The sequence below is a fragment of the Rhipicephalus microplus genome, chromosome 8 (assembly GCF_043290135.1).
Source record: "Rhipicephalus microplus isolate Deutch F79 chromosome 8, USDA_Rmic, whole genome shotgun sequence".
Classification (NCBI taxonomy): Eukaryota; Metazoa; Arthropoda; class Arachnida; order Ixodida; family Ixodidae; genus Rhipicephalus; species Rhipicephalus microplus.
Window position 1 is genome coordinate 9,339,100 of NC_134707.1, and position 72,089 is coordinate 9,411,188.

Below are 72,089 nucleotides of genomic sequence, written 5' to 3' on the forward strand. Positions count from 1 at the left end.
AAAACTAAATGAACGTGTACAATGCGCATCCGTTTTTCTTGTATAACTAACAGACAACTACACTGAACTTCAGAGCGTCGCCGAACATTGAAAGCTTAAGCCGTAATCCCATTTGAGGCATAAGGTGCCCGTTGATTATAATTAAGAAGACACTAAGTTTCAGCCTATTTCATCGGTTTATCATTAGCAGGCACTCCAATGTAAAGCAGTGCATATTCTTGCGCTAGGCCCGCAGTATCTACTCGTATATAAGCAGTGCTTTATGGCCGATTACCACTGAACTGCACTGCATCTTTTTAGGTGAGTAATTTTATAGGAAGTAAAGCGGTATTTCACAGCACACCAGCTTACGGTCGGCATCAACAACACAATTTCTTTCTTGAATATTGGGGAAAACCTCATATGAAGTTATACGTGTAAGCCGACACAAAAAAAAAACTCTGGTGATGACTAAAGGTGGTCCAAAATATTAAAACTTTGTGACTCTGCAGCCAACCTCGAAAAGTACCGTGGCTGTGACATCATCTTCAAAAAGAGCGGTAACATCATTTTCGAAATTTAACTCTGTTAGCAAATGTCTTGAAACTTCCCTGAAGAGTGGGGGAATCTGGCAGTTGAAAGTTTCCACAAGTGCACAAAAGTGATCCATATATAGGCCTAAAATTCATCCGGGTCACCGTGCGGGCCTCATCACAGTTGCGGCACCCTCCACGTTTTGTTCAAGGCCACAGAACTTTCGCCAAAGCACTTGGCTCCACCTCCTAGCACTTGCATTAATACAATTCGCAGTGATGAAATCCTTGGCGACACATGGTCCTCCGTACGGGTATTCCCCGCTACCCATTAAAACTCGTAATTATTATCCTGTCACAATATTTATAAAAATCGGGTGTTTTTTCTCTGCTCCAAAACCAGCTTACTTCTATTTATGAGCGCGTGCTAAACCTGTTAGTTTTTATTAATATTGGTTCTCACAACAAAAACAAGGTCTTCAATGTACACTTTTCTTCATACATCGAATACCGATTGTGGCGGCTGCATTTTCAATGGAGGCGAAAACTTTTCAGGCCCGCGTGCTTAGGTTTAGGTACACGTTAAAAAACCCCAGGTGGTCGGAATATCTGAAGCCCTCCACTACGGCGTCTTTCACATTGATGTCCTGGTTTCGGAAAGCTGAATCCCAGATATTGTTACCGTTCAACACTCATAAAATGTCACAATCCTACGTAATACCGAGCTCGACTATCTCTTTTCATCCTTCGCTAATCTTATTTTAGTGACGTCATATTTCAGGAAACCACCTCATAGAGAATTGAAGTAAAGAGTAAGAGGTGCTCTAAACACTAATACCTGGCACTTGCGTTCCAAAGTCACAATTTTACTGTGAGGGACGCTGGAGATGTCATCAATTACTCGTTTTTAATTGGCCTATAGCAATTAGAAAATTAGTAAAAATGAAAGTTGACGAAAGAAGACACCTTCAGGGGGAAATCAAGCCTGTAACATTTCAGTTCCAATGCTTGGACATGTAAAGGCTTCTTCAAATTATTCTTTACATTGTCAACAAGGTAACTGCGTGTCAATGTTCCCGGAATGAGCAGTTTTGTACCAGCATTGGAATGAAGAAACGCTTCGGACGATAGATGCATGGCATACCCATAATAGTTTTTGCGCATGCGTGAGCTAACCGTCGATTAGCTTGGATAAAGACAAAATCAAATACCCCAGGTCATGAGATCAAATCTCGGCTGCGGTGGCAGCATTTCCGAAGGAGGCGAAAATGCTGTAGGCCCGTGTGCTCAGATTTGGGTGTACGCTGAAGAACCCCAAGCGGTCGAAATTTCCAGAGCCCTCCACTACAAAGTCTCTGATAATCATATGGTGGTTTTGGGATGTTAAACCCCACATAGCAACAAAATCAAGTACCTTAACAATTGCCTTTCAAGCAGAACCCTCCCACCTGGCACCTTACTGATAGGTTCGCATATTGCATGGGCATTGTTATGCAGAGGCATGGTCCTCGTTCAGGAGCGCTTCTTCCCACGAGAAAGAGCGCAGTTGTGGTGAACTCTCCCCCCTCCCAGCGCCACCATTCACGCATAGAGCTGCAAGCCAGTTTCGGGGAAGGCTTTGCCTCCTCCGCCCAACTATCGTGCAGTTCTGGGGAAAGCTGCGCCTCCTCCTCCAAGCACCGGGTACTGGTGTCAGAGAAAAGACCACAACGTTATTTTAGGTCGTGCGGGTCGGATGTTTGAGGATTTCGCCCAGCTGACGTCGCAGTGCTGGCTGGCATTGTACGAACTATAACATGCTGTAGTAAACGGTGTTTTCTTCAAAACGATTGCTTCCATATTTCGCCCTTGGGCGAAGGCTTCGGCTACGTCCACTCGGCTGCTCGCCGCTCTTGGCTACAGCTACCATCGCAACACAGCGAATTCCTAACAGTAGTGGTAGCAATGGAATGCTATCCAACCCGAATTCATAACAGCATGCTCAGATACGTTATCGTGCCCTCATTCTTTTGCGTCCTAGTGCGCACCTTCGATTAGGCATTTGCGATGTCCTGGCGTCCTGGTGTCTGTTTCTGCATGTCCCGTCTTTCTAGAGTGAGTACCTACCAACCAGCTCACCTCTTTGGTATTTTAATGATAAAATAATGGTTGCTCTAGTGGGAATGCGAGGTATAATATCACAATATCAACGCAGATACCTTTTCGTCATACTGCGCGCCATTCGTCGATGATGAACCTATCTGCTCTGAAACAACCAGCCAGCCCACCAGGTGGTCAGGATTCAAGACCTCGGCGTCCCTACGTAGAAGACTTAGGTCGTGTCACTCAAGCTCGTGGTTTTCAATAGTTCATACCTTTTATTGTGGTTCCTTATACCCAAAGACTGTCACCTAATGGAGATCTCACAAAAAAGCTGATGTTAGGTTTTTTTCTCTTCCGGGCCTACGAGACTTACCAAATAGATCAGGGCTTCAATGGCCATTTTCGTGAGCATGCGCACAACGCCAGAAACAAGACAGGGTGGTGGCTCACCATTTACTGCGATAAATCTGATTATAAACCTCAATTCAAAGCTGTATACTGTCATTCGAAACAAACAAAGATGGAAAGTCTTGCCGCATTTTTCAAGTTCAGAATATGTCATGTTTCAAACACAAATGCAACAGTATTACATCTCTTTATGAACAAACGTATTGCATGTTTCACTGGTACGACACATACTAGTTAAAACGGAACGTGTGTTATAACACACGTGTAAAGAAGTCACGCTTCCCGCCATCAAAGAGCTCCTAAACCACAGGGGGTTCGAAAGGGAGACAGTAATTTATTTCCCTCCTTGACTCCTTCCTGTGACTGCTATCTTCTCATCGTAACTTACTTCTTGAGGATACACATTGAATGTCAGCACTGAGCAATGAGTCAGTAAGTATTTGGCGAATTTCGACCGTGTACTGCAATCGCCGCTTGCGCAGTCGCAAACGCAAAAAAAAAAAACCGAAGTGGAATCAGTTATAGCGCACTATAGCAATACGAGGCAAGGTAAATCAAGTACGAAACTTGGCGGCGAATCAGATTTGGGGACCATTCAGAACATATACTTGTCGTATATGGACATTTCAACAGCTTATTTCATCCTGACGACACCTGAACGATCAGCAGGCGTCACGGAGTGTGCCGCAACGTGAGAAGATAATAACGCGCTCGTTTTTTTTTTTTTTTTACACGTGCTTTAGAAGCATTTCAACTGTCCGCTTCGATGGAACTGTGGCTAGGGTCCTTGGCTACTGACCAGAAGGTCGCGGGTACGATCCCGGCCATGGCGGTCGAATTCAATGGAGGCGAAATGAGAGAGGTCCATGTGCACATGTGCTGTGTGATGTCAGTGCCCGTAAAAGAATACCAGATGGGTAAAATTTCCGGAGCCTTCCACTATGACATCTCTCGAAATCAGATCGTGGTTGGCGACGTGAAAGCCCAGGTATTATAATTATAATGAGGAAAGATTTAACTGTTGTTCGCGCTTCATCTGCTTATCTGCGTCCCATTTCGTCTCCCTACTTTCGGGTGCAGCAATCTTTTTCCAACTACACGAACCTGCAGCCCATACTTTTGTTCTGTCTGGGTGTAAAAGTCGCAGAAAAGCTAGTTTAAAACTTAACTTAGATGGAACATGGTATATCATAGGAGACACGGGTCATAAAACAGTATATTTGACATTAGTCATATCACCGTTAATCAAGAAGCAGCAAACCACTGACGTTGACGTGCGTATTCTACAAAGGGTACCCATAGCTTAAAATTGCTTTTTTTGGCGGCAGTGGCAGCAGCGATAAACACAGCGTCTCAATCCGTCCTTACTATATTTCAAGTTTTTCAACATTTCCTGCATGATTTTTTTCGAAATACAACGCTACGCAGCCCCAACTGTTGTATGGACAGTGTCACTTTTTTTTAAAGCAACACGTGAGCGCGTAGCCTGCACGCTCCAGTGGCTGCTCTCAGTACGTTCTAGCGAGAACAACTACGCCCCTTTTCGGGTCATCCATAGTTGCGAGCAATACAACCAGTCATTGGTAATAATATGCAACTTGCGGCAAGATTGCAACCATCCTCCCCATCAAGGTGATTATGCAAGGGGTCGGGTGCGGCCTCTTCTGTAATCCCTTTGATGGGGTTCTCATTCTTGCCTTGGCTTCCATATCGCCAGCGCTCGCCACTAGATTACGTTAAAGGAGTCTGTGGCTGCTCTCGTTTGAACACTCTGCAAGCAGCCACCGGAGTGTGCATGCCATGCACTCACGTGTTCACGTTCATATAAATTTCATACTTCACCAAAGAGAACACAGGAGTGAGTGGTCGACGCTCTACCGCGACTTCCTACCACACAGAACGCGCGTTTGCTTTTGGCGGCACCGCCTGTTATCAGAACGAAGCGGGTGTGTTACAGCAGCGCTTGTCGTACGGCCATGACTCGTTATTTTAAACGCGGAGCATTTTTTTTTTAGTTGCACCATGGCACTCGTTGTCGGTGTCCACACCCCCACTGCGCATGCTCGGCTCCCCTCCCACTCTCCCATACGTTCCCTCTCCCTTTTTCGCTTGACTTCACGCTTTGCTTGGCTCGAGTAGATGCGATGGAAGCAACAAACAACAACAGTACCTTGAACCAGTACTGGGGCACAACCCCAACGTCCTCGTCCCACCACTCGTTCAAGGAAAGGCTACCCCACCCTCACCGCTTTCAGCGTCAACAACAGCAAGCGACGCACAAGACAGGGCCGCGAAGAGACGAGCATATGACGCAGAACGCAAGCGTCTGAAGCGAGCTGTGGATCCTTTTCACTCGGGGAACGAGAAGCAGCTGCGAAACGGCAACGCCAATCTGCAGATTCCGAACTACGTGCACGAAAAGCAGTGGTCAAACGTGAGCAGCGAGCTTTAAGACCAGAGGTACGTGACCGAGAAGCGGCATGAAAACGTCGTACAAAAGAGGCGGCTCTGGAAGCTGCTCGTGAACGAGCTGCAAAAGGGATGGGGTGAGCCGAGCAGTTTGCGCAGCCGGACGCTCGTTTCAAACCTCGACTTCGACGACCACAGCCTCGGACACAGCAGTAAGGTATGCGAACGACTGCGTTTCGACAACGACCTTATTCTGGTCGCGAGCTTCAAGAACAAAGCGAAGCAGACCAACGCCCGACGGGTTCTTTGGAGCACGTTTGGCAACGTCGACTTGAAAGGCGGCGGCGTCAACGACAACGTTAACAGCGACAACGATGACGACGACAGACTGCTGGAGCCTTTCGAGTCGTACTTGGTGTGCTCATCATGTAAGGACTCGTTGGTACGCGGGCACGTACCATCGATGAGCGTGACCTACGGTCTCCGTTACCTGCAGCGACCCGCACACCTACCCGAGATGAACGCTACCCGGTGAGTCCCAAACCATACCCGATTACGCAACATTCCCCCGTGCGAAGATACGGGCAGTTTTTTTGCTTCCCAATAGATGGCACCAGAAGTCGACCTGCTTTCTTTGGCTCCAGGTGGGTGGTGCTGCACGCCACACGTTCATGTGTTTTCTTTCACAAAAAGAACTGACGGCGTACCTGGTGGCCTTGTGACTACCCCTTCACCGCACCTGGAAAGCCGTTTCGCTGAGTGGTGCAACAACCAACGCATGCGACCGAACGGGGAGCACAACACTGACTGGGACGTTGCTTGGCGTTTGGCGACAGTGGCAGTGACGGTAAACACGTCATTTGAGTACGTGCTTGTCATACTTACAGGTTAGTAACCTTTTCCGTGATCTTCGTTACGGATGCGGCCACCATCAGTCTCACACTGCGTTATTTGATCTAGTTAGAGAGTATAGCTAAGGTGTAGTCTGTGTAGACTGCAGCTTCGTGAAAATGTACTTTTTATTGCGCGGTGTTGAGTGTAAGTCGCACTTTGTTGAACGGTCAGGGGTGTTGCAGAAGTTTTGCACTAGTCAGAACGGCACTAGGAAATAGGGAGAAATATGACACCGGCAACGGAGACAATCACAGAAGTAGAACTGTTGTGGTACTTTCAAAATAAAAAGTGAGTTATGTAGGCGTATTCGATCTACTGAAATCAAGCTCGATTGTTTGCTTAGCATTCTAGGAAAGGTTCGTACCATTAAACAATTTATTCAGATGATCCTATACAAACTTGACCAGTTTCAAACGCGTCTACTGACCCAAAGGTATTCAACTAAACAACTGGAAAAAAGCGCGTTTGAATCTTTGAAAAAGTCCGTTTCAAAAATGTGTATGAACTCGGGTTAGACGTTGATAACTTAAGGCGTATCCCTCGCCTGAACACAGTAGTGTATGCTGTATAGTCAAGCACGATTTCAAAGTTATCGCGTGAGCATCGACCAAAAACTGCAGCAGCGCCACGTTCCTGAATGATCTTTCAAGGAGAGGTTGCTATCATGCAAGCTTCACTCACTCTTATAGCTGTTGCTTGAGCTGCGTTCACTGCCGTCTAAGGAAACTGTTTAAACGAAGAATCGAGGAATATTTTTCAGCGCAACGGGTTAGATGCGCACAGAAAGGGATCTAATTCGTTGCGCTGTAAAATATTACATGATGAACATCCACCAACTCGCGATCCTGCCTAAACGAATCAGTGCCAAGCACTTTAACACATCTTTCACAGCAATTTTGTAATGCCCCGAGGAGATAAGAGTGCAAACATGGTCATATGGATCACAACGCATGGAAGGTTCATATTATAGAAAGAAATGTCGAGTTCATCGTAAGGACGATTTTTGTAGCATAAAACAGCCAATGAGAGAGAGGAGAGTGCGCATCCCTGATTTTCTCTGTTTGGAAACGTGCCGCTAAGCCACAGGGATGTTGGCCAGGTCGACGCTCGCTGGATAACCTTCATACCGTGCCAGACTGCAGAAGAAACAGAATACAAAATCACGTTAAACCGAAAAGTTAAACCGAATCACAGACATGATCCTTCAGCCGTACATTAGGATAGAAGATGTCACAGCTGTGTATGTACTTGCGGCGAAACCGGGAAAGACGCGTGGGTTTATCACTCGCGTTAGAATACAGGAACATCAGGACTTGTGGCTCGACATCAAAAAAAAAATTGGCACATCTCACGTAAGGTGGGAATCGATGATATGCGAAACACGAATGAGGAATGTTCATCTGTCACTTTTAAATCAGCACAACGTTACGATGAGGACGTAAATTATGCCGTACATGACTTCCATGTTATGATTATCATGTTCGGACGTGTCACTTACCTTCCTCATTCATTCACGTCACGTAATACCGAATTTGGTACATGTGAAGCTAGCGAAACAGCCGCGAGCGTGCTATGAGCGTAGCATGTAGAAAGGCATATATATCATGGTTAACATGTTGGGTCGTGTCTCTTACATTCGTAATCCATTCACGTCACACAATACCGAATTTGGTGCATGTGAAGCTAGCGAAACGGCTGCTGGTGCGTTATGAGCGTGGTATGTATTACAACCCACGCATGTCATGATTGTTATGTTTGCACCAGTCATACACCTCCGTCATCCATTCACGTCACTTAATACAAGATTCGGTATACGTAAAGCGAGAGCACTATGACCGTAGTCAGTAGTCTTGTTTTACATGACACGCATGTAATGATTATCATGTTTGGACGTGTAGTTTGCCTTCGTCATGCATTCCCGTCACGTAATACCAAATTTGGTATATTTGAAGCTAGCGAAACAGCTGCGAGTGCATCATGAGCGTGGTATGTATTCATGTTCTTACATGACACGCATGCCATGGTTGTTATGGTTACACCAATCATGTACCTTCCTCATGCATTCACGTCACGTAACACAAAATTTAGTATATGTGAAGATAGCTAAACGGTCATGAGCCCACTATGAGCGTAGCAAGTAGTAATGTTTCACATGACACGCAAATGATGATTATCATGTTTGGACGTGTCATTTACCTTCGTCGTCCATTCACGTCACGTAATACCACATTTGGTATATGTAAAGCTTGCTAAACGACCTCGAGTGCACTATGAGCGTGGCCTGTAGTTATGACTTACATGACATGCATGTCATGATTTCCACGTTAGTGTCTGTCAGTTATGTTCGCCCTTAAGTCATGTCATGCCATACCAGTTTTTCACTATGTTAGGAACGAAACCCCCACCAGATCAGCAAGACCATGACACGTAAATCATGATATTCATGACATACATATACTGATGTTTGTTATGACTAGTCACTTATGGTCGTCATGTAGTCATGTTATGCCATACCAATTTTGACGTCGATCTTATTATCTAAAAGATCAGGAGAGCTAAGTCGTAGGTGGCTAGATTGATTGATTGATTGATTGATTGGTTATTGCCCTTTTATGGCAGTGTCGTGCGAATCAAAGCTTTGTGTAAGCCCACTTTGTATGGTAGATATGAAGCGTGGAAACTTGGGCAAGTTAGTAAGACATAACTGAATGTACGAACAGCGTGACTACGATAGTGAAAAAAATAACAGTAAATCCACGGGAATTATAATGAGTGGGGCGACGCGTCTGTCAGTTCATGTGTGCGTGCGTCCGCGATTTGCGCTGGTTACTCGAACGCCCCCTTTTCTGCGGTTGCGGAAAAGTTTTAAAAATGTACAAAAAATTAAGGAGGGCCATCTCAGCCTCGAAATGCGTCAGTTCCCAAAAACTGTGTTGCAGTCCCTTATCTGCACATTGATTCGCATAGGCTGAAAAAAAAATGGGAAACGCGCTGGTATCACTGTTGCATTATGTGCACCGGAAAAGCTATCGAAGCTTTGTAAGTTGGTGAATCATCCAGCTGCAAATGCAATAAGATGTTCTGTGAAACACAGAACGTGCTTTAGTGTCATATATCCTTGTGCTAGTAGTGTCATATATCTTATTCAATTATCCAGATGAAAGATATACACAGGGCAAACCGGAAGGTGCTTGAATGAACGCGTAAGAGTACAATAATAAGGAGCACAGTGCGGTTTAAGGACACCTCGCAATCCACTGCCGAGACTGCGTCTGTGTCAATTGGCAAGTACCACTCGGAGGCCACGCGTGAGATAATTGAAGGCTATCATCACATAAGGAAGTTTGATGGCACATGTGTGAGTTCGTCAGTTGCGCTGTTGCAAAATGTAATTGCGTATCTCGATAATTTTTAAGCACTGTATTTGTTTCTAGCTCTATCCACAAGAGACGAGAGATTTTGCGGGCGCTGTAGCACAGTGCATGGTAGTTAACTGCACCCTTCTACGCATGACCATTGTCTTCGTTTTTTATCTATGTATGCTCACCACTCCGCATAATAAATCATTGTTCAAAGTGGACGCTCTTTTCTATCCTTGCCTCTATAGGTTGCACTGTTCATACATTCAGTTGTGTTATAGTGACGGCTAGTTTCTTTGGCGCGGCTTACGAAATTGCAGCATATTCACTAAATAAATGGTGATGAGCGGGGTGAAGCGTCTATCAATCCATCCGTCCGTCCGTACGTGCGCCCGTCCGTCCATACGTGTGCCCGTCCGTTTATCTGTCTGTCCGTCCATGCATCTAGTGAACACTTCAAGTAAAGCCATCTCGTTTCTTTTTTTTATCAAATATTCATCACATACAAGTACCGCTATCTGGCGGACAATGAAAGAACTAAATGAGAGTATGTACCGTATTCCTGTGGTCAACGCTTTGTTAACACCGAGAGTGTAATAACCACGCCGTGCTACGTTTTTCGTAACATGTGGGCATGCGAATATGTGCCCGAGGGCGGGTATGTGCCACTGCTATGCGGATGTGCGCCACAGATTACGCGCTGCGACAACGGGGGACGCACAGGCCACGCCATAAGGCGCTTTGCCCCTAAAAGCACATGGCCGTGCAGTAAGATGGACACCATTCTCTGTGCACCTTTATTTTTTAGGTGCCTCTGGGGGAGTTGCGCTACTCTTTCACTGAGTATTACAATCTGGTAGGGCTAGAGTGCTTCAACTCCCTCCAAGAGTAGAATCACTCCTACTGTGCTAGGACTTACGTCTCGAAAAAGTTATGTCTAGTACTTTATAAAAGAAGTGAACTGCAGAGATTGCTTGATGCTTGCGTCACATTTGAAGGACGGACATCGACATACACATAACAGTACGCAACACAAGCAACCACACAACAACCGGTATTTATACTCATGATTTCTAGCCCCTCTTTAGTGCGAGCAGCGCTACATTTCTGTTTACGCGTTTTGAAGAGCAAATATACATCTGGCATGTGTAACTATCTGGTGATCATTAGGTTTCTCGGTAGGCACGTCGAGATTTATTCTAAAACTACATGACATACAACGCCGTTTTCAATACTAAATTCTAATTATCAGCTGGTATTCTGTCATATCGGTTCAATGTGGTGAAGCCACATGTGTCCAAGCCTGGGAGTTCTATTAGGCGTGGCAATAGTTATAGCGCTTACAAACACAGTTAGCACGATCACTCAGCAGTGCTGCCCGAAAAATAATCTGCGAACGTTACGATCTGGTGTCCGATCCGACTTGCGATGCCTGCCCCGCCGCGGTGGTCTAGTGGCTAAGGTACTCGGCTGCTGACCCGCAGGTTGCGGAATCGAATCCCGGCTGTAGCGGCTGCATTTCCGATGGAGGCGGAAATGTTGTAGGCCTGTGTGCTCAGATTCGGGTGCATATAAAAAAATTCAGGTGATAGAAATTTCCGGAGCCCTCCACTAGGGCGTCTCTCGTAATCGTATAGTGGTTTTGGGACGTTAAACCCTACATATCAATCAATCAATCAATCAATCAATTAATCAACTTGCGATGTCGTGGTGTGTACTTTTACGTACGCCAGAAAAACAACGCTGGTCGGCAAAACCACAACTCGAACGCATCTCTGGCAGTCCTTATAGTTTTGCTTACCTCGTGTACACATTTAATACAATGACACACTTGCGGATTGCTCAAGCGTCAACCTTCGTGAGCCACCTGCGTCGAGATCGGTCCAAGTAAATGTGACCCGTACAACTCCGAGCGAATGTGTAAGCTTATAGCTTACTGGCCGAGTCCGTCTTACACGCCATCGGCACTTCTGGGTTTATTAACATGATATGCGAGGAGTAAAAATGACTGTACTATCGGCGTCAAATGAAATCCGAACAGCGGAGCGCGTGTTTCATGCGTTAGAAACAGTATAGTGTTGGCCATCTAGCCATCACCATTGACAGGCGTGCACACCCGGTTTGACAGCACTGCCCGATCCAATCCACCTAGAGTGCGTTATCTACATTTCTGCTCTACTTTTCGTATAGTGACAATGGTGAAAATCGTGGGCGTGCCAAGCGCTTGTGATCGTATGACTCGCAATTCCTTGCTTTTACTTCAGCGTCACAGTGCAATCGATATCCTGGCACGATCAAAGAAAAAAGAGATATATAATTGGTTTGCGGTTGATTTTCGAACAACTGTCGTATCTCGTTCGCCAGCGCTGCTTCACCTACACCTTTCTTTCAAAGAACGACCCGAAAAGGCTTCATTTTAACTGCAAATGCCGAGTGTCTCTTCGGAATAGCGCGCGCAAATTGTTTCGCTTTACCAGCACGAAGTAAAACAGCTTGAAATTGCCTTTCAAATACCATACCCGGAACATAAGCAGAAATATTGCACAATAGAGGGATCATGCAGTGCTGACACATCTGATGTGCGGGTCTGTCTGTGCCAATGACTGGTGGACGGCACGCACAATGCCATTGATAAGGCTTGTGCCACGCGCTCCGCTGTTTGCGTTTCATTTGTTGGCGATGGTACAGTAGACCCTTGCCGTCGGTTAACTTGAATGAACCACTGTTTCTTGCGTACGCTGTGCGCACAAATAGCGATGAGCGTCGACGCGACGCGCTTTCAGCCTGCGGTGCAACGCACACGGGCCACCGCCGCCGGACGCGCTCGTCGACACTTCCCCGACTCGTACGTCAAAACAAGGGCTTGGTCGGTCGGCGTCCGTTCATAAAGTACCACGATGAGACACTTTCATGCACATGCAATTTCGGTTTTTAGCTGTCGGCTATGTAGTTCCAGCTATCGCTTTACAGATGCAAGTCAGCACACTCTAACAGGGCCGCGTTACTATAGCATGTCGTCGCTTGCGCACGAAAATACACCTAATTCAATCAACTACGCGCCTACTTATCCTGCTTTACAGTCGATATTAAACTTAGACGCACGTCAACCAGCACAAAGAGCGAGTAACGGTGGTTGCACTCGGCAGTAAATCATCTGCCCCAGGTTACTTTCTCGGTGATTTTTGTATATTTTCTTTTCTGTCTTGTGAACTTTGAAAGATACTTGACGTCTTGTCATTAGTGACATGACATGCGTAGACGCCAGTAGTTTTCATGTCATGAAGACGCAAGGTTTAGTTAGGAACGAAAATCGCGTATGTGTTCAAGCTACAACACGTGAAGCGGACGGCGTGTTTTCTTATAATTATAGTTTTTTTGCCACACAGTGGGCGTGGCACAACATGGTGTAGTGGCATAGAGTGCCCGCGTCGTAGTAGGAAGGTGGCAAGTTCGAACCCCGGTACAATATCTGCTGAAATTTTCTTACTTACGTAGCAATTTGTTTGTGTGGTAAACTAACTTTTGGCCACGCTTTAGATGTTGCCGCTGTTTCTTTCTTCGGAGGTGCTGGTGTTGGTGCTTCGGGAACTAAACGTTCATGATCACACGAACATGCTTTTGTTATCGCTGAAAGTTATATTACTTGACGCATTAAACTTACATCTGGGGCGTCTACGGTCAGAGGCGTATGGTTACGAGACAGTTATATTGCTATCCGGCGTCAGTAACCTGCAAGCGCTAGGCCAGCAAGTGCCGAAAGCCAGATCCCATTTGCGGCTCATCGGCACGAGAGTTTCACATATTGGGAACTCCACTTGAGTAGCAGAGAGTTCGCAGTCTCTTTTACTCAGCATTCAACGAAAGAGTATGTTCTGCGGTCAACTATGCCCTACTCCCCCATGGAGTTAAAGAACTCTAAGGAGAGTAACACATTCCCTCTGCTCTTGCAGTAGCCCCTCAAATTCTGCGAGTTCAATCAATATATTGAGAAGATATAATCGGGGTTGACAAACATTTTGATGAGAGTGACAGAAGTAATAATGATAAATTTTTGTATGCGTGCTGGAGGATGCCATTCTGTGAGTTTAATCAATATGATAGGAAGATACAATAGGGGTTGACAAACATTTTGATAAGAGTGACAGAAGTAATAATGATAATGTTATGTCCTTTCAAATATCCGTGCTGAAGGATGCCAAGAAAAGTGTCTTATACTCTCTCCTATATCTTGACGCACGAGGCTATGAAATGTTGCATCTCAAATTACACCTAACAAGCTTGCCCTTTTACGTTGTTTTACAAAGGTTCAAATTGAAAAGCTAACTGGATTGCCGTAATTTAGACACGTTCTTACATTAGCTGGCGTTCCACACGCCAACAGCTGTGATCATACGTCTTAAATTTCTCATTGTCACAACCTGCAAGCGAGCACTTGTGACTGCCAACAATGCATCAGGCGAGAGTGTCTGGGTACGAAATAAATGCCGCGAAACGCGCCATAAAAATTATGGCATCACCGACACTTTTATACACGTTTCATTAAAAGGGCATTGCTGAGTCTTAATGAATGCACGCAGCGTCTGGACATTTTTTTCGTTGTAATTAACATATGATTACATGAATCTTTGGAGCGTCGCCTAACAGTGAAACTTTGGACCATCATCACATTTAACGAATGTGGCACCCATCGATCGCGATCAAGAAGGCATGTTTAAACTTTATTCGTTACTTTACCATTATGATGTGCGTATATTTTTATGTAGCGGATATTTTTGCGGGAGGCTAGCCGTACTCACTCCAATACTTGCGGCATTGAATAGCTGAGGGCCACTAGACTGCCACTGAATTTCCCTGCCGCGGTGGTCTAGTGGCCAAGGTACTCGGCTGCTGACCCGCAGGTCACGGTATCGAATCCCGGCTGCGGCGGCTGTATTTCCGATGGAGGCGGAAACGTTGTAGGCCCGTGTGCTCAGATGTGGATGCACGTTAAAGAACCCCAGGTGGTCGAAATTTCCCGAGCCGTCCACTACGGCGTCTCTCGTAATCATATGGTGGTGTTGGGGCGTTAAATCCCGCATATTGATCAGACTGCCACTGAATTTTTTGTTTTGTAGGCTGCAAATAGCTATTTCACTCTATACACTCGTCTTTGCTATGCATCAATAATAACGCCATTTCGTACCTATAATATTGCATATAATGATGCCGTAATGTGAAGTAGCATATATTCGAATATTGGTCGAATGAGTTTTTGGACATACCATTTTAAGCAGAGCAACTTAACAGGATAACGTAAAGGAACAGACACAGAACGTGACTTAACCAGTGAATCTGTTATGGTGAAAACCGTAGATGCCTCTTTAAATGAAACATTGACGCAAATAAAAAAACCGTCTGATGCAAAAAAAATAGAATGACGTGATTACGCTGCCATATATGACGTTATCCTCACGTCACATATAGCACGAAAAATGCCACGTAACCATGGCGTCACCAACTGTGGCACGATTTCATCTGACGTGACCCCACATGATGCCATTGTAGCACGCTCCTGTCGGTGGCGAACAAAAAGCAGAGACCGTGAAACCTCAAGAACTATCTTATGCATCGGCTGGTATGCTCCGTCTTAGGCAAATGCAATTAAAAGGCATCTTGTAGGGTTTTTTTTTTTAATAGATCGACAGACTTCTACACCAAGAATGTACGTAGACGCACAGTCATAAAAACTTGACTTACTGATTGATGTTGGGTAGTGTTAGTCGCATTTTTTGGTATACCTAAAATACTTCAATCAATTGATGAGTCAATGTTTCGGAAAAAAGCACATAGTTCTAGGTGGTATAACATAAAACCTGCCTTCTGAAATCGTGATTCAACTTCGCCACCATCGCACTGAAAGAGTAAACTCTGTTAAGAACCATTCAGTGTGTTCGCTGAAGAGAAAGAGCATCCGAAATACAGAAGTTCTCACAGATTTACAAAAACAATTCATAAGTACGCCGATGCTTTTCGTATGGTATCTTGGGGGGGGGGGGGTCTTAGCACAGTTATACATCCCTAAATATTTATTCAAGGTCGCAGAACATTCACCAAATCACTGTACGATAAAATTGACAGCAGAGTTTGCCATGAGAACTTAAGTTGTCTTTATTACATGACGTTTTATGTGTAGTTCAGTGGTCTGAAGCCCGCGGACCGTTCTAGACCCCATCGCTTCACAAGGAATCGGGTTCTGTGACTTGGCTAAATAGTACTCGTAGTATAATCTCGCCTATTGCAAATATTTTTCCCGTGTAATGAGTTATAGAGACGAAAAAGATCTGAAGCATTTTTTTGCGAGGCACCCCATGTGGTCCACGAGTGTTGAAGATTGGGCGAGTTGGTTCGTCGTACTTGAACTGGTATAGCGCATTACGGGGAAGAAGAAACGGCCGAGCAGACCAACACAAGAGGACAGAGCGCTAACTTTCGACTGAGCTTTAATGTCAAACTGCATCAAATGTGTAGACCGGCGCAAGCATACAAAACCACCCTAACGCAACGACAAGATAACGCACAACATCACACCGTCACATATCACAGATTCATGTGGTCACTATTGGTTGAAATGTAATCGTTTAACAAAAGCTCTTCATAATCGGCATCAGCGTTTTAGTCATTCATAAAGTCAATATCGTTATAATTTTTGAAACATGACGTCAAATCTCCTTCAGAAATGGCTCTTGTGTGGTATATCGAAAAGACGTGTTTGAAATGACAACCTTGGATGAGATTTTCTTCAAATCTTATGTGAGATATTGCTCAGCTGAAGATGCTGGGGTACGACACTTGAGGGAGGTAATCAGGAAGACAGGGCCACCAGTGAATGACCAAGTGAATTGATACCGGGGATATCAGCGACGATGCCATGGGTGCCAGAGACGCGCACGATGACGAAGAGAACGCAGAGTGCTCTCCGTTTACCAAGCGGAAACCGACCCCGAAAGTAAACCTCGAGCAGCTCCATCTCGAACGGGTAAGTCGACCTCATTTTGCTTTCTCGATCAGGTCGCTTAATAAGGTTCGTGTACATGATATACCGAAACAGGCTGTAATGGCAGCACTAGAGATGATGGATAAAAGTTGGGAACTAGCAGACTTGGCAGTCTTCCGATGCGATTCTGCAGCAAACTGTATAAAAGTTAGTGAGGGATAAAGGACACGTGGAACGGCTTACAGCGCTGGCACGGCTGACTGAGAAAATGTGCGGCCGGGTTCGTACATATTAATTGCGCATCGAAAGAGTTCTGACACAGAGGACAGGTAGCAGTCGGGGGGTTATCAAGGTGCGTCCCGATCACACTATCGACTACATCATGTACCACTTAAGGAGTGAAACGGCCACTATCTTTCACGCATGCCGACTTGGAAAGACTAACATGCTGCTGCTAACGTTTAATGCGGTATCACCCACAACGAGGCTCGTATTCGACTATGAGATCACAAGGGTGTACGAGTACAAACCGAAGATCATAGCCTGCTATAACTGCCACGGTTTGGGACACATTGCCAAGCACTGCCCTTTCGACGAAGTTTGTAAACGGTGTGGATGAAAACACCTTAGCAATAGGGAATGCGATGAAGAGCTAGTCTGCGTTGCCTGTCAGAAGCAGGGCCACATATCACTGAATTCAGCCTGTCCAAGTCGGGAACCGGAAGAATTTCAGAATTTCAGGCATAGCGCAGAGGTGCCACAGAAGGCAGTCAGCTCGTCTGAAAAAGTCCAAGCAGGCATTTCCAAGCAACCTGTATTACTAGATGAACATGAGAAACAAATAACAGCTAAAAAAGGAAAATCAACAAGTGATAAATATGCTGCAAGAATTGCTCGAACGGCTAGCTCCACAGCAGTGAGATATACAACCCCAAACGCCATTTCAGGAAGGTGCTCAACCTATACCAACTGCTAAACCACAACGCGGTCAGTCGAAAAGACGCACTGGGTGTTCTTCGAGGGAGGAAGTAACGGCTGATTGTTAAATGCCCCCATACACCGGAGCTGTGCCGTTCCAGCAGAGTAAGACACCGCCAGCGTCCCAGCCCATTGCTGCTCGAGACTCAGAACACGCACAAATGTTCAGCATCGTGCGACAAGAACCATACAATGAGACTCAGCGTTCGGAAAAGAATCTCCGGGAGGAATTCCAGGCTGTCACTGACGCTATACAAGCGCAGATGGAAGCATTATTCACGGAAATCCACAGAATTCTGCAGACTTGAGAGAAGGAACCTAAACGGCGTAAGCCGGCAAAATAATGTGGCTGCACGACCTATAGTCACTCACTGGAATTGTCGCAGCTAGGCGCAGAATGGTTCTACACTAAGGCAGCAAATTAAGCAACTCAAACCTCTTGCCGTACTGCTACAGGAGACAAGAGGCCCATGCAGAGTTCAAGGTTACCGAACCTTTCAACGTGCTACCGTACTACATCAGGGCAAAGAAAATCAACAAGCGCAAGACCACGCCACTCTTTTAGTTAGACAAGGCTGTACTGCTACCGAGATCCAAATTCCCCACTTAAGGAATGAATTCAGAGAGGTGATGGCCGTTGGGCTAAACCCGCTGGGGCATCGCCCAATGGTTGCAGTTTCTGCGTACTACAGGTCTATCACAAGCAAGGATTGGAACGACCACTTTGAATGACTTCGTGAGGTACAGGCGCTGGCAGGAAGCCTTCCTATCCTATAGTGGGAGGTGATTTCAACGCCAAACATCGAACATGGGGCTACGCAAACGATGATCAAAGAGGGCGTGTACTACACGAGGCATTAGAAATGTCGCCTTTGGATGTATGCAACTTACCGAGATCGCCAACCCGTATAGGGCTACACGGGAAGCAACAAGACACGACGCCCTATTTAACGCTAGCCTCTGCCGGGCTCGTGTGGCAGTAGGTGGCGTCTCTCGTAATCATATGGTGGTTTTGGGACGTTAAACCCCACATATCAATCATTCATCGTGTGGCAGTAGGCGGTTAAATCGACAACATAGGAAAGCGACTATATACCAATTGTTACCACGCTCAATCGCAAAAAAAGGTTACAAAGAGAAGAGAGGTACTCGTTTCTGGCTGGGAGAAACTTCTCAAGGCTATCGGGGATTTTTTCAGATTTCGAAGGGTTCAGCGCTGCAGTCGCTGAGGTGCGTCCATACGCCAGGGACTGCATTCCATGCAACGACACCGCGACGCACAAGGATTTGCATCTTGCAAATCTCTGGCGCAAGGCTAACCGCCCAACCCAACAACACCGATATAAAGAAAAACGTCATCGGGACCTCATGCGTCTGAAACGCCAATACAGATTGATCAAAAATTACCAAGAAAAGCTCGAAGCCGACGCATGGCATGATACGTGCGCAAAGCTGGATCGCGAACCTGCATGGCCTAAAAAGGTTATGGCAGGTTCTCACGAGCCTACTTGGGAAAAAGAATGCGGCGCCTCCTCTTTCGGAATTCTTCTTACGGGAGGAGCCTACAGCACTAGAGGACCGCGTCATTCACACTTTCTTCCCGCATGCTGCTGAAGTACCACCACTACCCTGGCAATATATCACGATAGACGACCCTTAAGTGGAGCTGGACTCACCCTTCACGTTAGCTGAGCTTGCAGCAGATGGCGCAGAGCAAAAAGTCCGCTCCTGGACACGATGGGTAGACTTGGCAAGACCTTTGTAATCTCAGCGACGATACACTAAAAAAAATTAACTGTCATTAATGGATGCTGGGAATCTGGCTTTGTCCCCGACTCGCATAAACTTTCGCTCATCTTTCCTATACCAAAACCGGGAAAAGACCGTACAAAGCCACTGAATCTGCGACCAATAGCTCTGACTTCAACAGTCTGCAAACTCATATAATGAATGCTGCACACGTAAATACAATATTACATCGAATACATGAAACCCGGGCTGCACCGTGCACAGGCTGGTTTTCGGCCGAGCGTGGGCTAAATTGACTGCCTGTGGTTACTTCGCAGAGTTATCAACCTAAAATCTCGCAAACAGAAGCCATACTATATCCTTGCAGTGGATGTGCGGAAAGCATTCGACAACGTGAAACAGGGGGTTATAATACAAGAATTGGCAATAAGGTGACCCAGTCAAATAGCGTATAATTGGGTTCGCAACTTTCTTCAAAGTATACCAATCAGGATCCATGGCAAAGCACCGGGATGGAGTCCGAGGACCAATTATCTGGATAGGGGTGTGCCCCAGGACTCTATCCTCAGTCCTTTGCTTTTTTTAATCTAGCCACCACGCGTGTGGAGCAAGAAAGTTTAGCCCGTTTTACTATCTACGCATATGACATCCCGATATGGACAGAAGTGGCAGATTACCATGATAATCAGAGCATGCAAAATGAACTCCAAGCAGCTATCCTTGCCATCGCCGGCACTTTAAATCACCTCGGACTTGAGCTGTGGCCTGAAAAAAACGGAATTGATCAGCATGGACGGCCAGAAGGCGACAAATGCAGGCAAGCAAATCACACTACTCATCGGCGAAAGCGCTATTACGTCTGCTGATGAACAAATTAGGGTTCGTAGAGCACATATTGCTAGTTGAAATTGTCCCCTACAATCGATCCGAGCCTTGAAACACGCGCAGAACACGATGCTTCACATGGTCCGGCGCATTTCTAATAAGCATGGTGTAGCAAGACAGAGAGCATGTCACACTTGCCAGCGCTGTCACTGTCGGAAGGATTTTTTACGGAGCACCTGGTATGAACTGTCCAATTGAGGCCTCTGTGACGTCGAAAAGGTACACAAGGCGATCTTTCGTAAGATAGCTGGACTCCCGATGCACACACGGAATGAGGGGCTGTTCAAACTTCTGCCACTACCTCTAAAAAGGGACGTAATCAAAGATTTGCATGCGATTCCCGCTTGAAAACGCGCCACAGTGCAAACAAATCATGGCATCAGACAATCGAGTTCACACGGGGTTGGGGCACGAGGAAACGATACCAGCATCATCATGGAAAGCCCCGCTAAGCGTACGGAAACAACAGCACCCGATCGCCAGGCGCAATACAACCATAAGACAACTCTGAAAAAAGGCAGCGTTTCCGCAAACCCCAGAACACAGTCGACATCTACACTGTCGCCACAATCCCTCACGAACAATCTAGTATGGCCTGGGTCAGCACATCCGCATACCGCCACAATGGTTGTCATAGTTGCCAGCTTCCCAGTGGGGCACCCTTACATGCAGAGTTGTTGGCTATATGGGGAGTGATGAACACTATTCCGATTGATGTAGAGAACACTACAAGCGAGAACGTTCCAAATGATTATCGTACACTGACAGATTCGTACAAAGTGGTGGCTCAGCTCACAGCAACAACTGAATACGTTGTGGCCAACGACATAAGAAGCTGAAAAGATTACAGGACTGCGGAATCAATGCGGAAATTTCGTGGACACCAGGCCATAGTGGCACGAACGGGGTAAACGAAGCCGTTCATGCGGTCACCGCGCAAGCGGGTGGGCTTGGCTATTTGGATTACCCCACACCCCATGTTTCAGAAGAACCACTGTTGACAGAACGAGAATAAAAAATGCAGAGCGTGCCCCTGGCCACTTCTTTCTCACCTCCGAGCTCCATCTTCAATCTGTTTTCTACATCTTCCCGCCGGCCAGATTCAACTGAAGCAACCTTCGAGCGAATACAACAGTTGAATCGGCCTCTTGACTAGTTCGCCTTCAGGTGTACGAAGCAAGCATGTTCTCACTAGTCCATCCTTGTCTGGGAAAATCTTTTCGACCTTGCAGAGTTTCCACTGTGTTCGTTTTCGCGCTTCTCCAATCAGAAGTACATCTCCTTCTTGTACATTTGTGTGACTCTCTATTTTTCTGCTGGCAGACTTAAGCTCCCTCATGTACTCCTTTATTTTTGTCGTTGCAGCGACGATATTGATCTCATAATGCAAAAGTCTTTCAAATTCGGCCTCCGCGTCGTCTTATTCAATGAACGGTTCAATCTGTTCGTTAACTTGTCTTAGCGTCTGTGACACCCTCCTCATCTGGTTTAGAATCGTCATAAGTTGCACTCAATTGGCGTCTTCTTCGCTCGTAAGCGTTGTCACATTTGCTCGTAGCGCCTTCCGCTTCTTCAATAGGAACTCTTTATTCATGCTTAAAACGTTTTGAAAGAGCTCTTGCCTGTTTCCTGTTGTGCGTCGCCAACAGTCGTTGGTCGGGGTCCTTCCCTCGAGGGTTCGTCCTTGAGCCAGACGCCGCTGCTTCGTTCTTCAACCCGTTGTTGTTAATGGGGTTGAAGTCTTTGCGTCTGTCTTCAGATACTCCTGGTCACGGCACAATGTTTCAGAAGAACCAGAGAGACCGCAGAATTGATACGTCTTCGGTTTATTGTTGACAGAACGAGAATAAAAAAATGCAGAGTGTGCCCCTGGCCACTTCTTCTTCGCCTCCGAGCTCCATTTTCAATCTGTTTTTCATACCGAGTTCGTCGCCTAACCAGGCGAACCTCCTCAATCCCTATCTAAAAATACGTGAAGGCTCTTCTAGCAGAGCCTTTATGAATTACATTTGCGTAAAATTGAAAACTGACAGTAAACGAAGGCTTTTACAAGCCAGCAAGAGATATTTTTCTGCAAGGTTATGGCCAATGCAGCATATACACATGTACTTCAGAAATTGTTTGGAGCCAGACAAGCAATCGGTAACACTTCTCTTCAATGCCCACGTTGTCAAAAAATATTCCGAGCAGATTTATACCACCTCGTTTGAGTTTGCTCTGCTTTCTTGCGAGGAAGAACACACATTCAGTATCTGCCACGCGGCAGCATAGGAAATCGATTTGGACGATTGGGCCAGTTGGTGATACATGATCTAACTGCACTACGTGGTAGAAAACACGAATTGCGCTTGTCTTTGTCTTTTTCCCGTCCGTGTTTTCTACACTGTAGTACACTGAGACAACATAGGAAGCTTGGGCGTTGTGCTACAGTGTAATGAAGTTCGAAAAGCACTAGTGACCTATGCTAGTACAAGTGGCCTGTTTCGAGGGGTCTAGATAGGGTCGACCAACTCGGGCGAATGCGTCTCTTAAAACGTCTACTTCAGCCGGTGAATGCGAACTGATGTATATCTTAATATGCTCACGCTATTCATATTCACGCTACGCATAGTCCTTCCTCCCATATTCGCAAACTGCGGTCCAGAGTCGTTTTTTCTTTGAATTAAAGATTCCATTGAATTATTATAAACCAGTGGAAACAACACAACCTTAACAGAACCTCGCGGCGGACTACTGGGTTACAACCACGTTTTGAGGGAGACTCCGGGCAAATGCTGCCTTCACATCTGCTGTCAAAACATAGTGAACGCCTCCACTCCAGAATTTTTTTGTCTCTTTGCTTACAGCAGCATGTCATGTCCCACACACTAAAATACATTCATACTCTCTGGCATCTTATTCTGCTAAGCGCAGGCGCCAATATTTTTTTCCCAGTGAATAACACTTTGGAGAACCACGTTGTGGTCCTCCGTAAAGAAATGTTGCTAAAACATTGGAAGTCGCCGTTATTGGCTTGTCACATGAGTTGTCACCTCTACCGCAGACCACCACACTTGTCTCAGATCTATAAGCACACGAACACATTACTGCTGATTGGCACGTATGGCTGTCAGCACGATGACCACTGTATCTAGTCCAGCCGCGTTCTTTTGCAGTGTTTGAATTCTTCCACTTTAAATTAAATACATGCTTTGAATTAATACATATGTTATAGTGCAAAGACTGTGGACCATCTGTTATGCAACCATGCCCATTTTAACACTCACGAAAATCCGCTATCTTACACAATAACATCGTCAGGTCATCTGTCTTTATGATTCGATTCGTTTTGTCTTCAATAACGCTGGAAAAAGATCTGGTCTCGAGCAAAACTCATAGAACTCGGCAAGTCATATGAGACACTTTCTAAACGCCATGTTAGAGATTATTCCACTGCACATGTCAATTTATGAAGAAATGGCAGACAATCCCGCGTTGAAATGCCTATACTTCAACAGTAAGGAGTGCCTATCTAGCTTCAAACAGTGGGCAAGACACAAGTGCCAAGTTCTTCAGTATGAAGTTATATGCAGAATATGAAAATTGTCAAACATTACGTAATAACAGACAACGTTTATTCATTGGAGGTATAAATAAATTCTAACTGTAAAAAAACGCAATGATAAATTATTCATCAAGTCCCTTCACACGTGCACGTCTCTTGCTATGAAAGTCATAATTCAGAATAAATGCCACAACACAATGGCCTTATCTGTCACTTTCACTCACTGTCAATTAGTTGTCTCGTTCAACCAGAATACGTGTACTTAATTAGTTTAGTAACTATTCTTGGTACTAATAAATATCTCATTAGCATTTCATGCAGTGCACGGAGCGATCGCAAAAATTATGTCTAGCTTTCGAAAATGCATGATATCTGTATAGTAGTGACATCATAATAGTAAGATATGGAATCACTTCGGAGGTCATGGCTCAAGCGTCAGTTGATCTCATGTCGCTCAGCGACGCCCATATATAAGCACAAGTTTGTCAAGACCGATTGGCGTCCTTTGTCCATACGGTTGTGACCTCGATAATGGAACGGTTTTCTATACTGTGGCTCTTCTGTTCCTCAATTTTAGGTAATCTGTAAATTTTTGTTGCGGGTTTTGCAGCATTTTGCTTAATGTCCTAATCAATAACTTTAACGGGGCCGGTCCATAGGATTTCTCAAGTAATTAAACATCGCTACCAAAAAAAAAATATCCTTTGATGGAACGCTGCGGCTAGAATACTTGTCTTATTCGACAAGTCGACCACTTCATCTCGGTCAACAGCTGAGAATTAACGCTAGGCCCAGTGTCTAAACGCTGGTTTCAGCGGTACTCCGCACTTTACTATTGCTAAGCATTCTCGTGGTATCTTGCTCAACTTCCCAATTAACCTCTCTAATTACTTCGGAGTAAATGTTACGATTGTGCCTAAATATTACTTTTTAGTCTAATGCTTCAAAATACAATGTGTATGTGACTAGATATGATATTGCACTGAATTTCGCAGGAAACTGCCTAAGAATGTGACGGTAAATTGCCCCTAATTTTTTTCTGCATTCGAGGGGCAGTATATTTCGCTGAGATGGAAACGTCGTCGTAAGAAATTGGAACAGCTCTTTATAGTTGTTTACAACCTAATAATAAGAAGCAGGTCAAGGTCCAGACCACCGGCGTACAATTCATCTGTGGGAGACAAAAATACTGGGTTGTTTTCGTTGTAATCATAAGTACTTTTTCTCCACTTACATTAATACTTCGGCAATAATGACTAAAGGCTTTTCTTCCTTATTTTTCAGACACTACTTTTTCCCTAATAGAGATGTCACCAGCTTTCCTTGAGTTTGCCAGGGAGTTCCAGTTTCCTACCTAAAGCCAGCCTCACGAACATCTTCATATAGAAAAATCCCCTATCTGGAATACATTAACTGCACTTAGCACCACGGAAATGAGAAAACGCAAATTAGTGACGCACTTGTGCACTGTTTAAATGCGAAGTATTTCTTAGCGAACTTCAGTGACTTTAATCGTATCTATCTATCTATCTATCTATCTATCTATCTATCTATCTATCTATCTATCTATCTATCTATCTATCTATCTATCTAGCTGCCTACGACTGTTAGCTCTCCTGGCCGTTTCCTTATTGGTATCAATACCAAATTTGGTATGGCATAACATGACTATGACGAGCGTAATTGACTAGTCATAACATGACTATCATGACATGCATGTCATGAATGTCATGATTTACATTTTATGGTCTTGCTGCTCTCGCGGTGGTTTCGTTCACATGACATGCTGCAAAACTGGTATGGTATGACATGACTGCATGGCAAACACAAGCGACAGACCCTAACGTGGAAATCATAACATGCATGTAATCTAAGTCATGAGTCATGACTACACGCCACGCTCATGGTGCACTCGCGGTCCTTTCACTAGCTTCACATATACGAAATTTGCTATTACGGGACCTGAATGCATGACGAAGGTATACGACTGATGCAAACATGATAGTAATAAGATGCGTGTCATGTTAGAACATGACTACATGCCACGCTCATGAAGCGATCGCGGTCGTTTCGCTAGATTGACATGTACCGAATTCGGTATTACGTGACGTGAATGGATGGCGAAGGTATGTGTCTGGTGCAAACATGATAATCATGAGATGCGTGTCATGTGACATGACTACATGTCACGCTCGATTATGATGCGCTCGCGGCCGTTTCGCTAGCTTCACATATACTAAATTTGGTATTACGGGACGCGAATGGACGACGAAGGTAAATGACGTGTCCAAACGTGATAATCAGGACATGCGTGTCATTTAACGACATGACTGCATACCACACTCATGATGCGCTCGCGGCCGTTTCGCAAGCTTCACATTCACCGAATGTAGTATTACGGGACGTGAATGGACCACGTAAGTAACAAAACATGTTAATCATGGCAAGGAAGTCAAGCATGGGATTATTTACGTCCGCTTCGTAATGTTGTGCTGATTTTCAAGTGACTTATCAACCGTCCTCATTCGTGCTTCGCTTATCGATTCCCACTATCCGTGGGATCTGCCTTTTTTTTTGTGTGGGGCAGAAGAGCGACATGTGCGGGCAGAGCCTACATCATCATTCTGTTGTAAGCAACTATTCGCAATGTTCATAGAATGTCCCGCCGCCTAGCGGAATCCAGGAGCGTCCTCTTAAGGATGATCAGTAGGCAGACGCTCCCAACGCTCCCTTTTTCGGAGGTGCTAGCTTCAGTGTGCGTGCGTGTGTATGCTACAAAGCATGAATAAGTATGCACTTAGCGGTTGAAGGGTGCACTAGTGGCCGGATTTCGCTATCACGTTCAACTCTTAAAGGCGAAGCTTAAGGGTTTCCCTTTTTTTTTCACACTCGTAAGTCAATTTGAATGTATTGTATAGTACCCTTCAGCGAGCTCTAAATAAAAAAACTGTTTTTCTTGTGCATTGCATGTATTCCAATTACACAAGCGCTACTTAATGGGAAGTTAAATGATTGTGTTCCGTTGAAAAAGCAGCTGCAGGATGATCACAGCGCAAGTAATGACGACGACGTAATATATGCTTGCAAACCATCGCTACCGTAAACATTCAATCTTGTGCAGCCATGACGGCGCGCTACTCGCTAGTGGCATACTACTGCGGCACATTCGCCAGGCCGGCTCGGCACAAATTATCTCATAGTGCCGTTCAGTTCATACATGAATTCTGGTTCGCGCAGTTTTCTTTAGCACGCACAGGATTACGTAAAGTATTGTTGATAAACGGACGATCAGCTGATACCACCATCCTTCGCGCTGCGGCAAGAAATGAGGTAGCGAACATTCAGCAGTTCCTATATAGTTTGGGAAAGTACTTTGGTCTGGTGTACATTCATTTGACGATCAAGAGGCCATCCGGTGAAAGCGGCATGGGCTATACGTATTTTCGTCCTATTTTTTTTTTCCTATGTGAGTTCACGGGTTGATCATCCTTCAGCAGCCATCTTGGATTGCACGGCGCGCCTCCTATAGGGCATTGTGAATAGCAAAACATTCTTCCTCATTGACAAACTAAGAGGCTTATCTGCGAACCATTCCATCTTGATATCATATTTCTCTTGCAGCCACCAGCCACCAGACGTCGTCACCATGGCGAGGTGTCACAGTTTACCCTCGGGTATTGGAGAGTCGGGGCAGTGCATCTGAAAAAGTCCTCATGGTTGCTGCCGGATACTCTCTCGATCTGCGCAAGGCGTCTGTCCTCGCAGACAGCGTGTTAATGCGAGATCTGACCGACAGCGGTGTCGTCGAAACTTACGTAAGTGATCGCCAAGGTGGCTTCTTAGGCCAGTTGGTATACAGAGGTCCAGGTAAGAACTCCAGCAGCGGCAAAAGAAAGCGGGGAATCGAGAACTATGGACGGACTTTAAATCGAAGGAAGCGTAAACATCATGACAATGTGAGCATGTACGGCAACAACGGCAATCACATTGGTAGTCGGCCTATCACTAGATGCTAGTATTCTGGTCAATAAACTGGAGTTGTTTCTTAATCAAGCTTAGACATGGTGTACGTGCTCGCACCCGTTTCAGGACCAAGTTTGTAGCCCATCAGTATTACAATACTTTGCATCCTTCTTGTTCCTGATTCCATTTTCTTGTGTCGGTTTTTCGGGGTTTTTCTATGTTGCTGTTGTTGATGGTTCTTTTTTTTGGGGGGGGAGGGGGTACTGCTGGCATTCGTTTACCTTAAACTACGTTTGTGCAGACACTTAACAACCTCTGTTTTGTACGAAGGGTAAAGTGTGCCTAATAATTTTAATGGCAGAAAGTTGAGTTCATTGCATTGTTGCCAGCTTGCGTTGTGTTTCTTTCGTCGAGTTACGTTGCTACTCTGTCGGCTTTGTTGAACTTTAAAAATAACTGTACTTCTGTACACTCATTCATAGCTATTTTGTCGCATATTTTCCTATTTCAATCCTGTAACTGCAGCGCTGACCGCATTTTCTTACATAATAATGACAGTAATTGACAGGTCTGCAACAAACTTTCTGCTGTGTATTTCTGCACGCGGTACACACCAAGTGACATAACAGCGTGGAAAATAGCTGCTTTGGCTTCACTGATTCGCAACTCGAAAGCTGGGAAGTGAATCTCTTCCCATTTGCCTCACCTGTGCATCCATCGTATTTCTGCTTAAAGGTTCCCTGCAACACTTTTTGAGCATGGTCAGAAAATGCTGCCGATCGGTAGTAGAGGCTCCCGATAACAAGCTAGCCAAATATTATAGCGCAGCACGCGCCCTGAAATTCACAATAAATTATCAATCAGCTAAAAATTGCTTCCCCCTCTCTCAACAAATCACGCAATAAGCCCAAAAACCACTCGTAGTAAGCCCATTAATCACTCATTGGCTGATTTGAACATGGCGTGCCCGATAGTTACAGAGATCGCCGCGGGAGGCCATCACTTGTCCACGCGTGTGCGTTCGCACTGGAAAAGCCACGTATTCGAAGAAAAAAAAACGCTCAAAGTCCTAGGGCGCGTGTGACGTTTTTTGTTAGCCCCTCCCATCCCTCCATGCTTTGCTTCCAAGAAAGAACCCCAGTTGCTCTAAATTTCCGGAGCCCTCCACTACGGCGTCTCTCATAATCATATGGTGGTTTTGGGACGTTAAACCCCACATATCAATCAATCAATTATTGCTTAGCTTTCAGCACTTTCGTCGGGACGAGAGACGAGAGAATGCGTTTGCAGCGTGTGACAAATCTTTGTAACTCCGCTCGTACTGGATGTATTAAAAAATTTTGCGCCGTTGAATTTGTGAGGCAATACGCTTTTCGAGGGAATTAACTGCATGGCTACTAAAAAGTGTTTCAGGGCCTCTTTAAGAGTGCAAAAGAAGCTTGCCAACAAAAAGTATTCACGTGTGCAGTTTTCATTAGTCTGAATTATATTTAATTAGTCAGCAGTATATGTGGTAGGAAGCCATAACAGCGTTATTATTTTCTTAAAAAATGTATACACGTGTGATATGGGCTCACAATGTTACTTCAAGAATGCACTTGCTTGCATTTTTTCAAGATTGCCGGAAAAGAACACGAAAGGCACCTCTACCAGAATTCTGAGAAAATGGCGGCACTGCTACTTCAACCTCAAGCGGAGGGACAGTATCACATAGTGAGACCTTTTGAAAGACATCCACCTCGTTCGTAAGTGCTTCCTGCACGACATCACAGAAGTGTTTTTGCGTTCGTTCAGGTTGGGCTTCTCAACTCCACACATCGAATTCAACCCGTCAAAGCATCAGAAAGGTCTTCCAAAGGACTAAATGCTCACGAGATATTGCCGATCAAAACAAATGACGGAGTCAGCGGTGTGATCGAAGCAGCCCGTAAGTATATTGTGAATGCATCGATAAGTCATAGACATTAGCTTTACTGTAACCTTCATTGTTCGATGTTCATTTGCCTCAAGTTTCAACTTTGAAATAGAATATACCACATTGAAACCAAAAACAGCAAAGAAACTGACAGTCTCGTGAATACATTATCTCTCAGTCAATGCATACTGTAGAAAAACCACCAATCAAAATAAACACGAAAGCTGATGACGTAGCTCAAGCGTAAACTTACCTGTTTTTTTTTTAGTTGTCGTGGTGGCACAAGTTACATCATTGTTTTCTAGAGTGGCACATGAATTCAATATTTGCTCGTTATTGTCTTCCAGGCGTGCAATCTGATAAAAACGACGCATGTGCGTTAGTCTTATTGGATATCTCAGGTCTTTCCCACTGTGGGAATAACCTCGCTCTTGCGTATTCACTCCACCTTGATATCGCAGTAATTTGTTTAGTTCTATGTGCCTGAACTGTCATGTAACTAGGTGGAATGCCATAGTGGAGAGGTTCAAAAAGTTAGACCATTTGTTGTTTTTTAACGCCTACTGACATAGTCCAGTACAGAGGTCTCCATCAATTCGCCACCCATGATATGCGATGCTGCGGCCGGGATCAAACACGTGACAATCAGGTCGACAGCATAGCACCGTGGCCACTATACGTCGTCGGTGCGCTTACATTGTTGTGACGGCCAACGCTGCAATAATAGAGGCATAGATGAAGCTTTCACAAAAAGGACACCCTGTTTAAACTAACGTATGTGATTCGCTTACTTCAACAGCAGGAGATAATAGTGTTTATATTATTACCGCATACCGTCTCTTCCAGATGTTTATCGGGAACGAGTAGTAAACTTTAGGCCAACCGGTGAGTCTTCTCGAACCTACAAATAACTTTTACAGCACACGAATCCGTAACACAGCTTAAGTTGCGCCTGTTGATTTTTTTTACTGCAGCACGGTCCATCAGCCTTCCGGAAAACTTCACCATCGAGTTGGCCTTCTGCAGCGACTACTACCACACCAAAGCCTTCGGGAAGGACATAAAAGCACGAGTCCACTATGTCATAACGATGGTTCTTGCGGCAAGTGAAATCTCGCTCGATTTGCATTTCATTCATTCACCTACTTTGCTATCGGTTATGAAGCATGGGGTACTGCTAACGTTCCCACTTTGTGAAGTGATTTTTGCCTGTATAGCGGGTACCTCAGAACTGTAGTGCAGGAATCACCCTGTGACAGTTTACAACTGTCTCAGTGTTCGGCCAATTGGTTCTGTGGAATCTCGCAAGGTGGCGGAAAGGTCCAACTTTAAAAATGTACGGCCATTTGTCTGTCACGCGAAACCATGACGAAATTCATACACATTTCTAAGAAGAAATGTTTCTTAGTTGCCGCGAAATTAAGCCATATCTGGTGATCGAAGCCGAAACCAAAGCCTTTCTGGGGTGATCGCTTCAACAACTCTATTAACCAAAAAGCTAGCAATGGGCAGCGCGAGACTGAAATATATGACAACTATAATTCATAATAATCCCTAGGCCCAGCCAATGTCATGATTAGATGTAGCCATGTGTTTGTAATACAACTGAAAGTGTGCATAAACGACGTCAAAAAGAACGTGGTAATAAATGCATGGGCCAGCGGAACGCGTGGCTGAATCTGATAAATTCATTGATTGGGCCAAGGCAACGCAAATCGAAAAGAAGCTGGTGTTTGCGTAAATATCTAAAATCCCTTCTTACCCAGACTACGAAAAAAAAGCTTAACAGAAGTGTCAGCAATCTGCTCCCAGTGTACGCCAATTGTCTCAGCAGCGTTCTAAAACCGACATAAGCCCACTTCGCTGGGCCACTTTCCTGTGAACAAGGCTGCTGTATGGTAGCCGAAACGTAATTTTTTCATGTTTTCAACTTTTTTTCAGTTTGGCTGGTGTTCTTTTATTTCGTTTGTACTTCATGATTCTTCTTTACCAGATGATGATTCGTCGATTCAGTTTTAAACGCAGAAATGGTTAAGAGCTGAGTCTCTATGGGAGAAAAAATGTCAGGCAAGGTATTTCAGCTTTAGCAGCAGGAAACCTGGAAAAAGGCGCAAGATACAGTTCACTTTTAGTTAATGTGCATGCTGGAAATCTCTATTGTTCAGCTATGAAATATACTGTAACAATACTGATTGTTGGCCTAGTTGGTACTCGCTCACTGACATGCTTTGGCCGCAAATAACACACACACAAAGTAAAGAAACACTCAACGACAAACCGCTTGTGCTTGTCGTTGAGTGTTTCGTTACTTTGTGTGCGTGTGTTATTTGCGGCCAAAGCATGTCTGTTCAGCTATGCGCAAGAGAAATCTTCAACCAGCCCTACATTGCAGGTCAAGATCCAATGTCAATATATATATAAGAGGTGTCTGGAGAATGGTTGGTGCCCTCTCTTGGGCCAAGCGAATGGGCCATCACGACAGCAGAAGATGCACGCCACTAAGTTGAGACCATGAAGTGTTTCGCCTCTAAAACGCGCACAAACCTACAAATACACAGAACACACAAAAAAACAGAAATGCTTTAGACTCACAAAAGGGGGCATCAGCTTTGCTTTTTCGATTACTTTTATAGGTGTTAGCTGTATTTTTTCATTGTTGTACGTGTGCCATGGTTTCGTCAGCCTTTGTTCCCCTGCTAATCATTCTTCATTATTGCACGTTTGGTTACATTACAGGAAATGTAAGTTCAAAGCCGTCTTCTGTTTTCTGATATTCGCAGGTCAGCCTTCGGCTGCAGCAGCTCAGTCCTCCGGGTTTCATTTCTATTGTTTCCATTCAAGGCTCCTCTACCGTAAGCGCACCAACTCACTGTTTTATTCCAAATAATCGAACTGGGTACGTTCAGACACATTTTTCAGCCAGCATGAAACACTTTTGTGAAGCTAAATTTAAGCGAATCTGTCGAACTACATAAAGCAGGGCGTACAATATATTGCCGCGCGTATGTGCCAGTGGTGAGCGTGACAATATTCGATCAAGGCATAAGTATACTAGATAACTGGTAGTGTTAAGTAAGTACATTTGATTTTATTTGTGACCATTTCCATGCAATCTTCCATAGCCACGACACTAGCTAACATAGGCTGCGTAACTCTTGTTTAGTGTTCTCAGTTCTTACTCAGTAGTGGCTGCCTTTGTACGCTATCCTCTCTAATAGCAGCGTAAAAATGTAACTTGTTATGAGAATGTCACTTTGCTTCACTTTATTAAACGTTCCGCACGGATTGACTGTCTATTGTAAGAAAAGTTGATCAAAATTTTTATCTTGTGCCCAATATGTTTACAAGGCGAGTGTAGTCAAAACAGTGCGTATATGTTTGCAATAAACATAAGAAGTAGAGAGCAGGAATAGTTATAAAACATATTTTAATAAAGTGAACAGTGTCTTCTGTATACTTATCATTTCTTTTCATTTCAGAAAAAGGAACCTTACGTGGCTAAACTGAACGAAAGCGTACTGCTTGGCACTGAAACGTTGCGAAACTTGTCAAAGTATGCCGCCAAGAGCTCTAAAATGCGCCAGGCCGACGTGGTGTTCTTAATCACCGGGTAAGCTTCCCCTTCTACATAGGGTTTCCCCTTCTAAAAAGGGCTTCCCCTTCTACAATCGGTAGCAGTTAGATGGGCACAGCCTGTTCTGTCTGCGGGGCCCTTAGTTCTCGTCTGTCAAGGGCAGGGGAAACATCCATTCAATAGGAATTGCAACAAAGTCGGTTAAAAGCATCAAGTGGCGTCCAGCGCAACTATTAACAGACCACACTTGTGCACGTAAATTCTTGCAGGATGATTTCTATTTGAAAAAAGTTTAGAGCATGGTTTTTAGGCACCCTTTCCGGTGTTGATCGGCGTCGGTGGAACCGAGAGAGAGAGAGAGAGAGAGAAATAAACGTTTATTTAGAAACGGTGTTCTGTGCGAGGCCTGGTGTCACCCTAAGGGGGGAGGGTTCCCTAGTCCAGGAACTCTCTGGCTTCGACTGCCCTCTTGGCCCTGGCGACGAGTTGTCGCTAGTCTTCCAGGGTCTTTAGGACGAGGTTGGCCTCCCACGTTTCCATTAGGTGGTCGTCGTTTTTTCTTGGCGCTTGGTTCCGCTCCAGTTGCACGTCGTGGTTTGCATGGCACTGGCATTCCAGGAGCAAGTGTGCCAGGGTGTCTGGTACGGAACCAACACTAAAAAAAAACAATGGAGTAAAAGGGGCCTCTATTTGTCCCACAACAATAATCACCATCTCTCCTACATTTCTTTCCTTGCTCTGTTGCAGCACGCCTGGCATTTTCAGGTGACGAACGATATGCGCATTATCATCGGGACATATATCTTTCTTGATAGGAAAGTGGCCAGCGCCGAATTTTCACGAAATAAATCGCAAGCGAGCCGGATGATGATTATTGTTCTGCAACGAAAAGACACTCTTTTTACTCGATCTTTTTTAGAGTAGACAGAGCGAACAAGGGCGAAATGAAGTAAACCCAGAGGGCAACAGAGGATGCAAGAAGGCGATATTAAGGAGAGCGCGAAGCGGAGGAAATGGCGGTGGCACGACAACAGGTAACCGCGCCGGCCATCCGCGGCGCCACAGTAGTGCACGCCATCGCGCTTCGGCTGTTGTGGAACGCTGCCACGCGCTGCCTTACGAGCGGTAGTCATGTTGCGCTCCGTCATCGACGGTTGATTTCAGCTGGATTGCATAAAATTGATCACTAGTGACGCTAGGCATGGTGTTCTCTCTTGAATGCAAACAGTGCAGCTGTATACAAAACAGTCTCGGCTAGCTCTTTCTCAAAGCGACGCAACCAGTGGAAAGTTGCCACTGCTTCTAAACAAGCTGCCCGAGCAGAAGCTCAACGCCATCGACTCCAGAATTCAGAGCCGCACGTCACTAAAGCATAAGCAGGTGCCTCGACTTGACAATTCGTTGCTTGACAATTCGTTTATATGTGGGGTTTAACGTCCCAAAACCACCAGAGGATTCTGAGACGCCCTAGTAGAAGGCTCCGAAAATTTCGACCGCCTGGGGTTCTCTGCCGTGCACCTAAATCTGAGCGCAAGGGTCTACAGCCTTTTCGCCTCCTTCGAAAATACAGCCGCCGCAGCCGTTATTCGATCCCGCGACCTACGGGTCAGCAGCCGAGGACCTCAGCCACTAAACCACCGCGGCGCATTACCGCGAAAGCAAGACACCGAAAAACGGCTCTCAGACTTCGCATTACGCAATGTCGTAATTATCGGTGAAATTTTCGGATCCTGACATCAATTGATCGCAAGACAGGTATCTCTTCGTCACTACAGCTCTCTGCGAATACCGGCTTCAGTAGCTCATTTGGATCCTTTCCATCCCACCGTATGCATACAGTGCCCGCGCTCCTTCCCTGGTTTGTCTCGATACAGAATGTTTTTTTTTTTATTCCAAGTGCAGGTCAGTAAGCCGTGGGCGCATATGTATTGCTTTCCCCGCCTCTCCTCCTCTTGCTTTCTCTCTCTGCTACAGACACTTTATCTCCCCCTTTCAGACAGTTTTAACGCGACAGCGTTAAAGAGATATACTTCTGTAACGCTTGTTGTTGGGCTAGTGTGAGCATGCTTATAATGCAGTAAATGCAGGTTTTGCATAAATCGCGATGTCGGTGGTGATAAATAAAAAATCACCTTGTCTGTAACCTAAAAATCGAGAAATATGCAAATAAAATAAAAAAATTTCCGCGTACGAGTAAGGATCGAACTCGAGCCATCAGCGGGGAAAGCATGCATGTGTACCAGAGAGCCAAGAAATTCGTTGAAACTGCTTTGGAAAAAAATACAAGTAACTTCACCCACCCTCCCCCCTACGGTGAATGATAATCCGACCACATTTCGAGGGAAGGGCGCACGATCGGTACCAGACCAAAATTCAAGATGATGGAGAAAGATAGCTAAAACCAGAAAAATTCCCGTTCATGTTTCAATAAAATGCATCAGCTATTTGCATGACCGCGGAAATTCATAGATAGCATCGACTCACACTCAATGTGCTCATTCTTGTGCTTTTTTAGACAAGCGATGTTCGTTTTGAAAAAAAAAATGTTTGCCGGAAGGGCGAAGCAATTAATGCGATAGCAAGATATTCGAATGTTATACGAAACAGAAATTGGATATTTAGGAGCATTATTAATTTTAGTAAATCTGCGCTTGCTAAGTAGCCAAGTTTCTTGAGACGCAGCCACAGTAGATAGCCTCAACAGGGCTCTTGTCTGAGGACGGTGTTGATATAAGAAGCGAGGCTCGCAATCAATTCATTTAGATCCGATGTCACGTAACTCTACAAAACACTGGTGTAAGAGAAACACGACCACTCTAGGTAGACTTTTGGTACCGTTCTTTCGTGTTGAGACCGCAGCCTGTAAAAGCTCGCGCCTGCTGTGGGGGCACAAAGCGCGCGCTGATCACTGCCCTGATGACTCGGCAACCATAAGCGCGCCCCCCCCCCCCCTGTTCGCTGGCGAGATACGCGCACGCGCACGGTCGAGCCAGGTCGGAAAGGAAATGTACGCTGTGCAGAAAACAGAGGCAAGCGCATCCTTCCCCGTATATATATATATATATATATATATATATATATATATATATATATATATATATATATATATATATATATATATATATATATATATATATATATATTATTGTCGCAGTGCAACGCGAACTAAATATGTCAGCAGCTTACGGCAGTGAAAAGAGCGTGTTCAGGATCAGCTGTACAGCAAGACGCCTGCTTCGTTGTCGTCCCGAAAACCGCCTGACCCACTAGCTGGAATCTACAAAACATTCCTATCAACGTTCTTTTTTCATATACACACGTGTCAATATATATACATGATGGCTGCGGCGACGGCAAAAACCAGCCGAGACTGTGTATATGATTGCTATCGCAATAAAAAGCGGCCGCAGTGGAGGAGTGGGTTGCGGGGGCTGCTTGCTCGGTTAATGAGGCTTATTTCTGATCTCCCAAATAGGGGGAAGGGGGTGAGGATGCTTGCTCAGCATTTTATGGCATATGAATGTCATCTACCGGAAAAAAAATTCCTAAATGCATCGAGTATATCGTGACACAATCCCGGCTGCGGCGGCTGCATTTCCGATGGAGGCGGAAATGTTGTAGGCCCTTGTGCTCAGATTTGGGTGCACGTTAAAGAACCCCAGGTGGTCTAAATTTCCGGAGCCCTCCACTACGGCGTCTCTCATAATCATATAGTGGTTTTGGGACGTTAAACCCCACATATCAATCAATCATGAAGATGTGAATTTAGCGATGAGTGGGTGCTTTAAAGGGCTGCTCACTACGAAGCGCTCAGACATATTTAACTATCACAGCAGCGCAATCATCAACAATAAAGTGAACAGCTGCGTATTACGTTGGCGTGTTGCCCTACGGACGCATAGTGGGGCCTCTGCTGATTCGCCAAATAAATAATTATGGCACGCATATATAGTGGGCACTGAACATCTGTGCTCGCAATATGCGTTATATTATACCTCGAAAGCGGCCTATGTTACGAGCAGAGTCGTTAATTACGGCGTGGTTGGGGCATGCACGGAGAACTAAGACAGCCCCGCCGCGGTGGTCTAGTCGCTAAGGTACTCGGCTGCTGACCCGCAGGTCGCGGGATCGAATCCCGGCTGTGGCGGCTGCATATCCGATGGAGGCAGAAATGTTGTAGGCCCGTGGGCTCCCATTTGAGGTGCACGTTACAAAAACCTCAGGTGGTCGAAACATCCGGAGCCCTCCACTACGGCGTCTCTAATAATCGTATGGTGGTTTTGGGACGTTAAACCCCACATATCAATCAATCAGATCAGGCAATACGCACGAAGACCCGTTACGCTGTTGCTGCCGTCTTTCGAAGGTGAAACTCAAGCATCCTCTAAATTTTTAAGATTGAGTGCAATCAACTTTCTAAAAAATGAGTGATAAGGTGCTCATTTGCATTCTAACACGCGCAGCACAAGATGTTCGAAGTCATTATCTAAAGCTACGAACTCGTAAAAGCCGAGCGCTATGTTAGGTGGAGCGAATGACATTTATAACCTTCTCTTACCTCTTTTCTTCTCTCTCTTTAATTCCCATTCTCTCATTCCATGCGCCGAACTGTGGAGGTGTCCTCCGTTGAGAGAGGCAGTAACGGAACTGCGCTCATTTCTTCCTTTTCCCCTTTCAAAGTCATTACGACTCGCAACCTTCTTTCATGTAACAGTGCTTCCATCCCAGGTATTTTCCAGCTTTCGTTACTTCTGCCTAACGCCTTCAGTCGCCATTGGGGCGTTGTGAGATGTTATTATTGTTATTATTTATTTATTTTTATTTATTACATACTGCAGACTCTTAGGTCCAAGCAGGTGGGCAGTTACAAGAGGACCTAGTTGGAACAATAGGTGGCATAAAAATTGTTTGTGTGAATGTTTCATGCTCTCATAGTGAACACAAGGAGCGACATAGAAAATCATTTCATATTATTGCATGTACCGGACAAAAAAGAAAAAAATGCACCACAAATTCATACTTCATATGTTGTTCGATTAAAGTAAAAATAAATACATAATAAATGCAAAACAATATTCACAATAATTTTCGCTGTTCAAGCCAAGAAAGTAATGAATACATAGAATAAGAATTACAGCGCATACAAGAAGAAAAAGAAAAGGAAAAGAAAAACGCTGTAATAAAAGATCGGAAACCTGCATTTGCAAGACAATGCTATTTAGAGCGAAAGAGGAATAGATTCTATGAGGATGCCTAGGTTGTTTCGTTCCAATCTGAGACCGTGCGTGGAAAATGAGTGAGGCTTTCAACTTGGCTAACATGACTATCTTTGATCATGTGTGTGCAATGCTCAAGCAGTAGGCAGGATAAAAGTGTCTGAACTATGGCCTTGCTTAACTGTTATGAACGGACCTATTAGAAAGGGTAGACCACTTTTTTTTACACCACACAGCTGAAACTACCACCGCTTATGATAGTTGGTCAAAGAGTTAACTGTAGATCAAAAAATTGTACTATCATTTCGCACCTTATGCGCAACCACTAAAACATTTTGCGGGCTTGCCAGCGCTGATAAAATGTTATACGCATTCTGAGCGAAATCTTTATTGCTACACTCGAGAAAAACAAGCAACTCATGAAGTGTACAGGTTTTTGACGCAAGTGTTCTAAAGGCGTCTGTATCGCTTCTCATGTGTCCAAATCTTTCTGAAGTGAATCCCTGCCGGTTAGCTCCCTCTTTTGCCGTACTGATACAGCGTCGCTTTGACAATACAAAAGAAATATTCGTGTGTATTCATTGTTTTCACTCATCGATTTTCCTGCTGTTCTTGCGGTCGTTTCAGGCGAAAAGTGGCACAAAAACATGGCCGTGCAATCCGCTTCGGCACCGCAGGTGAGGCAATTACTAGTAGCTGGAATGAAATGACAGTTCGTACTCACTTGCATATCTCCAGTGAAATAATTCGCGAAGTCTATACGAAGCAATCTGAGCCTAAAATGTAATCTTGCAATCAGGCTCCCCACTGTTAGCGCAACTGTACTTTTGCTTTTATATTCCCCAACTTATGTATACAGCAGCGGGGCGTCATGATGTAAATGTTTTTTAATTCCTATGCATTATATGTAGTAGCCGAAACCATTAAAAATGAAGCAGATCCAGCACATTGTGAAAAATGACTTCGCGCGAAGCAGTCGGCGAGTAGCAGTGCAAATTTGTTCCGAGTTAAGCGCACGGTGCCACAAAGCTCAGGAGGCTTTCACAGGTTCAACTTTTTTTTATATCGTTGCCTAAAATAAACGACGCGTACTCACAATTACATTATATTGGTGACGCTTGGAAAAAGAGGCAACCTGGGCTTTGCACTCAATACCCAAGAAGGAATTACGATTTATTGATTGTGCAGGGAGATGCTCATCTACCCAGCACATCTGTTCCGTTATTCGTTCAACTGTAACGAGCATTTTTAACTAAAGAATATTGAATCAGCACTACAGAGGCGGCTTCTGTGGAATCGCAGGCAGTGACACTGTCCAGGGCATTAATGTGTATCAAGCACATGCACGTGCACATTGATTCAAAATTGAAATCACCGCTGTTTAGCTCCGGTAGGGCTCACTTTCATATCACGCTGCTCCTTTTACTCGGCGAACCAAACGCGTCTTTCGGTTCTCTTTGAACGGAACCACCTGTCTGCACGCCAAGTGTGTACAGCATCATCGTTGCACGCACAACTTCAGAAGTTTCAAAGAAAACAAAAGAAAAGAATAAACAGCGCAGCACATGTGCAGTGCCAATTTTAATGAAAGGGAACACGCGAGCGCGTGGCCCGAGCGCTCCGGCGGCTGCTTGTAGCGCGTTCAAGCGGTAGCGATAGCGACCACAGCCTCTATTTCCGTCTTCTGGCGAGCAAAACAAGTGGTCATTGATGATATGGAACCAGTGGCAAGAAAGCAACCCCCTCCCTCTTCAAGGTGATTACGTAAGGCCGGGCCTAATCGCCTTGAAGGGGAAGGGTGAAGCTATCTTACCGCTGTTTCCACATCACCAATGGCTGGTTGTTTTGCTCGCCACTAGATGGCGAAAATAGAGGCTGTGGTTTGTTGCTGGCGCAGTCACCGGCTGGACGGTGGATGGACGTGTTTTTTGAGCGCTCCCGATCGATTGCGCAGATAAGTGATTTTGCATGTTTCAAGCTTGCTTTTATATTACTTTATGCAGCAGTTAGAACTTTTGTAGCGCTTATTACATTGTACGGCTTTGTCGGGGATCAGTCTAGGTATTTACTACTTTGTTTTGTGTTTTTCTCTTGCCACCCCGTGGGGGAGGTGCACGTACACCGAACACGCAAATTTTTGTAATATAGCTTACTTTATTTTTTCGTAGGGCAGGGTTCGTCGTATGCCGTGTTTTGCCATTATCGAGTGGGACAATTCATAAGGGCAATTGATGTCGATAAGACATGGTTAAAAAGGTTGTAAAATATTCAGGATGCGGTATGGGTTTGAAAATGGACCCCATTGCAGACGCGGGTGGAGAGGAGGCTGACGCCAAGTGTAGCAATGTGAGGTCGAGGAAAAATTGAGAAAATAATCATTGCCTAGAGTGAACTGCTGATGAGGATCACCGAGCTGGAGACTGCGTTGGTGACAGAGCAAGAGAACACGAGGGCTATGGGAGAAAGGCTCAAGTCCGCTGAGGAGGCACTAGCGAAGGTGAACGAAAGAGCAGCCGACTGATGATTCCAAAATAATGGCGCCGAATTTTTCAAAGCATTGTGCTTTAGGGACAGTGAAGGCGACTTTAAACGGTCAGAAATAAGCAGGAGGAGGCGAACTTATTGGTGGCTACAATCGAGGCGCGAGTGAAATTAAATCCTTAAACACACAGTGATAGTACTTAACTTTATGGCTAGGTGGCATGAGCTGCTGCCCGATTTAAAGCGCACAGCCGGATACATCCATCCATCCATCGTTGCTATCGCTCCCGCTTGAACGCGCTACAAGCAACCACCGTAGTGCTCGGGCGGCGCGCTCGCGTGTTCCCTTTCATACAAATTGAGACTGTACATAACGCACGACAAACGTCAGCTCGTGCCGCACCACGCAATCGTTTCGGAAAGCGAACAATGCCATATGTAGCTTAGTCGTGCCGCGTTGCGGCAGCTGTGAGACTGTATGAAGCTGGCCCGTTGCATGACGGCAAAATGTTGTAGCCGTAACAAGTGATAAATTATTCGCGTGATAGTGTGATCTTCGCGACGTGTCATAACTGCAGCTCGTGTCCACAGCACATCAATGTGTTTTATCTCGACAGGAATTATATTTTGATTCCAAAACACCGAACCAGGATGCCTCGTAACCTTATCAGCAGTTGTTGAACATGCCCAATGCATACTTGCCGAGTGCGTTTCCTAACGCTATTACCCACTCTGCATGATGCCCGGTGGCCGCACAGGACTGGCGTTTGTGGGATCGGCGTGCACAATCCACAAGGTAGGCCTCGCAGTGGACACGCCGAAATCGTTTTCCGCTGTGCAGTCTATGACCCACGAAATAGCGCATTTGTAAGTAACTCAAGGCTAGGTTTTCTTTATTTGATTCCTTTGTTTACTATGTGTTTCATACAGTCGTGTAGTTTTCGTCTGCTGTCGGACTATCCAAGTTTTCACATTGAGCTTCCCATTTCTGCAACACATAGTAGCACACATCCGTAACTGCCCACTCAAAAAAATATCATAATTTGACGACAGTAAAGTTTGTCGTACTGTCACATTTCGGGACATAGAATGCCGTAGTTAACCCGTAGTTTGTTGTGAAGCTACTTTGGATGTTTGCTGTGCCAACAGGTTTCTGTAGTGCTACAACCAATGCATGATATTATTTGACGAATATTTGTGTTGTGATGAAAGGGTTCCTGCTGTGCAAAACCATCTTATTGTGGCAGGTCCGGCATAGCATACTGCAGCTCTGTGTTGTAGAAACACACGCGACGCAATTCACTTTCATTGTATCGAAACAAAATATAAGTTGCACAACATGATCTGTCACCTGAGCGGAATTCTGTAGTATCTACAGGCAAATCTTTTTGTAACGACATCATCTTTTCTTGCCCTTTTGTTAGGCCATTTAGGAATTTTCAAATGGGAAGCACGAAATAAAACATAAGGCTGAGAAAGCGCTGAATTCCAACTCAGCTCCTTAAGGCTCAGGTCTTTGTCTATCCTTATATTCTCTCTTAGTGCGCGCTGCCTTAAGCCAGCATCACCACTGGCGTATAGTACGGAAGAAAGTTACTGCTACATAAATCAACTTCCGCGTATGGCATCTAACTACAATTGACGTTAGCCCAACGGAACGGCTGTATCATAGGAGTACAGCCGTGGCCACGTCTGTGTAGAGCACGCGAAAAGCCGGTTTTTCTATGCGGGGCGACACCTTGGGGCAGTATAAGGCGCTGACGTGGTCAGCCTGACAACTAGGCCGTGCATGCTCCTGATGCACTCCTTCAGAGCCCAAAGCTGCCTCAGGGTTTTGGCCCGCAGAGCAAAAACCGACTGCTCGAGCGCGCTACAAAGACGTGGCCATAGACGTACACGTGTAATGTTTATAAAATTGGATAGCCAGTACTAACGGCAATTGACATTTCACGAACATTAAGGTCTATTTGAAAAGTACTTCCGAGACCCGGCGTGACTCTGTGGTAGAATGCTTGGGTTCAATGTCTGCTGGGACCCTGACATTGATTTGCATTCGTCGGGTGGACGCTGCCAATGTCAGGTTTTTCTTAACGCTCACGCGTTCAAATAGCCAATGTGTGTTCTCGTCGTTCCTGGGTAGATACTAAGTGTAAATCACCTGCGGCACATACCCGCTTACCAGCGGCTCATACCCACCCGTGGGTATGTGTCACTGTTTTGCGAGAAGTGTTTGATGACGTACGCGATGGGATTTCGGCATTATTCATATCTTGACCAGTGTGTACTATTCGGACAGACCAGCCTACCCTCCCATATTAATTTTGGTTCACGCCAAGTTAAAGGGGTGATCACAATAACACTGAGAAGTAAGCGGCTAGATTGATGCATGAATGGACGGATGCATGCACGCACGCACGCCAAAAAGGCTTGAAGTTTGCAAAAAAATGCTTCGCATTTTAAATACCAAAGAACCAAACCTCCGCTGTTTCTGCATATTTGATGTTGAATGGTACTGAGTATGTTGTTTTTATTATGTTTCTCTGTCGTATTTTTAGTGCGTGCTGTTATAAGCTACTCAGACGTGTTGTATGTGTGTTCTATTATATTTTAAAGCTGTATTTTTTTAGAGAAAACTCTGTTGTATGCTTACAAAAATCCGACGATTATAACCTTTAGAAATGGCTCTTCGCAAATCTTACTTGGTATTTCGCAGACTTAACGCCAGCCATGACGGAGAGGGCAGTTCAAGAAAATGTGACCTCGGCGAGGGATACTTGATGCACATGCATCTTGGAGGAAAATGGCAGTATCTCTTTTCCAACTGCAGTGTTCTTGCGGTCAGAAATTTCCTTATGTAAGTTTCTTCGAAGAGAACCAGCTTCATTCTTGCATGCCTCCTGTTAGCACGAAAGTGTTTCATGCCGGGGTTCACTATGACTTCACTGACGTATTTCTGTCACGAATATGACGTTTAAAATATATACTATCAACAGATTGCAAGGAAATAAAACGAGAAGGATATATTTTCTCGAGTGGCGTGGAACCAATAACCTCTCGATTCTCAGCGCACTTATCACTATATGTGCCTCAAAGCGTGCGTTGTCGACGGTGCTAACGAAAAGGTATTTATATACACCATGTATCATTTAGCAGTCCTCAGAGCTTCTAAACACTAGCGTGTTTTCGTTGAGCACCGAAGTGGCGCGACAAGCTCGCGTTGGGTGCGCTCTAAAAAGGTCGTCGCCTCCACGGAGCGCGGGCTCTCCTGCGAACGCGCCCTTATCAGACTTCTAAATCGGGAAAGCACGAAGGTCATTTCGCTCGCTGCCACGACTGCACTTACAAAAGGAGCGCGCTGCTGGCACATGACGAAGGTCACTTTTCTCGCTGCCGCGACCACATTTACAAAAGAAGCGCGCTGCTGACACATGACGACGAAGTAAGAATCGTGACAGTCGTTCACGCTTGCCATGTGTTTACTTGTGCGCTCGTCTCGTGCGTCTTTTTCTTGTTGAGCAGCGTGCTTTAAGTGTCGAGCTGTGACAGTCTGTGCTCGTCCTGCGTATGGATAATTTCGTGCGTGTTTTCTGCGTGAGGTGTCTGATGCAAGTTTTGATCCGCTTGTTTTTCTGCACAATTTGTCGCTACTACTGAAACAGCGCACAATAAACGCCTAACTACCCCTGTGAATACACGTTTCACATTCGTGTTATACCAATTCCTGAATAGAGGGATCAGCCACGTTTCCTTTTTTGCGTTTAAGGAGAAAACATCAGGGTAAGTCGAGACGAACTACAAAGCATACAAAAGAGAAGCACTGGCATTTACTTGCAACTGATTTATTCTTCGCACAACAACCCGCATATATATGTGCCACAGTCACAAACTTTCCATGCACAAGCGTAAGAAGACTTATCACATAAGTGAAAAAAAAATACTAACAAAGATGCGCACGCATGAATTCATATTCGAAGGTGAAAAAAATATAGACGTATCGCTGATACAATGAGCTCTTTTTTTTCTGATGTGGCTGCTTCCAAGGCAAGCCTTTAAAGCATACAACATCACTTCTGTGAAGTCTCTTTTTGCATGCAAGTTTCACACCGGAAAATCCTAATAGTATTTGCTGAATACTTGTATCCCTACTTAGAACGTACTAATATGAACGGGCGTACGAGAAACCTACCATTTAGACGGCTTGATGAAGCCGCACACCCCTAGGAGCAACATCTCAGCAACATATCATTATGATTAAAGAGCTCTTCGGTGACTAATCAATTCTTAGTGTTTCATATAAAGCGCTACATTCATGGCTATTCTCGTTTGAGCTTAGACACACTTGTAATGCCTTTTTATAACTCATCGATAATATAACTAACCGATGCCGGCTATGATCTCGACGACACCATATGAACATTACTTAGTCAAACTGAACTTCATTGGACGGATACATACCAATCGATATGCAAAACTATTACAACACGATACTCGCAGCGGATAGTCATTTATAGTATAGTAAGCAAGTTTAGCTAAGAGGTGACGTTGAGAAGTTATTTGACGTATGCATGTGGGAGGTAGTGGCCAGATACTGCACCAGGGTGGCCAATCCTTCTCTGGTGAGGGAGTGCGTTCCCGGCGGTGGTTACCAGTGAGGCCACACCCAAGGCCTCATAATGCAGTTCCATCAACACGCGGATTTTTTTTTAGAATTACAGGCCGATCAGCTTGCTCTCTGTAGTATACAAGCTATTTACAAAGGTAATTGCTAACAAATAAAGAAAACATTAGAATTCAATCAACCAAAGGAACAAGCAGGATTTCGAACAGGCTACTCAACAATTGACCACATTCATACTATCAATCCGGTAATAAAGGAATGTTCAGAGTATAACCAACCACTATACATAGCCTTTATAGATTACGAGAAGGCGTTTGATTCAGTAGAAATATCAGCCGTCATGCAGACACTGCGGAATCGGGGCGTAGATGCAGTATATATAAACATCCTGGAAGAACTCTACAGGGGATCAACTGCTACCATAGTGCTTCATAAAGAAAGCAACAGAATACCAATCAAGAAGGGTGTAAGGCAGGGGGACACAATCTCCCCAATGCTATTTACCGCATGCTTACAGAAGGTTTTCAGAAGCCTAGAATGGCAACAGTTAGGGATAAGAGTTGATGGAGAATACCCTAGTAACCTGCGCTTCGCCGATGACATTGCATTGATGAGTAACTCAGGGGACGAATTGCAACTCATGATTACGGAGTTGAACAGGGAGAGCAGAAAGGTGGGTCTTAAAATTAATCTGCAGAAAACGAAAGTAATGTACAACAACCTCGGAAAGGAGCAGGGCTTCGAGATAGGTAATAGTGTACTTGAAGTTGTAAAAGACTGTCTACTTAGGGATGGTAATAACCGCAGAGCCTAACCACGACATTGAATTAACTAGAAGAATAAGAATGGGATGAAGCACATTCGGCAAGCACTCTCAAATTATGACAGGTAGATTGCCACTTTCCGTCAAGAGGAAGGTATATAACAGCTGTATCTTGCCGGTACTTAGCTACGGAGCAGAAACCTGGAGACTTACAAAGAGGGTTCAGCTTAAATTGAGGACGACGCAGCGAGCAATGGAAAGGAAAGTGGTAGGTGTAACCTTAAGAGACAAGAAGAGAGAAGAGTGGATTAGGGGACAAACGGGGGTTAAGGATATCATAGTTGAAATAAAGAAGAGAAAATGGACATGGGCCGGGCATGTAGCGCATAGACAGGATAACCACTGGTCGTTAAGGGTAACTAACTGGATTCCCAGAGAAGGGAAGCGGGTTAGGGGGAGACAAAAGGTTAGGTGGGCAGATGAGATTACGAAGTTTGCGGGTATAAATTGGCAGCAGCAAGCACAGGACCGGGTTAATTGGCGGAACATGGGAGAGGCCTTTGTCCTGCAGTGGACGTAGTCAGGCTGATTATGATGATGATGACGTTAAGAAGGAAAGTGGGGGACGCCATCAGCTTCACTCGTTTATCCACATTTTTCCTCGAGTAAATATATTGGAAATTTATTAGAAAATGCTGCATGAGGATAAACTCATCGTTTCCTCAATTTAATTAAAGGGGACTCTGGCACAGTTATCGTTCAGCCACCGTGTGAATGATGGGTGTAACACAAATTGCCTAGCCTTCGCGTTTACAGGATTTACACGCACTCATGGCTTTGTTTAGTGTTGTTTTGGTTCTGTTTCAGATAGAACAATGGACAGTTGTGAACTTTGTTAGCCGATTTGGCTTCGTGAGCCCCGAAAGGTCAAGGTTGCGAAGCGTAACTACTAAACCTTTTCTGAACCTCATATTACGGCGAAGTAAATTCAGGCAACATGGAAACAAGCGGAGCCAAAAACAAAAAAAAACGAAGAATAGCCGATTTGTGTACTACCGATCATTTTCATGCGGGCCGAAGTGCCGTACAAAGCATCCGCCACAGACACTAGTGCCAAAATTTCCTGTAATGTTTTTTTAGGAGACTCTATGCCTAAACTTATCTGTTCTATGCGTGTCTCCATCTCTATTGTTTCTGGAACTCTTTTCCCCACTGCATGTTTTTAACTGCCTGCAAACAAAGTACATGTTTTATATCCTGTTTTTGAACAGCTTGCAGCTGTTTTTTGAGAGACGTTTTACATTGCAGGACGCCAACATCTAGCTGCCTGAAGGTCCAAGCACGCCATCACAACATCCTACTACCCGGAAGCTTCCTGAATCTGCCCAACGCTACGCTTAAAGGACGAGACTTCTGCAAAAAGTTCTTTCCAGACTTCCAGGACGTATCGTACGCCGAGGTAAGTGTACAGTTTTACATTTCCCTATTTGCAGACCACAGGAGCGAGTTCGCGTAGCTATATGAAGAAGCTACTTTGAAATAATCATACATCAATTGACTAACATGCGCTTTCTAAGGTGTCTTCGAATCGTAGTGTTTTGCATTCGTTTATGTAAATTGAAATAAATTAATAGAAAAAAATAAAGCTAAACTAAGCGTTATCTCCAGTCTTCTGAATCTTATGTTACTGTCAAAAATCGAAATACAAGACGCTTGGGAAGAACGATTAGCTACCCAAAATTGCGGGGGAAAAGACGGTCAACTAAACAATGTCACAATAATTAACAAAACGAGAAAATGGGTCCATTTCATACAAATTTACAAGGCGCGCATATTTACAGATTTAAAACAAGAAAACATTTTCATAATTTTTTTTCTCGTCTTTTCGTGCATGGGAAGGGCACCAATGTAGTATTGTTCTACTCGCTATTGTAAGTGTTCCGCTGTTGTGCGTATCGTTCCTCAAAATATTGTATTTCCTCAACTTTGCATCTAATTGGTTACCTGTGATGTTGTATGCTCGCTTCCTGTATGGGCCTGCAGAAGACCGACAGTATATTAAATAAACATTTAATTATAAACTAAATAATTATTTAATTATTTAAATAATTAATTAAATAATTAATTAAGTTATATAAGGTAATAAATAAATGAATAGACAAATGAATGAATGAATGAATAGACAAATGAATGAACGAATGAATAGACAAATGAATGAATGACTGAATAAATGAATGAATGAATGAATAAACATATAAATGAACAAAAAAATAAATAAATAAATAAATACACACAAATGCAGGATCACCAAATAAACGATATAGCATATTTTTCTTAAACTGCGCACTATGTAAAGCTTGGATGTTCAACTTGCTTCTTGTCCACCTTGGTGGAACATGTAAGGTGCTCGGCTGCTAGCCTGCAGGTCGCAGGTTCGATCCCGGTCATGGTGCTTGCATTTCGACGGAGACCAAATACTGGAGGCCCTTGAAACTTTGGGATTTCAGTGCGCGGCAATGAACACCAAATGATCAATATTTCTGGAGCCCTCCACTACAGTGTCTCTCGTATTCATGTCGTGGTTTTGTGTCGTAAAACGCCGGATGTTGCTATCACAGTGCTTCTTGTAGTACGTGCTATGTACGGGCACTGCATTGTGGCTCTTGCAGGCGGAAAGTGGGACGAATAATTGCCATTTTCGTTGTAAAATAACACACCGGAAATTCGGTGCGCACTACGCCAATCTGTACGCACCGACGGGAACCCCTTGTAACACATCTTTGCAGAAGCTCATGGTAAGCCTGGCTCTCATTTTAATCTTCATAATATTTAGGTCTGTATACCGTGCATATTGTTTTAATTGTTTTTAATAATAGTTACCTTCATTATTTTACTTGATCCAGTATGAGTAAAAGAAGCGCTGGACCATTGACGAAACTCAATATTTTTAAAGTAAAATTTTATCAATGAATAGGAATCAATGTTACATAGAGTAGTACGTCGTCAAAATGTCACCAATTCTTCTTTTCTTATTTGTAAATAAAATTATGATTTTTTTCATTCAAGGAAAAATAATTTCGCGAATAACCAGTGTGACGTCAATCATTCGTTGTATTAACTATGATTAAAAAGCTACCAGCCCAATACTGTAGAGCTCTCAGAAGTTAAACACACAAAAGCCTTGATTTATGCACCATATGGGTTGTAATGCTGAGAATACAACTATTGCTACATAAACAGAGCCCCATTGACAGTTGTGAATCAAGAAATTTCACCGTGGGTGGGGGGGAAAGAGGGATTTAACTGTACTTTATGCATCTGCCTATCAACGTTGATGCGTGTGCTTGTATATAGCTAGATAAATAACCTTATTGACCATACACATGCAAAATCGAAAAATAACTCGAAGGGGGTGTGTTCAGCTTTGTAATCCCCCTCCTTGGCTACCATAGCGCCCATTGACCTCAACGCATTTATATATGCTCTCACCAGAAGTTTACCACCGAATGACAAAGCCTGACAAACTTGTCAAACATGGCGAAATGAAACAAGAAAGATGAAACGGGCTCAATTATTCTAATATTTGTCTCGGGGGGAAAACCTAAAGTTCAATGGTATTGAGGTTTCTAAATTACAAGACTCGCACGAAAAAAATTAAGGAAGGTGCTTCAAGTTTATTCAGTCCCTAAATGTAATATAATTTCAAGTAATTGTAGCGATTACTTAATTGTTTCGAAAGCCCATGTATACATATTCGGGCAACTATAACGAACGCGTTGCCTAACAAAGCTTTTTCATTGCAACCTGTTTCTTTTTCAGCGCTGTAATTTCGGCCTATGTGAATAGCCGACTCATAAAAAAATCAATATTTATGGGAACATTGTCATCATCTCGTTTTTGTAGGAATAAATCATTGCAAATAAAATATTTGTTCACTCTTATGCAGTTCGTCATTTTCTATGCTTTATACGAGAAGCTGTTGTGAAATACACATGCAAACTTGAAAACTTTCTGGCAGTGGCAACCGCCTACGCAGCCCTCTCCCTAGGCTTGGCTACGACATCGAAAGAAAGCATCAGTGGTTTGTTGAAGCAACTCCGAGTGGTCACTAGCTATTACGTAACGAAATAATAAACGAGCTTGCGTCATTTCTCAAGCAATCAGGAATGTTAACTCCAAGGACATTTGCACCTATCAACTTCCTGCGGGGGTGAAGTGTTATTACTTTATTTCAGCGCTGATTGTTAGTCCATTCGTGCGTAACCAATGCTCGGGTTGTAAACCCATAAACGTAGTATGCCTGATGACTTCACTCCCATAATTGTTACCCCCTTTACCCGCGTGATAAATACGAAAGTGACGAGCCGCATCAATATCATTTAAGCAGAACTTTTATTTGGGTGAGTTAGTAAATTGCTATTTGGGAAAAACAGCGCAAACAATGATGATAACACAAAAACATAGTGCACATTCTAGCGCAGAACTTGCGACTGAAATCGCCAGACATCGAGTCTAAAAGAGCTAGCAGCTAGCCTTTTCTTGTATGGCATTCAAATTTGTCGCTATCACATTCACTGCTTCACCCTTGCGGCGTCATCGTGAACGAATGTGTGAACATGCGGTAATTGTCAGTTCATGCATGACCCTCCAGTAGCCAACAGTTGTAATGTCTAAGCTTTTTTTATTGTGTTAGCAGCACAGATAACTTCTCGAGGATTCATTCAGTAATGTTGCAGGCTAGAAATTGCAGCGTGGTGTACTATAGATGATCACGTCTCAACTTTAGGCCTTTGTTTCCATGGTGTGCTGGAGGTCCCCACTTGTTTGCACCAGGATTACCGTGAATGTGACGACTGAACCGCACATCTAAGCGAGAAAAAAAAGAACATTACAAGAGCAAGCAAGCATTACCCACAAATATACCAATCCCGCAAGTTAACATTATTCATTGCATATAGTATAGACGTAAAATATAGATAGACGTAAAAATTGGCAAAAAGGAATTGGAAAAAAAACGGACACAAAAAATAATTTGAAAAACTTGCAGCACGGCCGCAAAAATGTAAAAAGGGAAAGAAGAAAGGTAAATTGAGAAAAGAAAAAGACAAATAGCAACAATAGAGAAATATTAACGGTGATTGAAAAGAGATAAGAAACTGAGGTAATTGTAGAAAGAGAAAAAATAACCATCAATTGAAACAAGGCCACCACGCTCCACTACTTCTTTCGTGCATGGCACCACTATAGTGCGAAACGGCCTCGATTTCATTTTATTGGATACGAGGTTTGTATTTATGTACAGATGGTGAACATTATCACAAGGTATAATTCCACAATAAGCTGAGACGTAGTAGCTCAGGTAACGAAGCAACAGTTAAAGGAAAAAAGTGCCGCCATATCCACGAAGTGAATGATGAGTGTGCGAAGCTCCGGAGGTAAACCTGGTAAATCATGAATCCTCCGTACATTTTCCCACTCGATTTTATCACAACGCTCGACCTAGCGTACGTCGCTGCACTAAATCGAACGATTGCCTTCCACCATTGACGCGTGCCATATGTGCTTTCATTCATATTATATAACATCTTGCACCTTTCATCAACTACAAGTACCGCCGTCTAGTTTGTAACATATTGCATCTTTTCATCGTCAGCTACAAGTACCGCCATCTAGTGAACACTGCAAGAACTAAACGAGAGGTGGCTACATACAGGGAACGCACAGCCCACGCCATAAGGAGCTTCGCCCCTAATAGGACGAATACATGTGCTACTCATAACTGTTTATTAGCGGAGATACGTTCCACGTAGACAGTCTTTTCTTCACGCACGCGCACACAGGAATTGAGTGTTACGTGTGCACCAGAGGCACTTGCGCATAAATACCAAATCTGCGTGCAGCAAAGTGATAAACGGCTCACTTATACAACGATTCTGTTTCTACTCGGCGAAAAATGGGAGCTTGTGCCGAACAGGGACACTGGTGGGAGACGTCTCAGTCGGCAAATCGCTTGTTCGTCCATGGTGTCACATTTCGGCGCCACGTAAGGATCACTAGGTTCTTTACAATCGCGTGTCAATGTCTTTTTTTCTAATAAACGAACACACAACATAATATTTCCTGTTTGATCGACGACGTTCGCGAGCATGAACCAAGCCACCAGTTCAAGGTGGCTGAGCGTTCCGCAATTGCCTAAACTTTCAGAGACATGCAGGCAGACTGGCCTGCATATATAAATGAAAACTATCCTCCTTAAGTAAGCTTCTATGGCAACTCTCGGAAAAGCGTCACCGTTCCTTGCCAGAACACTTCCTAGCAGCACTCTTTGGCAGCTGCACAGCAACCTCTGGTCAGTTACTTTATTACTGCATGTGCATTCGTGACAAAAGGATATTGTCACGTGGTCTTGACATTGACCAAAGCGGAAGTCTGGATGCTTATGGCGAAATTCATCATTTCGGTGAACCTGTGCCTTGGCAACGAAAAGCCAGAATATAAACTGTGCACGCTGTACACTGGTAGCGGTGAGCAGAGTGTCTGCCCTGAATAATCTGGTCTGTGAGACGCCGCATAGGTAATTTTACTTACAAAATCGAATATTCTAGCGTTATCACGGGCCTTTTCGAACGCTCTAGAAAAAAGACTTGACTATTTGCGTCCTGCGTGTAATCTTACTATAATGGTCTCGGACAATCTTAAAGCTACATGAACATCGCACCATGGTCCATGCCAAGTGCTTCAATTAGGTGTTGTGGTTGACACTGGAACACGCAAAATTAAAGCAAGAAACGGGCAAGCTACACATATGTGAAACATTTCCCTGCTTCTGTGCCGAGTAGCGCTTGCCTTCGTCATTTTTTGTGTGTTTGTCGTTTTATTCCTTGCGCTAATATGTCTCAGTCACTTAAACACTATCAGCTATCTCAACTACATTTTCGATGGAGGCGAAAACGCTGTACACCCGCGTGCTCCGATTTGGTTGCACGTTAAAGAACCCCAGGTAACCGAAATTTCAGGAGCCCTCTACTACAGCGTCTTTCATAATCATATGGTGGTTTTTTGGGTCGTTAAACCCCACATATAATCATCATCATCAACAACAACAATTATTTTTGTGGGCGTCCGCTAATGATGCAACGCAATCATTCGGGCTTAACACAACAACGCTCAAACCAGCCATATTTTCTTTTTGACGTTCCTTCAATGTTGTAGAAAGTGGCTGCCGACGTACCGCGACCAGAAGTCGTCCATCGAGGTGGAAAAAGCTCCCGGCCGTCAGGTACATGTCGTCGGCATCTATCGCACTGTGTAGGTATGTGACCTGCACAATAACAAGGAACTATTGTTATTTTCGTTGTCCATATCCTTGGGACAACAGCAGTAGGCAGCAGCAGTAACATAAATACACTTTTGGTCCACTCACCTGACGGTAGTAGGCATCTGTTACCTCAACCATGCGCACCGATTTTAAGGCGTTCTTCAACTTTTTAACCTGCAAATGACGCGGTTTGTAAAATAATCGGATTACGGGGGCCTCAAACGCCAGTAAACCTCACAACTGACAAAACTGTATGTGCTTACGAGGTCTTCAACCATTATGATAATCAGGCTGCCTCGTTGCATTCATGAGCGTTTGGATATTTACTTTAGTAATGTTTGCATTTAATTTTTATGTATTTGTTCCTGTTCAGTTGCTCTTTAAGACGCCTAGTATACCCTTGTACAAGTTGTGCTCTCATTACTGACATCACGTTGAAACGACAGACAGAATAAACCTGCTTTGCTCTCTGAAGCTTCATGGAGTTATGAGAGATAGTGTACAGTAAAGTTCGCTGCTAGTTTTGGTATTTCTGTTTGTAGCTACCACTATCGTTGCTTCACCATTGCGGTGAAATGTTGGTGTTGATGTTGGTGTTGTTGGTGATGTTGGTGTTGGTGGTGTTGGTGGTGTTGGTGGTGTTGTTGTTGGTGTTGTTGGTGTTGTTGATGTTGGTGTTGGTGTTGGTGTTGTTGGTGTTTGTGTTGGTGTTGTTGATGTTTGTGTTGGTGTTTGTGTTGGTGTTGTTTGTGTTTGTGTTGATGTTGTTGCTGTTTGTGTTGGTGTTGTTGGTGTTGGTGTTGGTGTTGGTGTTCCATTGCACTTCGTGGCATACATGTACCTTTTTTTATCAAAAGGGCTTCAAATGTCTCACCTCTCTTCCCAGGTCATCGCTGAGGAGCACCATGTCGACGAAGCAGAGGACGCAGAAGGTGGCATAACTGTTTGCCACCATGGCCTCCAGATGTAGCTCCGTGAAGGATCTGTACAGGGCCATGCAAGTCAAGACCATTACGCTTGCCGAGGAGGCCACAAAAGCTGGACGCCAGACTTCATTGACGATATTCTTGAGCTCCATTACTGTGCATACATTGACTCGAATCGCTTCCATTCTGGCAGCAGCATCTCGAAGTGCTACTCGGGATGCATAGGCCGCAAGCAGTTTGTTGAGGGTCATGACCTGGGCCTGCAGGTACCGCAACAATACCTCGCAGAAGCAGGCTACCGAGACATACATCATAGACTCGTAGAATAGCAATGCCATGGTGCTCCAGATGGTCAAACATTTAAATAATGGGTGCCAGTTCAGGCGAAGTGAAAAAAAGCTATCGTAGTGCGCATAAATGATGAGCAAAGTCGTTACTACAAAGCTGAAGGTAAGGCCGATCCTTAGAGCCACGCGGAAGAAGTGATCGATTGCAACAGAATTTGGGGGGACCTCGAAACTGCTGGATACTTCGTAGTCGGCAGCAGACCGTAAGAACTTGAGAATTTTTCTCGACCCTCGGGCCACACACACGACGCTCCAGAAAACCTTGAAGGCGCAGATGCTGTGACTGATGGTGCCGAGAAACTTGCCGAAGCTGCAGTTCCATCCGTCGTCGCAACCCATCTTGTTCGAGATGCTGTATCCTTCGAATATCGCCATCATCACCAGCCAAGCCAAGGAGTAGAGTGTGTAAACGCTCTTCCACGACGCCTTGGACGTTCTCAGGGTACGGTCGTTTATGTTGCTGATGTACAGGCATCCGAAGAAGCGACACAGCCTGGCATATCCGACGAAAGTGCGCAGCATGAAAGAGCCCCTTGTGGAATCGATGTTGGTGCGTCCGACAGTAGTCCCGTGAAGGTCATGAGTAAGGTCTTCAACGTGTCCCTCTCGTGCATTACCTGCAAAGAGTTAGCTTTCGGCGGTTATCCGTACACGTGCATTTCTATATGTGCGTGCGTATACCTAGTCGTAAATTGCAACAGAACGGGTCATAACAGGGACAGAAATTGCTGCTTCAGCGACTTTCTGTGTAGTTACCTGAAATCATTGATGTGCGACAGAGATTTTCCATCGTTACAACGGAATTGAATTCTGTCGCGAGCGTCTTATTACAATAGAAAGCTAATACGCGACAAAAAAAGTTCGTAGTAGCGCAAAAAGATGTGTTGTCACAACAGGCAATTAGTTACCGGTAAGAAATATTTCGGAGCCAACGCGTAACGTCCCTACAGTAGCTTATTGTCACAATAGGAACCCAACAAAGCTTCACGACAGACGACACGGAAACAGCATTATACCACGTCTCGACACACAACAACACACGATAATTTTCTGTCGTCCCATTCTCTTGTACTTTTCAAGTGGGGCGTGCGTCTCTAGTAACATAGCCTGATTGCCAGCTTTACAGCTGAGGAAAAGTCTCGGTACGCAAACAAGATACTGTACTCACTGGCAAGTAAATTGAAAATGTGTAATTTAAGGAAACAGACATATTTGTCATGTAGTACGGGCTCATTTACCGGCACACCTTCTATGGCATTGTTTACATTTCTTCGTGCTTCTATCAACTACAATTGACATCTTTTTTAGTGGGCCATTATCCTTAATGTGACATGAGTTAGGACGAGGAAGTTCTTACCTTGTGGATAATTGCAGAAGATTTACGCTATGACCCTCGATCGCTTTTATGCACTGCATACTGCACGTGTCTCAAGAAGCAAAAGCTAAAAAGTCTCTTGTCTGTTTATTGCTTCATCTGAACTAGTAGCGCACTGCGCAAGCACTAAGGAGAAAAGAAGAATAAGAAATAAAGGGGGAAATTGAAAATCAAAGCGCCCGTTTTTCTTTGTTAGACGCGGTAATAATGACAACTAACAGACGATGCGCAGGAAAGCATAGGGGATGCAAATAATGGTAATTGTAAATTGAACGTCAAGAAATGAATGCAGACGAAAAGGCAACCTGCCGCTGGCAGGTTGCCAAATAACACGTTCAATAACGTTCAATGACGTTCAAATAACGCGCCCAATGCTCTACCACTTGAGGTATACAGCGGTGGTCACCCCCCCCCCCCGGTCCACGTTTCGTTTTATGTGTGTCCATTTTAAAACTGATAGTTGTAGTCACAGCAGCCAGTAGCCAAGTCGGCGAGTCTGAAGCACTCGCCTACTTGCACTCGTCGTGTGTGGAGCACTCGCCGATTTTAGACCTGTTGGCGTCACGTAGCATTGGACCTTACAATAATAACGAAAGCTGGGCTAGTTCGTGGTTCATACTTGGGAAGTAAAAACAGCGCAAAATATATACAAGGACAGAGGGAGACGACACTGCGCTGAGCTCACAACTAAACTTTATTGGAAGACCTTGGAAGACATTGTCCTTCTCTATATTTTTGTGCTGTTTTTACTTCGCAAGATTTGACCTTACTACGAGCTGGAAGCTCGTGTTAATAGCCATGAAGACGAGTTTTCTGTCGTGGCTACAGTCGAACTGACGTATACCCTCACATGTTTACAACTCGCATATGTGCCACATAAGTTGGTAGAGCTTCATACGATCAACATGAGTTGGTAGAGCAGTTGGTGGTAGTGCCGTTGGTACATCAACATGAGTTGGTAGAGCATCATGAGTTGGTAGAGCATCAGGCGCACTAATTGAAGCCTGTAGGTCCAGTCCCTCCTAAAAGCAGGCTACCTTTTTGTTTGGTTTTCTTCACATTTACGCCACAATCGCTACTCATAAGATATCCCATGCTTTAGTTTGCATTATTGTCTGTTTTCATTATTGTGTCTAACAACGAGAAAGGAGCCCTGAAACAGCTCCGAAACAACCCCTGAAAATACAAATAATAAGCGAGTTGTTCTCTCCCGCCGTTTCTCGTCCTTGTGACACGATTGGTGACGCCAGCAGTTTTTCACCTGACGTCAGCATGAAATAAGCTGTCGGTGGATCGATTTAAGAGAGGTATTTGAGGGGAACTGCCACCTATCCTGATTTGCCATGCAGTCGTATGCCGGCTCTTTTTTGTCGCGAATGACTTACGTTCGCGAGAACCTGATTTCACTTCGTTTTCTGCGTCGGCGACTGAGCAGCGTGAAGTCGAACAATTCAAAATCTTTACAGGACCAACGCTTAGTGCTTCGTGTTTGATAATAAAATAAGTGGCGTCGAGGATGTAGGTCTTGCAGGAATTATTGAGAAGGTGAGGAAAACTACTGCATCGCCTTGGAACTCGGTGGGGCTTAAATGCCCTTCAAATTTTCCTTTTTATTCATTCGTAGCGATAGTCTTATTCAGGTTGACTTGATGCCTTCAGTTAGTGTGTGACGGATGATTGGTCAGCAACCAGCTCGTAATAAGATCAAGTGCTCCGTGGTGCCAACGAGCAGAAAAATTGTTCAACACTCGCCACATAGTGACCACAAGCAACGCTAACTAACACTTCCAGGTCACTAGCAACGCTAACACTTCAAGGTTTAAAATGCACATATATACACCAAATAAAGGACGACCACCGTATCTCAGTTGGTAGAACATCGGCGCGTATTTCCAAGGCCACAGATTTCGTCACCACCCGCGCCAAATTATCTTTCGTCCACTTTTTTTTCGTCACATTTACATCCCAGTTACTAACAACACCACTATACTTTACTTGGCATCACTGTCGGTTAATTAGCTAGCAAGCGAGCATGCTAGGTTAATCGTAGGTTACGGTACATAATAAAGAAACCAGGAACGTCAATGATCATCCCAAGTCTTTCACTACAACCGTGCAACTGAATGGTGGTGCCGCGAGCATAATATTCACCATTGCTGGTGAATATACTGGGAGTTTGGTGCTTACCCGGCCATATAGTGCACTGTGAAGTGAGCAGACTCCAACTATCGCACCACTTACGCCGGAAACACTTCATTATCACAGGAAGGTGACGACGCACTTCGCGAACATATACCGCCAAACGGAACTGCAACCTCCGGGCTCGTCTGAGTAACCTAGACTGTCAAGCTCACTTCAACTGCACTTTACTCGAGGTGAGTGCGCGAGTTCTCGAATGTTGACGTCAATAACGTCGTTTAACACATTTCTTTATTGCTGCCTTCCGGTCGGATTAGCATTTGCCACGCTAACTTGCGATTTACTTTGCGATCATGACTTGGCCTACAAGAGCACTGTCCATAAGAAGCTTGCGCGTATACTTCCTGTGTAACAGGAAACATTTCACTTCGTCGTCACACTTGGTTCTGTCGAGTTGGGTGCTTCGATCGCGCGAGCAACAGGCGGTAATCTCCTTAACTGGATCGATCGTAAACTTTCAAGCATGACAAAGTATCTTGCGTGACTGACGACAGTCGAACTTCGGGCGTGAAACTGAGCTGGTCGAATAAGAGCTCAGTCGGTAAGCTTTCGTTATAAAAGATTGGGGCGAGCAAACTCGGACACCAGAAAAATAGCACGATACCAGAAACGCCCACAAAAAAACTGATGGAGGTGCCCAACATTTTACGGCTGTCAATAAGCTAGGTATTTGTGCCCCTGTACACATAAAGAATGAGCGAGTTGTAAACAAGACGCCGACAAATGAATGTTTCGTGAACACCAATCATTTCACTGGTTGCCTTACAGATGTTGTGTATAATGTTCCTTTTAGCCACGGGTGTTTCTACGTATACGACAGATGGGCAGCAGATTACTAGAACAAAGGATTACTAACGGGGAACTTGAACACTAATCTTCCTTTACATTGCCCAGAATGCAAGCGCACGCCAAGGCTCGATGAATGCGCAGTTTTGTACCGGCATATAAATGAAGAAATACGTCTTATGACTGAGGCATGGCATATCGGTAAAAGGGGCTGTGCACGCGGGAGCACCCCTTCAATAAATAAGCAATCAAATTCCTTAATAGTTATCGGTCACAAAGCCCCCCACATCTGCCGGACTGATAGGTTCGGCTAGTGTATGGCCATGCGAGGATAAGTTTTAGCGTCTTATTTTTTTTTCTCACAGATTGACGGCCTAGTTGGTTGGGATTAATCATTTATATGGGTAGAGCGCACCACGACGTGATATTTTCCAGGTTTTATTAATCTACTTTTATCGTAAAAACAGCATGTTTGATCACAAATAAAACACTAGTTTCAAGTTAGCGCTGTGTGTGTGTATCTCCTTGTTGTGGTGCGCCATACCAAAAGAATCTTTTAAAGCCTCCTTGGCTATACCCATAGGAGCGATGAACCTACAGTTGCGCGTCTCTTGGATTGGTAATCTGTGCTTTTGGAGTCTCACCTTTTCTTTTTCTGCCCGTGTCTGGCACACTGTGTGTTTTGTAATATAAGGTGGACTTGATCTATGTACGTGAAGTCGACGGAAAAAGGTCGAAGTTCTCCCCACCTTTGCATAATTAAAATCACGAAGTAGAACTGAGTAAATCTATATTATCCTGTGGCTTTTCCAATCAAAAAAGTAAGTCTATGGCCTTTCGAAAAGTGGTAATTTTCTATTTCAGAAGGCAATGTAATATTTTTGTATCTATTCCTAGGGCTTTCTCGATCATAAAAAAAATGCAGCCTGTCGAAATCTCGTAATTTCAAATTTCGGGAGCTTTTCTCGTACTTTATTTAAATCAACTCTGAGCGCTTTTCTGATCGGAGAGCATAGTCCATTGCCTTTGAAAAACTTTTAATATTGAATTTTGCCTATATGTTCTCCATTGTTGCTCAAAGTGATGTCGAAATGGAATTATTCGAAACGCGAGCTAACATGAAAAAATTGCAGAATAAGAACTTTTCGGGGGCCGCCCATTTTCTCCCGAAATGGCACTAAAAAAGAATGATCAGCATGCAACGCAACCTCGAAAAAGCTAAATTTTCCAAAGGCTTTAGGCTTGCGATTTTTCCTCAAAATGATCCCCGAATGCGATTATTCGAAACTCGACTGAACGTCGAAACAAAGAAAAAAAAGCTTTCTGAAGGTTATTGGCTACCCAATTTGTCTCAAAATGGCCCTCAAAAAGGAATTATCAGCATTCAACGGAACCTCGAAAAATCAAAATTTTACAAAGGCTATGGGCCTGGATTTTTTCTCAAAATGACGTTCAGTTGCTTTTTGATTAACTGCAATTCGGCGAAAAAACGAAAAAGAGAAGCTTTCCAGCATTCCACGCAACCTTGAAAAATCAGTTTCCCCAGTGCTATACTTGCAATTTTTTCTCAAATTTATTCGGAGATGGAATTGTTCGAAACTCAACTGAACGTTGAATAATAAAAAAAGCTTTCCGAAGGCTATAGGCTGGCCGCCTATAGCCTTCGGAAAGCTTTTTTTGTCTAAAATGGCCCTAAAAAAGAATTATCAGCGTTCGACGCAACCTTAAAAAAAATTGAAATTTTCCCAAGGCTATACGCTTGAAATATTTTCTCAAAATGATGCGGAAATATAATTATTCAAACCTCTACTGAACGTCGAAGCAACGAAAAAGAGAAGGTTTCTGAAGCTTATAAGCTGCTATTTTGTCTCAAAATGGCCCTAAAAAGAATTATCATCAATTGACGCAACCTAAAAAAAATCGACATTTTTCCCAAGGCCTCGCGGCAATAGGCTTGCGATTTTTTCTCAAAATGATGACGTTCTGTTGTGTTTTTAATAACTCTAATTCAGCAAAACAACGAAAAATAGAAGCTTTCTGGAAGTTATAGGGTGCCCATTTTCTCTCAAAACGGCCGTAAACAAGCATTATCAGAATTCAACGAAACCTCGCAAAATCAAGATTTCCTCAAGGCTATCAGTTTTTCTCAAAATGATGCGGATATGGAATTGTTCGAAACTCGACTGAACATCGAAGCAACGAAAACGAGAAGCTTTCTGAAGGTTATAGGCCAAACTGGGGTCAAGGATGCCATAGTTAAAATCAAAAAGAGGAAACGGACATGGGCCTGTAGGCAGGATAGCCACTGGTCAATAAGGGTAACTGACGTAATCACCTTGAAGGGGGAGGGGGGTTGCTTTTTTGCCGCTGGTTTCATATCGCCAATGACCGGTTGTTTTGCTCGCCACTAGATGACGGCAATGGCGACTGTGGTTGCTATTGCTCCCACGTGAAGGCGCTCCAAGCAGACGCCGGAGCGCGTGCTCCTTTTCGTAAAACGTTACACTGTACAGGCACTCTCAGAATAATACTCATACCCAGGACAGATGAAGGAGACAAGCTTAAACTAGTGACGCCTTATAGACCAATATCACTCACAAACGTTAACTATGAGATCTTTATAAAGGTTCTTGCCGCGAGGCTTCAGAGCGTCATCAAAGAAATTGTCGGAGACAACCAGACCCGTGGTATAAAAGGAGATAGAGAGAAATAAACGTTTATTTAGAGACAGTGTTCCGAGCGAGGCCCGGTGTCACCCTAAGGTGGGAGGGTTCCCTAGTCCAGGAACCCTCTGGCTTCGACTGCCCTCTCGGCCCTGGCGACGAGTTGTCGCTGGTCTTCCAGGTATAAAAGGAAGGACAATTTTTTCGAACATTCACAAGATGAGGTGTGTACTAATAATGTTGTGACAGCGCTTTAGCTGGGGTCGCCATCTTCCAAGTAGACCTGGAGAAGGCATTTAACTGTGTCACGCACATCATTTTGTTTTCCATCTCGGAACATGACGAGATGAAAATGCCGCCAAGGCCACCCCCTCATCACAAAGGGGGTGGCCTTGGTTTTTGTGACGTCACGGGTACCAAAGTGAACTGGGGGAAGCCCATCGGGTTGTGGCACGGGAGCTCGCCTTCAACGCCAGAGTATTTTGCCAACGTGCGCTAGATGAACTCGCCGACTAGGTGTCTTGGTTTACCCTTGGATAGTTACGGAAATAGTGAAGAGTACTGGGGGAACCAGGTTAAAGTGCTCAATAGAAAAAAATCACCGATGAAAGAGCACGCCCCCGCCTATTTTTGGGAGGGCCAAAGTGTGTGTTATGTTTTTCATCGCTAAGTTGTCGTGTGCAATGCAGGCGTTACACTGTTCCAGAATAAACGTGTAAAAGCTTCACAGAGTCGTGGAGATAGTTATAGCGTGAAAACAGAACGACGACGCAGAGACAAGAAGGACACGAGGGACACGTCTTCGGAAAGGTGCAGCCGAACCAATTTGTTTCGGTTGGTAAAGGACGGGGTATTGGGCTTGGCGCGTCTTTTTATACGACAGCTGGTCAACAGACTTCTGTTTTTTCGTGATCTAAGCGATTCTTTTTTGCTCATAGTATGCCAACTAAGGCTTAGGCAACACCCTACCGGAACTTGTTGTCTCTTCTGATAATAGCACGTCGGGGGCGTGGCATGGCTATCTGAAAGAAATAGTAGACAGTGTGGGTTGTTTATTGGTTCGTGTTTCTTTCGACTACCTTCGCCGTGATAAACGAAAAGAACTGTATAGGGCTGTGTGTGATATTGTTCTACCAGTGCCTTTGCAAAGAGCCATATACAGTGGAAGGAGTGGACAGAATTTACCTAAGAGGCTGAGAAATATGCAGGTTCCTACGGTGGTTGAAACATTTTTCTTTAAATAACACACAGGAACACTTTCTGTAAGGACCTTCACAGAAGAGCGGGGCTTTTATACAACATGGGGATCACACTGCTTAATACGCAACTAACCGAGAACCATAGACCATGTTTTTTTTGCACTGTTCAGAAGGGGTATGTTTTTGAAACATCTTACAGCGGACATTAAAGAAAGACTTCCCATTGAATCCGCATGGGATAAGGTATCTGACTGTAGATAATGAAGAAGGTGTCCCTTTGGATTTGGTAATGTTGACGGCCCTCCACTGTATATGGCGGGCTTGCATGGCAGGATACTACTGCGACCCAGACGCAAAGCCGCCGAGAATTTATTTCAGACGAAGCACGTTCAGCTTTGTTGAAAGTGTAAATATTCGGGAATCGGTGCCTGAATCGCTGCTGGTCACTGAACCTTTGGCATCAATGAAAGAATTTTAAAAATGCCAATATCAGTCCAAACAAGACTGATGGCATGTTTTCTTCATTACTGTATGCACTATATGATGTGTCAAGTCTGTGTTGTGTTTTGACCAAACCCCGCAGGGGTGTCTGCGCAAGTAGGCGTTCGGTGCGTAGCGACACCACGGACCCGAACTAACGGGGGAGTTTCTACTTCCTCCCATGCCTAGCCGTGCGTGGCTTTGCCGTGTCCGGGGAAAAGGGGATCCTGGGGGTTGAGCCGACGCTGGGTGATTGGACCGTTAAGGCCCCCCCGGCAGAGGCAACACACCCCTTTGGCCCCGGCTTCACGTATACGGCACCCCTGGGCTGACCCACCCAGGGGAAATCGGCAGTCGCCTCTTCCTGTCTCCTTCTGTCTTTCAATCTTCGTCTTTTCTACTACTTTTGATCTTTCCTGTCCTCTGCTCACTTCTTTTTACTTCCACAATTCTCGGCGGCAAGGGTTAACCTGGTGTACATATCCAACCTTGGGTAGATATATTAGTAGTAGTAGTAGTAGTAGTATTTTTATTTACAGTAAGCCAGACAGAGAGCTCACTGCAGGGGCAAAGGGCTAAAGGCGAACAGCCTGACAAAGGCCCTTGTCCCTCCGCAGTCCGTGACAGTGCAAAGCTTAAACAATATATATATTCAATACATTGCTTTCAAGCAACCTGAAATTGTAAACACAAAATTCAAACATAAATAGCATAAGAAGTTTACATGACACATTTTCAAGAATTTGAGGTCACTCTCGTTATAATTTACAACTAAACAATATCACTGAAACAACTCCAAAACAGACATAAGATGCATGCGGATACAATGAATTCCGCGGTATACACTCGTATAATTGACATATCAGTTTATAAACAATTTAAGCACTTGCAGAGGCATGAGACTCCAGTACATAGTTTTGATAGTGTAGACCGGTGGTTATGAATAAGTTCTTTATTTGTTTCTTGAAAGTCGCACTACAAGCCCTAAAATTCAATTGATCTGCAAGGGTATTTAAAACCTGAGGTACCTGGTAAGGTATTAGGTTATAGTGGCCATCTACGGCTGGCGCTTGCGTCTCCTTCGCGTCTCGCAGCGTCCCCTTGTGGGGCTCGGTGGTGGGTGGCTGGCATGGTCGCCGAATAAGCTACCTAATTTATGGGAACTCCTAGCCTTATCACAACCGATCGCCCCTCCAAGAGGTGGTGCACCGATGCTCTTTTTGAATTTCTACCAAACAAGAAAGATAACTTCCCGAAATATCACATCATCCACTGTGAAAGTACAGAAAAGAAAGTTAGAAGCATTTCACCTTTCCTTTTGTCTAAATGCCTTACAGAAACGCTAGCGCGGGCTACAAAGCCACAAAGACCGCCAGCGGTGACCTGCTACACGAAATAAAAGACCACGCTCAGTACCAGGTACTGCATAACCTTACATCATTTGGTGATCAGCCTATTAAAATCCCACCGCATAGAACCATGAACACCGTGAAGGGTGTTGTATCACATAGAGACCTGATTAACCTCTCTGATGAGGAACTTCTAACACGCTGGAAAGACAAAAATGTCATCTAGGTGCAGCGTATCAGAATAAGAAGAGATAAGAAAGAAACACCAACGAAAAACATCATACTTTCGCATCTAGCACTCTCCCCACACAAATAGCAACAGGATATCTTAAACTGCCAGTCAGACCGTACATACCCAACCCGCAGCACTGCTTTAAACGCCAGAGGTTCGGGCACGGCTCCCAGAGCTGCCGAGGACAGCTTACATACGCGAAATGTGGCACCAAAGGTCATACCGCTGACGATGACTGTAATTTAAAATTCCACTGCGGAAATTGTGAGGCTGAGCACCCCGCTTATTGCAGGTCATGCGTGGCCTGGAAAACGGAAAAATAAATAATAACCACAAAGTTTGAGTTGCATATAGGCTTCCGTAAAGCACAGCAGCCTAGCGTGCAGCCAGTCGGCCTAGCGTGCCGACGCAAACGCCACAAGCCCCCACGGGGGGAGCAGCCTCGGCTGCCCCACCCTCCCTGAATACAGCACCATCGAAGGCCCCTGTGAACCCTGGCAGCAGCCAGGGCACCACACAAACTAAAGAGGTCCCCTCGACCTCCCGCCCGGTAGGGTCGAAGGCTCCGTTTGTCACGACGAAGCCTACAACGAAAACAGCATTGTCTGTCGTCTCTCCTGAGGCGATGAACACATACAGTGAACCGGCGCAGACTGCGCCAAAGGAGCGCCGAGGCCCCCCTACCGCTCTAAAAAAGACAAAACAGTAATTACAGGGCCTCCTAAAGGCCCTGTAAAATAAGTCACTTCTCTCTTTGAGACACCACTCACACTCATTTCGTACACACAGCACTTCTTTACTCCCAATATGGAGACAAAAATTATACAAAGAACGTCGAAGGACTACTCTGAAACCTCGACGATGTCCAATAACTTCTACACAAACATTCATCAAAAGTGCAGCGTGTACAGGGAACACACACAAAATCCAAGACTACCCATTTTACCTCGAAAAATCGACAATTGGCTTGAACATTGTACTATGCAACTTCCAAATCAAGCCTCCCGAGCTGCTGTGGTAGCTCAGACGGTAAGGCGCTTGGCTCGCAACCGAAGAGTCGATGGTTCGAATCCTGCCGGCACTTGGCTGAAAAGAAAAAGAAATGGCGGATTCCATGGCTGAGACCGGCCATCATAGAAGGTGAATCCTGAGACCAGTCTCGAGGCCTGAAATGGCAGGGTCATCCAAGCACTTCCAACCGTAGAAACCAGCCGGCAGTCGTATTAGAGAACTCCGTCCGGAGTTGAAAGATGCCATCATGGGTTTTAATTTTTTGTTGAATTTTTGAATGAAAAAATATCAAAAATACCCCCGGTTCGCTGCGCGTGACATGGTACCGGGGTCCCCGCGCAGCGTGTTGGGGGTATCCAGGCAGAGTAAGCTTCACCACTGGGGCGACGCGTCACAGCCCCTCGAAGCCCGCCTGTACCCTGTTTAGCTACCGGTGGGTGGCCGGCCGGCACTGGGGATCGAACCCCGCACCTGCCGTAGCTGAAGCGGACGCGTACGTGCAATGCCACAGCTACGGTGAAGGCTCTAGCTGCTAAAGTGCTACATACCCGTCTCAAGAAATCTTAAAACAGTTAAAAAGAAAACGGCATGGCATTTATTGAGACTTCCCGGGACAGAGGTTTTGCATTGCTATTCCCACAGCGGGATTCGAACCATCACTTTCTCGGTTACAAGCTCGACATCTTAGCCACTCGACCACTGGAATTGCACAGTAACCACTGCTTATAAGCTATAGTCTGTGCATTATTGCAGAGCTTATTCATTCAAATGTAACAGTAGTGTTGTCTGCATCATTTTCGGTATATACGAGCCACGTAACAAAAATGTTGGCCCCAATCATAATGAAGATTATATGCATTTTCTCACGAAATTTAGTGCCAATATTCAAATATTTCAAGTACCACGCATCGATGAATAGGCAATTCTCAACCTCGCGAAATCGATAAATATGTAATTTTCCAAACACTACACGCCTGCTTTTTTATCAAAAATGGTCTTAAAATTGAATTACCCAATATGCTTCGCAACCTTGAAAAATCAACTCGTTGGCAGTTTTTCAAAGGCTATAGTCTTACCATTTTTTCTCAAAATCATGGTGAATACATATATGACTTAAAACGCGTTAAAACGATGAAAAGCGAAATATAAAAGCTCTCCGAAGGATATAAAGTCGTCATTTTGTCTCAAAAAGGTCCTAGAAAAGATTTATCAGCAATCGACGCAACCTTGAAAATTCGAAAATTTCCAAAGGCTATAGTCTTACCATAATTTCTCAAAATCTTGGCGAATATATATAATTTAAAACGCGTTAAAACGTCGACAAAGCGAAAGACAGAAGCTATTCGAAGGATATAAAGTCGTCATTTTGTCTCAAAAGGGTCCTAGAAATGATTTATCAGCATTCGACGCAACCTCAAAAAATCGACAATTGGCTTGGACATTGTGCTATGCAACTTCCAAATCAAGCCTCCCGAGCTGCTGTGGTAGCTCAGACGGTAAGGCGCTCGGCTCGCAACCGAAGAGTCGATGGTTCGAATCCTGCCGGCACTTGGCTGAAAAGAAAAAGAAATGGCGGATTCCATGGCTGAGACCGGCCATCATAAAAGGTGAATCCTGAGACCAGTCTCGAGGCCTGAAATGGCAGGGTCATCCAAGCACTTCCAACCGTAGAAACCAGCCGGCAGTCGTATTAGAGAACTCCGTCCGGAGTTGAAAGATGCCATCATGGGTTTTAATTTTTTGTTGAATTTTTGAATGAAAAAATATCAAAAATACCCCCGGTTCGCTGCGCGTGACATGGTACCGGGGTCCCCGCGCAGCGTGTTGGGGGTATCCAGGCAGAGTAAGCTTCACCACTGGGGCGACGCGTCACAGCCCCTCGAAGCCCGCCTGTACCCTGTTTAGCTACCGGTGGGTGGCCGGCCGGCACTGGGGATCGAACCCCGCACCTGCCGTAGCTGAAGCGGACGCGTACGTGCAATGCCACAGCTACGGTGAAGGCTCTAGCTGCTAAAGTGCTACATACCCGTCTCAAGAAATCTTAAAACAGTTAAAAAGAAAACGGCATGGCATTTATTGAGACTTCCCGGGACAGAGGTTTTGCATTGCTATTCCCACAGCGGGATTCGAACCATCACTTTCTCAGTTACAAGCTCGACATCTTAGCCACTCGACCACTGGAATTGCACAGTAACCACTGCTTATAAGCTATAGTGTGTGCATTATTGCAGAGCTTATTCATTCAAATGTAACAGTAGTGTTGTCTGCATCATTTTCGGTATATACGAGCCACGTAACAAAAATGTTAAACCCAATCATAATGAAGATTATATGCATTTTCTCACAAAATTTAGTGCCAATATTCAAATATTTCAAGTACCACGCATTGATGAGTAGGCAATTCTCAACCTCGCGAAATCGATAAATATGTAATTTTCCAAACACTACACGCCTGCTTTTTTATCAAAAATGGTCTTAAAATTGAATTACCCAATATGCTTCGCAACCTTGAAAAATCAACTCGTTGGCAGTTTTTCAAAGGCTATAGTCTTACCATTTTTTCTCAAAATCATGGTGAATACATATATGACTTAAAACGCGTTAAAACGATGAAAAGCGAAATATAAAAGCTCTCCGAAGGATATAAAGTCGTCATTTTGTCTCAAAAAGGTCCTAGAAAAGATTTATCAGCAATCGACGCAACCTTGAAAATTCGAAAATTTCCAAAGGCTATAGTCTTACCATAATTTCTCAAAATCTTGGCGAATATATATAATTTAAAACGCGTTAAAACGTCGACAAAGCGAAAGACAGAAGCTATTCGAAGGATATAAAGTCGTCATTTTGTCTCAAAAGGGTCCTAGAAATGATTTATCAGCATTCGACGCAACCTCAAAAAATCGACAATTGGCTTGAACATTGTGCTATGCAACTTCCAAATCAAGCCTCCCGAGCTGCTGTGGTAGCTCAGACGGTAAGGCGCTCGGCTCGCAACCGAAGAGTCGATGGTTCGAATCCTGCCGGCACTTGGCTGAAAAGAAAAAGAAATGGCGGCCATCATAAAAGGTGAATCCTGAGACCAGTCTCGAGGCCTGAAATCCACATAACAAAAATGTTGGCCCCAATCAAAAATGTTGGCCCCAAACCTTTTCAACAGCTACAGGCTACCCATTTTTTCTAAGACTGACCCTGAGAAAGAATTATCAGCATTTGACACAACCTAAAGAATGATTTTTTTAAATAATTAGCTTGTGATATTTTCTCGAAACGATGTCAAAATTTAGTTATTTAAAACATGTATAAACGTCGAAAAGTCGAAAAATAAAACCTACTCGACGGCTACAGGCCACCCATTTTGTCTCAAAATGGCCCTAAAATTAGTTATCCACATTCAACGAAACCTTAAAAATTTAAATTTTTGTAAGGCTACAGGGTTGCGATTTTTTCTCAAACATCTTGCACCAATCTTCGGACACGCGAATTTGGCATTTAATATTTAAGAATGGGCTGCATAATGTAAAATTTGTACAGTCCTATGAAGACGTGGCAAAATAGCCGAGTCAGTAAAGTGGCCAATTCTAAGCGGAAAAGTCGCTGGCTCAAATCCCATAGCCACTAGGGTTGAAAAAAAAAATTCCGCCATATCCACGAAGTGAATGATGATGAGTGGGCGAAGCTCCGGAGGTAAACCTGGTAAACCATGAATCCTCTTTACATTTTGCCCACTCGATTTTATTACATCGCTCCCCCTAGCGTACGTCGCCGCACTAAATCGAACGATTGCCTTCAACCAATGACACGCGCCATATGTGACATCATTCCTATTTTATAAGATTCTTATTTTATCTAGTGAACACTGCAAGAACTAAACTAGAGGTGGTCACATACAGGGGACGGTACCGCCATCCAGTGAACACTGCAAGAACTAAACTAGAGGTGGCTACATACAGGCTACAGGGGACGCACAGCCCACGCCCTAAGGAGCTTCGCCCCTAAAAAAACAAGTCGAAGTTATTAAGGGCACTAATACGACCAGGTTCATTCTTCATTTTAATAATTGACCTGCAGTCTAGGGAGCCGACCAAGTTCTGCATAGTGCATCCTGTGTCGTGGCTGTAGTGTTCATCTCATAACCAAAAGGTTGATGTATCGAGTTAGAGAGAGCGGCGAGTGTCAGAACGCCAGGATCTTCTCTAGATACATTAGTGCCAAAGCTGAAATGCACGTAATGGCACATACTAGAAGTGTAATACTGATTGCCACACTGCATTTGGGGTCCTAAGGTCTTCAAAAAACGACCGTCAAATAAAATACCGCTTTCCTTTTTCGTGGCAAAAACAAATGGCTTTTTTTTCACCAAAGGGTCACGTTCTACGGCGGCTCTCGACTTTCCGAAGGCCCAGGGTACACAATAGCCGCCATGTTGCTCATGTCGCTCTCCAGCGTCTCTGCTTCATCTTCAAGTGAGCAGCAAGTCAATCGCCGACATTCGCATAGCGGCATTACGTTTTTTTCTCCCACTTTTCAATACCACCTTTGGTGGTGAGTGTGGGGGGCTGAGTGGTGAGACTTAGTGTCTACGACATCAAAAAGGACCGGAATTTTACTGGCACTGATACTACAACCACAGAATTTACAACGCATACAAAGTGACTCTTTAGTGAAGCAGCATAGTGCTGGTGTCGTTGAGTCGAAATTCGGGCAAAGTAACAAGATGCCCTACCGGTTCAGGTGCAGATTCATGAACAGAGAGAAACCAGTCTATGCTCTCACGAAAATAGGCTCGGGTAGGCCGCGCATTTTTGTCGACATGGTAGCCCGCCATTCTCGATTTCCTCAAACAGTGGAGGCCCAGAAGCACAATTTCTTCATAAGGCATCCCGTCCCCGTTGTTAAAATTCAGAAACCGTATTCTGTACGGGTCACGCGTGAGGTCTTTTCTGGTAGCTCTCTGCACCAGTCCCGAAAATGCACTCCTTCCCAACAATGCGCGAATACGTGATCAATTGTTCAGCGCGATCTTTTGTTCGTTGGCAATTAGCCCGAATGCAGTTTAAAGAAGAATGTCTTGGTTCCCGGCTGCGCGTGCATCTTTTAACTCTTTTGAAAACATTTCAGCTCGGGCCTCCACTGTACATAGCCCGATAAAGCGGCACTGGAAACACGACGTCACATAAGGCGGACTCGCTCGCTGGATTCCGTGCCAACCGGCTGTGCCCCCGCAATCTCCGACGACAGTGTAGCTCTAATCGACTGGGTTGGTTCTACACCACTTCCTGTGACGCCTGTTCCCGACGACAGCTCTCGCCGACTGGATGAGCCCTACGCCATCTCCTGTTGCCGACAAGAGCTCTCGCCAGTGGTGCCCCATCCTCGGACTACTCCTGTGACAGAGTTCATCTTGCCTATCTTTTTTTTACTTCTGTCACTCCCTGTCCCTGCGCCTATTATATATATATATATATATATATATATATATATATATATATATATATATATATATATATATATATATATATATATACACCTTTTAATCCTGTACTTTTATTCCCTCCTTACCCCCATCCCTTGTGAGCTACTGTTGGCTCAATTGTGAGCTACTGTTGGCTCAATTGCGAGCTACTGTTGGCTCAACATAAGGCAAAATAAAGTTTTCTTTTTGCACTCCACAGGTACTCCTTCGAAAATCTCACAGAAAAAAATTTATACTCGAGACTTTAAAAACCCCCCAATCCCTCCAGTCACAACATATTCAGGGAGACATCTACAGGTGTTAGCCAAACAAAAGAAGAAATACAAATATTGCTTAGGCCCAAAACTACTTGGTAAACGTTTCGCCTTACGCCGGGGACCTCATGAACAACTAGTGCTGGAAATTAGA

At 44.5% G+C, this 72,089-nt stretch overlaps 1 protein-coding gene across 6 annotated transcripts; it reads left to right on the forward strand.

Annotated features, from left to right (window-relative positions):
- The first annotated feature begins 5,094 nt into the window (after positions 1–5,094).
- Positions 5,095–56,464, forward strand: LOC119165182 (venom metalloproteinase antarease TserMP_A). Of its 6 annotated transcripts, XM_075870956.1 has the most exons (16): positions 5,098–5,942; positions 6,056–6,298; positions 27,415–27,608; positions 29,374–29,469; positions 29,551–29,683; positions 30,518–30,556; positions 30,646–30,773; positions 32,452–32,523; positions 33,151–33,281; positions 39,089–39,138; positions 41,701–41,809; positions 43,656–43,796; positions 43,936–44,064; positions 47,632–47,782; positions 48,993–49,118; positions 50,143–50,264. In XM_075870956.1, the coding sequence occupies exons 2-16, from the start codon at positions 6,190–6,192 to the stop codon at positions 50,167–50,169; spliced, it is 1,635 nt and encodes a 544-aa protein (XP_075727071.1). In that variant the 5' UTR covers positions 5,098–5,942; positions 6,056–6,189; the 3' UTR covers positions 50,170–50,264. The 6 variants fall into 6 exon arrangements, with proteins under 6 accessions (XP_075727073.1, XP_075727075.1, XP_075727076.1 ...); XM_075870958.1 differs by lacking the exons at positions 48,993–49,118; positions 50,143–50,264 and adding an exon at positions 54,528–56,464 and having other exon boundaries at positions 5,095–5,942; XM_075870959.1 differs by lacking the exon at positions 43,936–44,064 and having other exon boundaries at positions 5,102–5,942.
- The last annotated feature ends 15,625 nt before the right edge of the window (positions 56,465–72,089 follow it).

Coding starts and splice junctions, on each gene's coding strand:
- LOC119165182 (XM_075870956.1), top strand. CDS start 6,190: ATGCGACCGAACGGGGAGCACAACACTGACTGGGACGTTGCTTGGCGT. Junction 30,557..30,645: donor AGTAAACTTTAGGCCAACCG/GTGAGTCTTCTC, acceptor TTTTTACTGCAG/CACGGTCCATCAGCCTTCCG. Junction 41,810..43,655: donor ACCCACGAAATAGCGCATTT/GTAAGTAACTCA, acceptor GGTATTTCGCAG/ACTTAACGCCAGCCATGACG.